This window comes from Triturus cristatus, chromosome 11 (assembly GCF_964204655.1).
Source record: "Triturus cristatus chromosome 11, aTriCri1.1, whole genome shotgun sequence".
Lineage (NCBI taxonomy): Eukaryota > Metazoa > Chordata > Amphibia > Caudata > Salamandridae > Triturus > Triturus cristatus.
The window spans coordinates 326,631,401-326,703,489 of record NC_140594.1 but is presented as its reverse complement, the minus strand read 5'-3'; positions in this window follow the sequence as shown (position 1 = coordinate 326,703,489).

The following is a 72,089-nucleotide window of genomic DNA, read 5'->3' as shown; positions in this document are numbered from 1 at the left end:
GTCAGATTGCGGACAGTATGACAACCCTAGGGATAGTAACTGCTTTTCGGCCTGGGTTAAGTTGATGTCAGCCAGGTTGATTATAGTTTTGGCCGTCGATGAAGTAGGAGGGGAATTTTTACTGCCTGTTCCTCCATATATATATATATATATATATATATATATATATATATAAGTGCAAGAGTCATATATCTATTGTAGATTTTAGACTGTATGTAGTAGCACTATTTACAATGCAACGTCAAAATATTTGTCCTGTAGGTGGAAATGTCCCTTTTACCCAGGGAGAAGTGGAAAGCTTTCGGGACCCAAATGCAATCAGTAAGTGTAATAAGTACATGGTTGTAGCTCTGTGACTTTTTTGTGTGATCCATGATAGTTGTAACATTGTGATTAGAGGTGTGTGAAACATTCCGCTCCACCTGCAGAGTTCTCAGAATTTTGTCCACTCTGCATTGAAATGTGGTGTTCCGGCAAAACTCTGCCAACCGCCATGTTAATATTGATATTGATGTACACAATGATACGTATTTGTACAGAATCTAAATCAAATCACTGTTGTTGAAATACCTCAACATGACCTCTCCATAACCCCAAGTCAGAAATATGGGGTCTGGCAGACCCTGCGCACTAGGCCTGCTGCTACTGATTGACAGATCTCAGGTGTGGTGGCACGTAACCAGCATGACAAACATGCAAACAAGAAAAACCCAGATTAGTCCCACAGATAGGCAGTGACACCACAATGATTCTGGGAGCTTAGTCCCCATAAAATGCAAATGGTCGGAGCGGTACGCATTACCAAAACACCATGAAGTTAGATGCCACATAAAGTTAGGAACACTCAGCCAATCAGGACAAAACACACACAGTGATCACACATTCCCCATATTGGACATCTAGAAATATTATCCACTGGCCCTCATTGTGTGCATGCATGGTCGAAACTAGGGGTGGGCGGAATTTGCGAAATCCACTTTCGCAAATTATCGCGAAAATGTTAAAAATTATCGCAAACACGTGGAAATATCGCGAAGATGCGGAAGTTTTTTTCTCGCATGTTGGCGAGATTTTCTGCATGGTTGCGGCTCGCCAACTTACCCATGTGGTTGCTCGCGGGCGCGGCCATCTTGTTTTCAGTTGTCTCACGGTGCATGATCGCGAGAAGAAAGACGTGATCGCGCGACGCATGACGTCACTGCGGGCGCGAACTGTCGCGAGACAGCGCAAATGGCTAAAAACAATACAACATCTCATTGAGAACGCGACCGGATCAAGAAAACTTGTCGGCGAACGCAGGGATTCAGGTAAGGCGATCGCGCGCGCGCGAGAATGTATTATTTTAGAGCGTGAGCAAGAACCAAATTATCGCTAAGCTGTGGAATGCGGAAATTTTGTCATTTTCGCGCTTTCCGCGGAACGCGAAAATGTCAAATTATCGCAATTTCCGCGAACGGAACGAAATTTTCGCCCAGGCCTAGTCGAAACCCACCTGCATTTCTCATCAGGTGGGGTAATTTTTGCATTCATTACAAGAACCACATTCCACTCCCGAAACAGGATCTATGAATTGTTTATGATGATTCAAGAAATGTATAAAATAAAAATCTAAACGATTGTACTATGAGTAAGTCCTCAGACCTGTTTCTGTATGATGCACGCCTAGTGTAGCGCTTGATTAAACCAACTGTTCCTGTTTTGCAAAAAGCATGTTGTCTTTGTTTTTTTTCGAGCTTAATTCGAACAGCAGATGTGCGGTGATGTTTTTTCTTGTGCTTGGCTTGCCAACACTACATTGGTGAGCGTGAGTTAGAATTTGCGCCCCCTAGCATGATTTTTGTATGCTACAACACCTCGAGTGACAATTCCCAACCCTGGTGTCTGCAGTAGGTAGTGTGTGTTTGCGTTGAGAAAGCTGATGCATGAGTAGAATAGCTGCACGGTGGGAAAAAGAAGCAGTGCTCTCTTGTGTGCTGCTTGGTGCTGTTCGTGCTGATTTAAGAGCGCGGTACAAGCTACCGGTGCTAAATATCAGCACAAGTAGCGTGATGTGCAGGATTCTGACTGCTTGTGGAACTCTGCTGAGTTTTTTCAAAAATCTGTGAAATTCCCTGGAGTGACACTCCACGAGTTCCGCCCGCCTCTCAGTGATGTGATTGGGGATGCATTCATCACCTGCTACCAATTTGTAATCAGTGTGCAAATACAACAGAACATGTCCATAGAATAATTTATAATTGAGAAGGAGGCATGTTACTGTGAATGTAGGGGCAATGTAAGCAGGCACACAGGATTCGTGCATTTTTTAATCTGTGGTGATGTTTGTATATCTATAGTTTTGATGCATTTAAACCATCATCTGGTGATTTATCTTCAGATGTTCAAAACAATTAAATTTGGTCATACAACCAAATGGCACAAATATTCCAAACAATGTTTCAACAGATGTAGCAACAAAGTGGAATGACCTTCGCAAAGCTTGTCTGGGCACATTTCTGTGGTCTATGTCCATATTTGAGTATAAAACTGGTGATAATGAGGTGCATAAAATTACTCAGACAGTACTACCAAGTGTAAACATGTAGGTATTATGAAATCGGATTATTACAAATTGTGTCATTATGCCACATATTTTGAGTCATCTTGCAGCATACTAATCTCATGCATGCTGCATACATTTACCCTCTCCTGCTTCACAATTCCAGTGTGACTGACTAAAGGTGTGGGTAGAAATTCCTGCTGATCAATACTTAATATGTTTGGTGACATATACCTGTGTGTTAATTCAAAAGCCAAATTGTTTTAACACGGAGGACAGTATAAGCAGGGAAGCCATCATGTTCCAAACATTTTTCCAATGATAGATGCTGCAAATGTGGTAGTGGCATGCCAAAGTGTACCCACATCATGAACTTGACCCATGAATGAGAATAAATGACATCTCACCATGTATTTCTGTAAGGGTGTTTGTACATATTTAGAATTATGGATAAATCAACATTTAGCTACATCAGCCAAAGGTACGGCTGTTGTAATCCAGCCTCAGGTGTGCATGAGTAACTATTACAGTGATGCCCTGAAGGATGCAGGGATGTAGGTCTGCTACTCTATTGATCCATGGTGTAGTGCAAATCATTACCAGACTGCCTGTATTTTGCACATTGTGAGTGTAGATGTCTACATGCAGGTGAAAACTGGATGTCAGGCTTGATATCTCAGTGCAATGTGTATTTGTAGAGCACATTGTTCAAATGTCATTGTTGTTAAATCTATTGAGTGCCAGTAGGCCTCAATGCATGGATGCAGTGTTATTGACATGGTGGTGGTCAGCTGAACAAACACACTAGTCTGCACATGGATTGGCAGTGAAATGTCATGCTCATACCCGTGTATACACTATGTGCCATTTCTGTGAGGCATTCACATAATGCAAGGTATAAAGTCCTGTTGCAGCACTGCCTAAAAATTCACATGCAGAAATGCACAGTGTTAACAACATACAGCGTATTACACTGCTCACCTACTGGTAGGGGAAGTTAGACTGGCTAACACCAATGCAGGCACCCTTGCATCATGGTGTAAAAAGTCCTGCATTATACCTAACAAATTCTGTGTACAGAAGACTACTACTGCATGCATACACAAACTCCTGAGATGCATTTTCCTATTTTATATGTACGCAGATGAAAGCAGCCCTGGGAAAATGAGTGTACATAAATGTAAATATTTAAAAGTTGTCATGGTTTTGGTACAACTGTATAGCAGATGCTTAATGTCTGATTCTATGCATTTGACTGAGGCTAAATTGATGAAGTGCTCAACATCAAAATCTTGCAGGAGGGAGCCACCCACCCTCCATCTATGGAGTGGCTACCTGATACAGAGTAACTAAAGTCAGCAATGTGTGCTACCCTGTCTAACTCCAGAAAAGGCATGCAATACAGAAGCTCACTAGCTTTACTTGCTTACCTTATCAGTGCTCACTTATGTTTGTGACCAACTTTGCCTGCCCCCCTTGCATGATGCTAGACCAACACCAAAAGGGTAAATATCTGGACCGAGTCTAGAATTTCATATTGATACAACAATATAATTGAGAATCATTGTTATTAGTGATATGCATGTTATCATATTGTGACTAACTTTACATATTGCACACCTACAAATGTCCTTATTTTAGTCAGTTGCAGAAGTTGCAGAAGAAGATGTGTTTGTATTGATAGTTTTTTGGCTATATCTCTATCTCAATATTTGGTGTACGCCTGGACTTGCATTTATGATAGCATCGCAATGTCAGCCAACTTTTGGAAACTTCATGTACATTTGACACTTGATGTAATAAGTGTTTACTTTTACTCCCTAGGTAACATGATAGCAGAGATGGCAAAGACCTTTGAATGCAGACGTGAGTGGTATAGGCACATCACAATAACTGCCCAGCCTACTGGGAGATGGATACCCTAATCCAACAGAAAAGGCTAGTGGAACATGGAAGAGTCGGAGCAGGTCACAAAAACACCAGCAGCACAACCATGCTGTGAGGGTGCCAGACAGCTGCTGCATTCCAACACACAGGCCACAGCGGGACCATCAAGTATGTTACACTGGCCATTTACACAACCACATTCAAGTTCTAAGGCTACAGCAGGTGTACACCCACAGTCAAGGATGCTCAGCAGTGCAGGATCATCTGCCTTCAATTATCAGATGGTCAAACAAATGTGGGTGTTCAACAAGAGGATGTCTGGCAATGAAAGGGAGCAGGCCAGCATTTGGGACATATTGTTGATGATCCAGTAGGCTATATAACAGACACCAACCAAAATTTGACACACTCAGTCTTAGAATTGACTTGCCCTGATGTTTTTTTGTATAATTTGTTATAGTTAGTTAGCGTACTGTTAGTTATAGTTTAGTATAGGTATACTGTAGTTAAGTGTTAGCTAATCAATCTTTTTGTAGGTAGTTTGTTAAGTCCGTTTTATTATGCTTTGAAGTGTGTGGCAGGCTGATGTTTTATACATATAAAAAATTATATAAAACAAAAAATAAAATATATATGTTTGTTTGGGCTTACAATAATAGGTAGTGTATGTGTATGATGTAATTGATGTTTGTATTGGACTGTGTATGTATTAAGGGGGTGGGGGCAACTGAAGTTTGTGCTCTGATTTGATTTCTGAAGGGAACTATTTCCATACGCGAGACACATTAAGTGTGCGTCAGAAAATGATCTAACACACAGCACAACACAAGTATTCACCTACTGAAGTACTCTTTGAGAAAGTGAGAATGTATGTTTTGTTTGATTAGAGTTTTTGACACAGAATTCTGCTCCCTTTCAGCATTGACATAAACTGCTGCATACCACTAACCCTATACCCCCTTTCACAATTATACAATTAGGTCTAAATTGTTGTGTGTATTTTTAATGCACCGTTTATGACACCTGCCTGGACAACGTTCATCATTATTTGAACATATTATTGCTTAGTGCGCCTGTTAGATCTGGTAACCTTAGGGTGGTCTTCCCCTAGACATTTTACCTCCCTACCTCCTCATTTTGATGATTCTTATTGTTGTCCTTAGCACTCTGAGCAGTTTACCACTACCAACTAGTGCTAAAGTGCACGTGCTTCTCCCCTAAATCATGGTGTTATTGATGTATTCAAAATTGGCACATTTAATTTACCTGTAAGTCCCTAGTAGTATGCACTAGATGTGCACAGGTCCTGAAAATTAAATTATACTAGTGTGAAGCGCTGAGTGTGCCATCCACAAAAGTAGCACTATAAACCAGGGGCGGCTCCTCCATGTGGGCGGAAGATCATCGCCACACTGCTTTCTCGCAGTGCGAGGAGTAGAAGCATAAAATGGTATTATAAATACTATTGAAGTTTCTGCTTCTCGCATTGCGAGAAAGCAGAAGGGTTTGGGTGGGGACGGGCGGGTGTGCGGTCCTGCTCTAGGGCAGGGGAGGAGTGGCTTGCCCACTCTGAGGGTGCTGACTATTTCGTCAGCCCCAGGGCCGACCAAACCAGTCATACACACTCTCACTTTGCTCCATTTTGGCTGCTGCAGCATACATGGAGAAAATGGCATCCCCATAGAAGCCTGTGTGGTCGGCGTCCTAACCAATCACAACACTGCCATTGCAGTGTTGTGATTAGTTTAGGGGAGGGGAGGGAGTGTCAGGATTCTTACCTTGGTGCCAAGATTTCTTCCACAGAAGCAGATGACAAGTCCCAAATCCCCAGCGCAGTTACCGAGACAGAATAATTCTGATCGACACCCACGGGGGGAAAGGGGAATGGGAAAAGAAAGAGAGACTGCCTGCGATCTCAGGAGCTGCCACCTTCTCTATTCTGAATCTTCTGTATTACATTTTCTCCTCAGTTTTCTAGATTCTGGAAGGATCTGGCTGACCTGCAGAAGGGGGAAAAGAACAACCTTACAATTCTAAATCCTCCCTATTATCTGGGGTTCCTCTCTCCCTCCCATATTCGAACATAGTCTACCTGATGTAGTCACAGTTTTGCCTCTCTCTTGATGGTAGTGAAATTGGTGTTCCTGTAGTGCTGCGATTCTAAGTTTACAACCTGGAGTGAGAAGGGAAGAATTATGTCATTGAACTAAACCTTAACCCAACTCTAACTCTCACAGGCAACTGACTTTAATACCTGGAGTAGCTGCACTAAGCCTAACTCACTTGGAATGCTGAAGAACTATGGCGCTCTTCTCAGTAGTCTTAATATGCCCCAATATTGTCGCAAGAAAGTTGATGCTCTTACTCTCAGATAAATTGTGGAAAAAGTAAATTATATATATATCTCTTCTGTCTCCTGAACCAATAACAAGAAGTCTCTGTCTTACTTGGTCTCGTTGTGTGCTTGAATGCTCTCTGGACTCACGGTCATGAACACTGACTGGGAACGGTAAAAACTGCCACAGAAGTCGACGAAGTCTCCTCACTTGAAATTCTCACTCTGGAACTCTGGCGGGAAACTATTAGACGTACGCTTAACTCAGCGCGTCTAATAACATCTGAACCCTGGAGTTTTTCCAAAGAGAAAGGAAAAATAAGGGAAGACACGGAAAAAACGAGTGGACTCTATTCTGGGGAACGATTTCCCGGTGTGCACACCCTATGAATACTAACGGAAAAAAATTAGGGGGGAACTCTGACTAGAATTAAGTCTCTTCACTGGAACTGTTGAGAGACGCAGCTGTCGACGCGGAATTCCTCAGTTGAAGTGCGCAGCTCACCGGGCGCTCGCGCAGCAGATTGGCTTGAGCTCGAGCCTTTCTCCAGAAGACTAGAGCATGTCACATTGAATAAACGGCAGCCGCCATCTTGGATGGAGTTCAAGCCGGTTTGCGCAATCAACAGAAGCAATTTGTTAAACAGAAGCCACAGATGAGGATGCAACCTTCTAAGCTGAAGGTGCCGAATCAACATAGTCTTTTTTGGAACAGAAGCGGTAAGTGTGCAAGCAATTGAGTTCCTGACAGTACCTCCCTCCAAGGATTGCCCTACCAGTGTTAGTTTGTTAGGAAAGGTGTCATGAAATTGGTTCACTAATCTGGAAGCGTGCACATTTTCAGAGGGCTCCCAAGATCTTTCTTCTGGGCCATAACCCTTCCAGTCAATTAAATTATACAGTTTTCCTCTCTTAATCTTTGAGCCCAGAATTATTTTGACTTCATATTCGGAGTGAGAATCTATGGTAACTGGATTCGGTGGAGAGGTTATTCTTGCATTTGCTGGGCTTTTTTTTAACAATGACACATGAAAGACAGGATGGATTTTCATTTGGGAGGGAAGGGAAAGGTTCACTGTGACAGGATTAACAATTGTGTTTATTTTGAAGGGGCCCAAAAATCTAGGTTGAAATTTTTTGTTTCCTTTGAGGTGTTAGTATTTAGTGGAGAGCCAGACTAAATCTCCTCTTGAATATGTTGGGTTTGACCTTCTCTTTAGATCTGCATACCTTTTATAAGAATCTTTAGCTTGTGTCAAGTGTTTTTTGGCTGACTAGTATGTCTCTAGTATTCTCTCACTGAGGTCTTCAACGGCCGGTAACTTGTCATTTGACCGTCCTAAAATAATGTTTGGATGCCTGCCTGTATTCAAGTAGAATTGAGAAAAACCTGTGGAAGCATGAACCGCATTGTTGTATGCAAATTCCGCTGCCCAGATGAGTTCTGGCCATTCCTTATCTTGATCCAGAAGGTACAGATGGAGGTATTGTTCAATTTCTTGATTCCCCCTTTCCGTCTGGCCATCTGTTTCTGGGTGATAGCTTGTGGAGAATCATGAATCCGTTCCCAATCGCTGCAAAAAGGCTCTCCAAAACCGAGAAACAAACTGAGGCCCTCGGTCGGAAATCACAACTACTGGAATCCCATGAGCTCTGACTATGTTTTGAGTGAACGACTGTGCCAATTGTGGGGCCGTGGGGATCATTTTTAATGGAATAAAGTGACTCATTTTGGAGAACGTATCCACGAAAACCAAAATGGTATCAAAACCTTGACTGCTTGGCAATTCTACAGTTAGGTCCATGGTGACTGTGTGCCAAGGGTATGGTGCCGTGGGGAGGGGCTGTAGTTCTCCCTCTGGGGTCTGAACACTGACTGGGAACTGAAAAAACTGCCACAGAAGTCGACGAAGTCTCTTCACTTGAAATACTCACTCTGGAACTCTGGAGGGAAACTATTATATGTACGCTTAACTCAGCGCGTCTAATAACATCGGAACTCTGGAGTTTTTCCAAAGAGGAAGGAAAAATAAGGGAAGACACGGAAAAAACTAGTGGACTCTATTCTGGGGAACGAGTTCTGGGTGTGCACACCCTATGAATACTAACAGGAAAAAATTAGGGGGGAACTCTGACTAGAATTACGTCTCTTCACTGGAACTGCTGAGAGACACAGCTGTCGACGCGGAATTCCTTAGTTGAAGTGCGCAGCTCACCGTGTGCTCGCGCAGCAGATTGGCTTGAGCTCGAGTCTTTCTCTAGAAGACTAGAGTGTGTCACATTGAATAAACGGCAGCCACCATCTTGGATGGAGTTCAAGCTGGTTTGCGCAATCAACAGGAGCAATTTGTTAAACAGAAGCCACAGATAAGGATGCAACCTTCTAAGCTTAAGGTGCCGAATCAACATAGTCTTTTTTGGAACAGAAGCGGTAAGTGTGCAAGCAATTGAGTTCCTGACAGGGAAGCTGCCTGCCTCCTGTGAGGAGCAGAGACGATGCAGGACGACGCGGGACCGGACCAGTGAAGGTAAGTTTACTATTTTTTTCATTTTGAAAATTAAACCCCGCGCGACCCCCACCCACAAGTCATGCTGGTTGCGACTGCTATAAACAAATCTCAGGCCTGCCACTGCAGGGTGCTATGTAACTAAAAGGAAGGGTATGCACTTTTAAGTTTTGCATGTCCTGGAGTGAAAAATGCATAAATTCATGTTTCACTACTCTGAGGCCTACGCCTCTCATAAGTTAACATTGGGATTTCCATATTACACTTTTAAGGTGTAATTCCTGATTAATAAAGAATAGCTCTGTCATGTTTATATCATATGGAATGGTTATGATAAATTCTATTTACTGGTAAAGTTGTATTTAACATTGCTAATTGAGAAAAAACACTTTTAAAAATCTGGCCTTTCTCTGCCCTTAAAGCTCAGGGTACTTTCAGCCTCTTTCCAATGCACGTCAGGGGTGGGTGACAGCTTGACTTTGTGAATTCCCTCCTGACCTGACAGCCACACAGAAAGAAGGTTAGGTGTGTCTCAGTGCCCATCTGCATCTCGAGGAGCTAAATCTTACACCTGATTAGGCTCTATCCCCACACAAAAGGTTTGATTACCCCCTGCAGTGAGTCTGGAGCCAGGGCTAGGACAAAACGACTTCTGTGCACTTCAAAGACCCATCTTTGAAGTCACCCCTACTTCAAAGGCACAACTGGTTATAGGTACTGAGTCTCGGACCCCACCAAATCAGACACGTTTAGACCTGTAAAGAAACTCTGCCAGGGAGAAGGACTGCTGTGCTGCTACAAGGACAGCCACTCTGCTGTACTGTTGCTCTGTAAGAATAGTTTTTCTGCTATGCTGCCATGCTGCCCTCTGCCCTACCGAGGAAGGACTGGACCTTCATTTATGCATATGGGAACTTAGAGAGACTACAAGAGCCAGCTGACTGGTTTCCTGTTTTCTGAAGTCTCAAGGAGAAAAAAGACTTCTGTGGTATCTTGTGTTCTATATCAGTGTGCTGTTTCTAAGGGATGATGCACTGTTCTGTAACGTGTGCATCATCCCTGGAATGTTGTGATAAGAATGTGAGAAGGCAGTTGGAAGCTGTAGATAGGGTCTCCCTCTACGATATATTCTGAATAAAGTGGATTAACCTAACTCTATTTTCCTATGCATCATTTATCCACTTAACAATGGCAATGACTGCGTATATTTCCCACAGCTACCCTATGAATTGATTTACTTCGAAGGCACATGAGACCCTAATGTGATGTGTCTTTAACGGGAGCAAGAAACAATTTGTGTGAGGATTACAGGCTCAGAAAGAGAAAGCTTACTACTAACTTTTGCAGTTCCCAGGTAACGTCTTTGTATTATAATTACTGTGACTGGAACCATTTGCAGTTCAAGGGCGTTGGTGCTGACACTTGAGTGTTCACTCACGGCACCCTCATTCTGATGTGCTAGTGATCGGCATCATCACCTGGCTGTACATGGTTGCTTGGACGATGCGCACCTCCGTGAGTCTTATGTAAGCAGCCATTTTGGATTTGCTACTTCTCCGGCGCTTGTGCCCTGTTTTGCTGTTACTCTTACATTTTCTGCAATTCACACACATTTTAGTGCTCATCTCTGGCATTCCTCTGTTTACTCCACTGTGGATACGGCTCTTCAGGATATCAGCTACTTGTGTTGTGATATACACATATTGTAGTGTGTGTTTCACATATTTGGTGTTTCTGTGACACGCACATGTCTTCAGATTAGGAGCTTTGGTGCACATCTTATTTCTCATTTTTTGCGATTCCCACACATTCTTTTACATAGACATTATTTTGGAAGCTTTATAAGTGCCAGTGATTAAAGTTTTGGATAAACTAAATTAGGTGTTTTTGTTTTTAGTGGCGTTTCCTTACATCTGCAAGATGCAGAATGTTACAGCTCTCCTGTTTTTCTGAGCTCACCTGGCAATCCTGTTATGCCTTAGACCAAGTGGAAAAGGATGTTCTCGCATTATGCCAGGGTGTGTGGCACATCCTTGAGTGCAGAAAGAAAGAGGTCATTATTAATGCACTGCCTTGATTCAGAAGGTCAGGAAGTATTTGAACACCTGCCGGACTTATCTGATGGAGATGGGTCTAATCTCAATGAGTATGAAATATGCTGTAAGGTACGGAGATTCAACAGGTAGGTAGAATTGATTGGTTTATTGTTAAAACATTGGAAAGAGGCACAGCACCACCAAATGCCAGGAGGTACAAGCCTAACTGTTGACCCTGGAACATGGAACATCAAACGTACAACACAGGTACAGTGTTCCATGTTCCAGGCAGAGAAGACCAAGGAAAGGGAGGATAACAAGGGAAAAGTGAAGCAAGAATGTAACACATCTCACCTCTAACAGAAAGCAAAAGAAAACATAAAAATCAAGATGAATATCTACCAGGTAATTTTTTTTGACCAACATTGTTTTTGACTCTGGACGCTACAGATTGTGTAGACTGAGAAGTATCACAGGAAACATTATCAGAATTGCGTAAGAGAGATGAATCAGCATTGTGTAAAGTTTTACATTTTGCAACCCTTCTCACATTCCATACCCTACCATCCTGGGTAATAACACTGTTCCTACAAACTTTCACAATCTTAATAGGATGGAAGAACTTGGAGTAGCCTGGGCTTGACAAAATGGTAGATAGGACGGTCTGTTTGTCGAGTGAGCGATGGAGCGTACAAGTTTTTTATATTAATGGTGCAGACTAAGGTGCAGGCTTCGTTATTCAGTGTTACATTGGCAGAAGGACACTGTTACTGGGAACAGGTCGTAAATACTTGACGTCTTTATGAATTTATGGTGCAACATATGTCCTGAGGATGGTCTTGTGGATTTGATTTTCCGAGTTTGAGACCGAAACGTCGACGCAACAACACTTCTTTTGTATATACAATTATCAGTGGATGTTCTTTTGAATTATATTTGCATGAACACATTGATTTCAGTATATGGCTGATTGTCTATACTGTCCATATGTTTGTGTACAAAAATGTGTCATACATTACTGTATATGTTATATAGAATGAGACAGTAGTTATTTAGCTGCCATACATTATATGATTTATGAACTGATATTCAATGTTCTAGCAATGGAATTTATTGAACATGTTAAGAGATTAATTCTAACATAAAAAATAATTTGTTGTGATAAAAAACCGATCCGAGTTCTGTGGAATTGTGTTCACTATGGTGACAAATCAAAAAAATGAATGAAAGGTTAATGAATCCTCAAGGATAACTTATGCTTTGTTATTCCTCGGATTGGCTGCGCCGTACGTCATTATGCCGACGGCCATTTTAGTAAAGATCGGAAGCTTCTATTATTTACAGAGTGCTCAGCGGCAGCGGTGGTGAATTCAGCTTTACCGCTATCTTTATTTTCTATTTACACGGAACTTAGCGGCAGCGACATCATATCCAACTTCACTCCATGCAGCGGTAAACTTGTTATTTACGTGACACTTTTGCCTTTACAACGAGAGTATACCATAATTGCACACGGTGATGTGCACACCTATTTGATTAAGTTGGTTTATGTTATGAGTTCACTTCTCAATTAGTTCAGCAATTGCACACGATAATGTGCATATCTATCTTGAATATTTTATGACACAATCGTTTATTTTTTACCATAGTTACACACGGTGTTGTGTACATATAATTACTTGCTTTAATGCATATTAGCCAATTATACTTCATGCTAGTTTCCATGATGCACACAAAAGTTGAAGGTGTAGTGACATTTTTTTGATGAACTATATTTACATTTTACAGTATATGTACCAGATTGCGTTTTTCAAAATAGATAAGCCTGTTCTTTTCAGTGACGGGCACACCCGGACCTTCAGTATTATGCTATTGTACCTTTCTAGCTTAACTCTTGTTAGTCTTTTGTTTTAACTTGATATTTTGGAGTCAAGATTTTATCACATCATCATAATGCAATTTGATCCACCATCTAAATTTTTACAATCGAAAGGAGAACCACCTATCCCTTGGACAAGATGGAAAGAGGAGTTTTTCACATTCCTTAAAGCTATAGATGGAGAGCGAATGTCAGCTGAAAGGAAAACAAATATTTTTCTCCATTCTCTAGGTTCAGAAGGACAACTAGTATACAGGACTCTTCCTCCTGTCAGGTCTGGTGGTGATTACAATGTATATGATGAGGCTGTTTTGCGCATAGAGGGTAGATTTAAACCAACTACTAGTGTAGCACTCAATAGATTCAAATTTTACACTAGAGCTCAAGATGAAAATGAAAGATTTGATGAATTTCTCACTGCTCTTCGTGCATTGTCTCTACATTGCAATTTCGGTTTGATGACAGACGAAATGATCAGAGACCAGATCATTGTCCACGTCAAAAGCCCAATGGTTCAAGAACAATTGTGGATTTTGGGTGATCCCAATTTGGAACTAGCCATCAGTACAGCCAAAGCTTTAGAGCAATCTGATCAATGGATTAAGTCTCTTAACAGAGAAACTAAACCTATTACATCTAGTGAGGTTAGTGCTGTTAACCCTAGTACATCGAAAGATAATTCCAATTACAAAGGTAGTAATAAATCTAAACAGTTTTATTGTTATAGATGTGGTAACCCTGATCATATAGCTTCCTTTCCCCAATGTCCTCCTATTGGTAGAGAATATAACAAATGTGGGCGTACAGGGCATTTTTATAAGATGTGTAAGAATGCACTTACATTTAATTCAGATTATAAAAAACTTTCATCTTCCTCCTCCAATGCAGGTAAAGGAAAGGTTTCTTGTGTTTCACATAATCTCTCTACAGAAAATCAGTCTCAGGGTGATATAGAGTCTGGCATTGTGGTTTCAATTCAAGATACCTTTGATATATCCGAGACTGACAAGATCTGTTCTCCCAAATGCATTGGAATTTATGGCAGATTCAGGATCCCCTTGGACTATAATTACACAAGATTATTGCTCAGAATGCCTGGGAGAACTGGTCAAATTTAATTCTCTCTGTAAACCAGATATTATCGCATTCAATTTTGATGGTTCTAAGATTGATTTTATTGGATTCAAAGTAGTACCTATCAAATTTAAAGGCAATTCAGCTGTCATCAAACTATATATAGCTCTCAAAGGTGGCAATGTTTTAGTTTGGCGTGACCAAGCCAAGTTGGGCATTGTCTTAAATCCCAGAAGTAAAGAACCTGTTTCTGTACTTGCATTATCACCATCTAGTACAGAGGTCACTCACTTATTTCCTCAGGTGTTCTCTGACGAGTTAGGTAAACTCAAGGGTTTTGGCCATAGGATCAAGGTCAAAGCAAATTCTGTTCCTGTAAAACAAAAGTTAAGAGGAGTCCCCATCAGTATTAGGGCAGAGTTAAAGGACATATTGGACACCATGATCAAAGATTATATTATTGAAGAAATTGAATCATCTGAATGGGTTTCTCCCATTGTTTTGGCCCGTAAACCTGATAAAAGTATTCGGCTATGTGTTGATTTGAGGGCGTTAAATGCTAATTTGGTTACCGATTGTCATCCTCTACCCAATATCAATGAAATGATATGCATGCTAGATGGTGCTTGTGTCTTTTCTACTCTGGACCTTCGGTCAGCATATCACCAAATTGAGCTCACCAATGATTCCAAACATTACACTGCATTTATCACACCTCATGAGCTTTTTCAATTTAAAAGGATGCCTTTTGGCTTAGCCTCGGCCACATCTGTGTTTCAGAGAGCGATGTATCACATTTTTAAAGACGTGAGCATGTTTGTTAAGTGTTTCCAAGATGATATTCTCATCTTTTCTAAAAATGAGAGTGAACATTCTCATCACCTAAAAGAAGTATGTTCTAGATTGAGTAAAAGTGGACTAACGCTTACAGCTACCAAATGTAAATGTGTTTGCAAAACTGTAGAATACTTAGGTCATACTCTCTCTGGTGATGGTGTAGTGCCAAAAAAGCATTAGTGGATGCCATCATAAATGCACCGGCTCCTGACAATAAAGAGAAACTTCTTTCTATTGCTGGTTTATGCGAGTATTATAGCAAATTGATACAAAATGTTACTACTAAAATGGAGCCTCTCAGAGAATTAACTAGAAAATCATCTAAGTTTATTTGGTCAGAGGATCAAGAAATGGCTTTCAGGGAAATCAAAAAAGAGATTGTTAATGCACCTACTCTTAAGTCCTTTTGTCTTAATAAGAAATGTATCATCACAGTGGATGCCATCCTTTATGGACTGGGTGGAGTTCTTAGCCAATGGTCTGGGAGAGACAAGTGGTGTGTGGCTTTTGCTTCAAGGACTCTTTCTGTAAATGAAAGGAGATATGCTGTAATTGAAAGGGAATTATTAGCATGTATTTGGGCTATCGAACATTTCCGTAATTATGTCTGGGGAAGCAAATTCACACTCAGAACTGATCATAAGCCCCTTGTTGGAATATTATCCCCCAGGGTGGTTGGAACTCTACTGCCCGCATAGCCCGCCTCACATCTCGTTTACAGGAATATGACTTTGAAGTTGTATATGTCCCGGGCAGGAGCAATATCACTGCTGATTTTCTTTCTAGGTTACCATGTTCAGACAAATGTGTCTCCACTGTTGTACAAGATGTGGATATTATTGCCACTATCAAGGATTTTGTTTCTCATGGGTTTACGAACCTGTCTGAAAGTGAGTGGACAATGGAAATGAATGATGATGTTTTATGTCAGCAGATTTTTGATTATATAAAAAAGGGATGGCCCAAGGAAATAGTTGCTTCTGCTGAAATTGCTCCTTTTTGTCGTATATCTTCTGAGATTGAAGAAATTAGTGGTCTACTTTTCAAAGGAGGTAAGGTTATTCCTCCTGTCAGAATGCAAAAAAAGATTTTGTCCCTTTCACCCCAAGGACACTTAGGCATGTCGTCTATGAAACAGCTTATTAGGGCTAATTTTTGGTGGCCTGGGCTTGACAAAATGGCAGATAGGACGGTCGGAGAGTGCCCGGAATATATTAGCAGTGACAAAATGCTCCAAGTTTCTTCTGCTCCTCTCAATCCTGTGTCCTGGCCTGTTTACCCTTGGCAAAAGATGGTTTTTGATATATCAGGTCCTTTCAAACAATTGCCTTTGAATGCTCGTTTTGCTTTGGTCATAGTGGATTACCACTCTAAGTGGCCAGAAGTTAAGTTTGTAGCAAATGCTTTAACATATGTATTATATTCCAAAGACAGGCTCAGACGTGATGAAGATGTTCAAATGGTTTAATCCTTAAAGAAAGATCCTATCCACCAGTAAGCAGAACAACAGCACAACTCCAACTGTCTTCTCCAAGAACTTTCTCCTCCCAACCTTCCACCCAATAGATTCTACAACTCCTGTACATGTCATACATAGCAACATTAGAATTAAAGAATCTAACTATGTCATCCCTTGCAACCACCTAGAGAAGGAAGATACCACACATCTCCCTTCCTCATAACAAAAAAAAAAAAAATACATTGGCACAAAACACTTATATAAAAAAACAAAATATATGTACAAAGTTAAACATAGTCTTTCAGTTAACCAGGATATGTAACAATTCTCGACGAACGTCGGAGCACCTCTGCAGAAGTGCGTGGATTCACACTTGAAGAATTCTCCCCATTTCTTTTTCCCACAGACCCATCCAATTTATGATGAGCACCCTTGAAAAGAACAACTCTGTTCAGATTCCATACACGGTGATCTTGCGTCTTGACAGCATTCCTAAAAACCTTAATAACGGTCATAGGATCAAAATACTTTAGATTTGAATTACCAGTTTGACCAGGTTTCTTTACAGCAACTAAGTCACCAACCTTCACCTTCAACGCTTTGACACCTTCCCTAGTATCAAACATAGTTTTCCTCTCACCAGCTTTAAAATCCTCTCTTACCTTGAGTTTTCCTTCATCACACACATTCTCTTTACCTCTGTTCACACCATACTCATTGACCCAACTGGGATCCAAAAAAGTGTTGGGGATTCTTCTACGAAATAAAAAGAATGGAGTTTTCCCTGTAGTGGAATGAGGAGTTCTTCTATATTCCTCAACTTTCTTTAAAACCTCACCCCTCCAATCCAAAGAAAGAGACTTCGCTAGAGTAATTGTCTCCTTTAACACCCTATTGAATCTCTCCACCATCCCATTTGCCTCAGGATGGTAGAGAGAACACCTCTTGTGCACAATCCCACAAGAGCTCAAAAATTCCTCCATTTCTTTCGAAACAAACTGTACCCCATTATCAGACAGCATAGATTTGGGGAATCCTTCTCTACCAAACAAATTCTTCAAACATTTGATGATATTCATAGAATCAATATGAACCAAAAAAAACACCTCTGGCCAGTGAGAGTACATATCCATCACAACCAAAAGATAGACCTGGGAACCACTAACATTAATAGGGCCCAAAATATCCACTGAAATCTCATCCCAAGGAGCCTTCGAACGGGATCTCACAATCATTGGTTGTACCCTAGGAATCTTAGATTTATCACTCAGATTACACAAAACACATTCACGAATCTCTCTTTCAATAAACTTGTCCATACCTGGCCACCAATAAGATGACCGCAACCTCTCTTTGGTTTTAGTAATCCCCGGATGACTAACATGACCAAGGTCCACTAATTCCTTCCTTAGTTTTACCGGAGGAATAAGTTTAGAACCCCTAAATAGAATACCTCCATCAACCGCCAATTCATTCCTCACATACCAAAAAGGTCTCGTCATATCAGACCCACACTTTGCACTCAACCAATTACCATGAATTAGCTTCATTACCTCACAGAGTGTACCATCCTGTGCTACTTCCTCAGACCATTTTTCTTCTGAAATATGATGCGGTTCAACCATACAAACCCATTCATCACCTTCTTCAACCTCATCACCATCAACACAATTCTGAGGGACCAACCTCGAAAACACATCCGCAACCATATTGTCCACACCAGGAATATATCTGACAGAAAAAGAATACTCCTGAAGTCCGATCACCCATTTGGTAATCCTACTTGATATCAAATCCAAACCCTTCTCCTCAAATATTTCCACCAACGGCTTATGGTCTGTTCTTACTTCAAAGTCAATTCCCCACAAGAACTTCTTTAGCTTTTTCACAGCCCAAAAAATTGCAAGGGACTCCCGCTCAACCACCGAATACCGTGACTCCGGTTCCCTCAAAGCACGAGAAAGAAACATAACAGTTCTCACACCTTCTGAACCCACCTGCTGCAGCACAGCACCAAGACCCTTCAAACTGGCATCCGTAGTCAAGATGGTTCTCAACCTAGTGTCATAACTTTGCAAAAATGGAGCAGACGCCAATTTTTCCCTAATACTCAAAAATTCCCTTTGACACTCACTTGACCACACAAAGGTAGCACCCTTCTTAAGTAATGATCTCATTTCTGACGTGTGTTCAGAAAACCCTTTAACAAACTTTGCATAATATTCAATCATGCCAAGAAAACTCATAAGTTCATCCTTAGAAGTAGGTGGAGATAGCTTGTGAATCGAACTAAGCAAATCTTCTTTTGGTCTAACACCCTTCCCAGAGATGTTATGACCTAGGTAATTCAATGAATCTGACCTAAATTTACATTTTTCAATTTTCACAGATAAATTGCCACTACTCAACTTTGATAACACAGCTTCAAGACGAGCATCATGTTGCTCCGCATCATTACCAAACACCAGTATGTCGTCTTGATAAACACATACGCCCTTCACACCTCTAAGCAAACTGTCCATCACCCTCTGGAAAACCGAGGAGGCAGAAACAAGACCAAAAGGCATCCTGATGAAACGGAAAGTTCCAAATGGAGTAATAAATGCCGTAAGATCACGACAAGATGGTTCCAATTCAATTTGGTGGTATGCCGACGTAAGATCGATTGTACTAAAAACCTTAGCACCACCCAGCAAAACCAACAACTCATTTATGTTAGGTAAAGGATACCTATCCACAATCACACATTTGTTCAATTGGCGCAAGTCTACACATAGACGCAAATCCCCATTGGCCTTCCTAGCTGCGACCACCGGAGAAAGCCACTCAGTTCCTTCAACCTCTTCAATTATTCCATTTTTTTTTAATTTTTCCAATTCCTTCTCTACCTCATCCTTAACGGACAAAGGTACGCCCCTAACCTTTGACGTAAAAGGAATCAAATTGCTCTTAAACTTAATCCTATGCCGATACCCTTTCAAACAACCCAAAGTATCATTGAACACATTGGGAAATCGCATCTTCAATTTCCTTGTAAATTCACACTCATCACCTTTACCAACTGCACACACAGGATCCTTCAGCAATATCTGCGGATCAGAATTGGGATCCAAATACACACCAAGGTCATCCTGATGTAACCAACTTATTAAACTATCACCTTTTTTCGATACATACACCTTTCCTGAAGTCATCCTTCCTTGATACTCAATCATGCCCACAAAATACCCATGTAATTTTATTGGTTCGCCCCCATAAGCAACTGGCGTTATATCAGGTTTGAACAATTTCACTTTGTTTCTCAATTGGTTCACATATAAATCATTGGACACAATTGTTATCTTTGCACCAGAATCAAACAAGACACGAGTCGAAATCCCATCCACAAGGATATCATCAAAAGGACATGATTTCTTATTACCACTACAAATCACCTCCGAAACAATCTGCCCACACTCATACTCATCTGCACTCGTAGATTCAACAACTTCCTCACATACATCCACTTTTTTAACCCTTGCAGTAGGTTTAGTTCTACAAACAGAAGGATAATGCCCCTTCTTTTGACACTTAATACAAGTATTATTAAGAGCAGGACAATTTCGATCATTTGCAAGATGACCAGACTTATCACATCTAAAGCACCTAAAAGAGGAAGGCATGCTATTCGTATACTTTTCCTTTGTATCTTGCACCCTAGGAAACACCTTCTTCTCAATCACAGGTCGCAACTTTTTCTCTCCTATAGCTTGCACTTTTGTGCCATCAGACTTATCCTTACTAATTATCGCTACACACTTCAAAGAATGCTCGATTCTTTTGGCCACCGCAATGACCTCATCCAACGTTGGTTCATCCCTCGCCCATAGCTCCTCTCTAACCTTATCCATATTGCAACCCAACATGAACTGATCACGTAAGTGCTCATCCAACAAAGCATCAAATTTGCATGAAGATGCTAACTTCCTCAAGTCCGTTAAATAACTTTCAACCGTTTCTTCCTCCCGTTGCATCCTCTTACCAAAATGATACCTATCCAAAATTGTGCTTACTTTGGGAAGGTAATGTTTATCCAGTTTAGATATGCAGATCTCATAATCATTCAAACCAGCAGCTTCATTAAAAGGCAAATCTGGTAGATGATCAAAAACATCTTGCCCTTCTGATCCTAGACAGTGAAGTAGTAAAGCTGTTTTCCTTTCGGCACTTAATGATGCACCACATACCCTCGCATACCTTTCAAAAACTTTTTTCCATTTTTTCCATTTAATGGTAGGCTCACCTGGCGGCGAAGTAGGAGTAAGATCTGCCACCGGTGGTCAACCTGTTGATGCGTGGGACGTTGGCGAGGGCACAGTTAGCGGAGAGAAGCTGGTGGTTCAGCATAGAGGGCGTTACTGTAGTCCAGTCTGCTGCTGACGAGGGCCTGTGTGACTGTCCTTCTGGTTTCAGTCGGGATCCATCTGTAGATCTCGCGAAGCATGCAGGGGGTGTTGAAGCAGGAGGAGGAGATGGCATTGGCTTGCTGGGTCAGTGAGAGTGATGATTCCAAAGCTGAGAGAGCCTCACAAGGAACGGAGTTCCGACTTCCAACGGTCACCACATGGCTTTTCTATCAGAATCCTGATCCGGAGAAACACCCATTCGTTGGCTGAAACCCAGAACGCTGAATCGCCGCCTACAGCACCGCAGGCAACCTCAGACCAGCAAGATCCTCCGATTCCGGCGCCTCGGCATCCAGAGTACAGCAAGTAGATCGTAGTTCCTTCGTTTTCTCCCTCCTTTTAACACCGATGTTCTTTGGCCAGTGGGCATTGGTGGCAATTCTTCCTCCTCTTTTTTCCAAAGAATACACCAGAGTATTGATTTGTTGTTGCACACCGTCCAAGTATGTCCCTCGTAGCGATAAAAAAAAAATAACGTTCCTCTTCTTTTAAAAATAACTTAACTCCATTCAGTCTTAACTCTTACACGCATGGGTTTTTAGATGAGCGATGAATCCCATCCCATCGCCAATTCGCTCCCAACTCAAACACCCAGCTTACCACGCAGATATGAGTGAGCGTTGTGTGTCGAAGAGAGCCAGTGAGTAGAGTACTACGAAATTAGTAAAGGAAAGATCTCATCATCCAGCCTCAGCGTTGAGAGTCTTTTTAAGTCCTTCAGTCTCGTGTTAGGATCTTCCTTGACTTTGTTGTGATCAGCTGCCGACTACGCCAGTATTATATTCCAAAGACAGGCTCAGACGTGATGAAGATGTTCAAATGGTTTAATCCTTAAAGAAAGATCCTATCCACCAGTAAGCAGAACAACAGCACAACTCCAACTGTCTTCTCCAAGAACTTTCTCCTCCCAACCTTCCACCCAATAGATTCTACAACTCCTGTACATGTCATACATAGCAACATTAGAATTAAAGAATCTAACTATGTCATCCCTTGCAACCACCTAGAGAAGGAAGATACCACAATATGCCTTGGGAAATTGGATCTGCACTATCTTCCAAAGATGAGTACAGTTCTTGAACTGTATCATTTCAGGAAAAGTATGCAGCGACAGGGAGAGACTGTGGAGTAATACATTACAGAGCTGTGCAGATTAGCCTCTACGTGTGGCTTTCGGAGGTCTAACGAGGAGCGCATGAGGGACAAATTCATATTGGGATGTGCAATAGAAAGGTCAATGAAGAGATATGGCAGAAAGATAATCCCTCTCTACGGATAGTATTGACAATGGCCAAAGCATACGAGCACTCTAAAGCATGTGTTGAGATTGTTTGTAAAGACTTGTCTAGTGTAGAGAAAAATGGTGAGGTAGTGGTTAACGTTGTTTCTGATGAAGGTAGGTCAGGAAAAGAGGCATAGACAAACTGGTGATTAGAAAGGGCAGCAAACACAAATGAAAAAAAACAATGACATTTTTTCAAGTAATTTTCAGGTAGATGTTTTCCATGTGGTAACTTTGGTGACATGGCCAATTATAAAGATTGTCCAGGCTGGAAGTGGCTATGCAAAAACTTTGGCAGAACAGAGCACTTTTCGAAATGTTGCGAGTGGCCATGTAGTAGGAAGAATGTCAAAAAAGTGGGCTGTGATCTGTAGGGGGAGGAAGGTGATGTTGATGAAATTGTGGTGCTACAAAGCAAGGAAGGTGACTCGAATAGGACACGTTACAATGCAAAAATTTACAACGCATGCCTTTACAACGCGGTTTTTACATCACAACATCCTTTACAACGCATGATTTCACATCGCATGCCATTACAACGCATTGTTAGAAACGATATTTTCAATGCATTCCATTACAACCCATACCATTACAATGCATACCATTACAACGCATAATACTTTTAGGGCAACAGTAGGGTAAGTGTTGGATAGTGTAGGGGTAAAAATTACTATTCCCACTCCAGTGAGTGCAACAGTAGGGTAAGTGTTGGATAGTGTAGGGGTAAAAATTACTATTCCCACTCCAGTGAGTGCAACAGTAGGGTATGTGTTGGATAGTGTAGGGGTAAAAATTACTATTTCCACTCCAGTGAGTGCAACAGTAGGGTAAGTGTTGGATAGTGTTGAGGGGGTAAAAATTGCTATTTCCTATTACTTACCTTATAATGCGTTGTAATGACATGCATTGTAGTGACATGCGTTGTAATGGTTGTGTTGTAACGGCATGCGATGTAAAGGCAGTTGCGTTGTAATGACTGTGTTGTAAATGTAGTGCATTGTAATGACTGCGTTGTAATGGTGGTTTCCAAAGTGACTCTGATGGTCCGGTGGGAACCATGTCAGTCAATGGTGAAGCAGTCAAGATGGTATTTAATTCTTGTTCAAATATCACTTTAATTCCAAAAGAATATTATGAATGTAATCTGAAAGGCAAAGTGAAAATGTTAAAACCTGATGTTAGGCCCAGAGAATATAGGGGCGAATCTATTAAGCTGTTTGGAAATTTTTGTTGGCCGATTGAGTTCAATGATTGCATTGTCCCTAGTAAAATGTATGTGTCTGTCAAAGAAAACTCACTATTTAGTTGGTTTCATCAATGATATCTTCATGTGTATTTAGACCTGAATGAGTCTCCCACTGTTTGTGACCAGGGTCATGTCCACTGTTCGTAAGATAACGAATAGTAGAGACAAAGAAATACAAAAAAATAATTCCCGGCGTCTTTAGGAAAAAATTGGGATGCTTGAAAAATCATGTGTATTTGATCAGGCTCAAGGATGATGCAGTTCTGAAGATTGCCAAAGTCAGAAATGTGCCATTGTCAGCTAGAGAAAAGATGAAAATGGAATTGGATAAGTTGCTGAACAATGTTCTCATACATGAAGTCGAGGCTTCTAAGTGGATGGCTCCAGTTGTGATGGTTTGCAGGGCTAATGAGGAAGCTAGACTTGGTGTGGATTTAAGAGACATTAACACGTCAGTGGCAATAGATCATTACCTTCTACCCAATATAAATGAGATGTTGAGTTGTCTTGATGGGGCCAAGCACTTCTACCCTTAGATTTAAGTTGTGCAGAGCACCAAATAAGGCTGGATCCTTCTTCTCAAGAGCTTACCGCATTCATTATGCCATTTTGTCAATATAAATTCTTACGGTCGTCGTTTGGTTTAATATCTGCTGCCTCTGTGTTTCAGAGGGCAATGGAAATGGTCTTAAGGTTGCTGTGGGTGTTAAAGTGTACCAATTCAGAAGAGCATGACAGGAGATTCCATGAGATGTTAGTGAAGTTACAGAAATGTGGGCTCACATTAAGACAAGAGAAATGTAAGGTTAATGTTATGGAAATTGAGTATTTGGGTCATTTGATCACTACCACAGGTATTAGACCCAAAAACAGTTTGGTTGGTGTAATTCAGAAATGCCATCGCCTGTGTGTTAGGAAGAGGTTCTGAAGTTCTGAGAATGGCTGAATTCTATGGCAAGTTCCTTCCTACGTTTGCGGCGAGGACTGAGTACATGAGACCTTTGCTCAAGAATGGAATGGAATTTGCATGGTGCAAGGGTTGTCAAGAAGAATTTGAGGACATTAAGTCGAGTTTAGAGAATGCTATGGATCTTGGCAGCATTGATACCAATGATGTGACTATAGTGATGACAGAATCTAGATCCAAAGGTCTTGGAGCTGTGTTGCTGCAGAAATAGGGTGGGAAATATAGAACTATTTTATTTGTTCCGTGAGCCTTGTGGGGTGTTGAAAACAATTATTCAGTAATGGAGAAGGAGGGTATTGGTGTATTTTTGGCCTTTAGGGAGATAAATACATTTCTGTGGGAGCACAAGTTTGAGATCAAAACTGATCGCAAACCTCTCAGAGAAGGATTCTTAAGGAAAGTCCTAATTTACATTTCGAGTCATATTCACAAGTGGGTTGCTCCACTTCCGGAGTATGACTTTGTTGTGTCTTGTGTACCTGGAGTGGACAATTTACAAGCTGACTGTATCTCACTGTTGTACTCATCTTAGAATGATTGTGATGAAGAAAATGGAGGATATTTTTTGGGCAAAGATTTTGAGGAAGATGTGAATGTTTGATCACAGAAGGTGTGATACTGGAGGATGAGTGGAAGAGGGAGTTAGTGAAAGATGTGTGTTTGCAGAAGGTGATGAAATCAGTGAATGATGGGTGGTTCAAATTGGGCAAAATGACGAATGTATTGCTGGGTTCTGCCAAGTAAGAAATGAATTGGCTGTGTTTGATGTGATCTTATTGAGAGGAAGGATGTTGGTTCCACCACAGATTCCAAGGAAACAGCTGGTGTGCAGTGCTCATTTTAGCCATATGAGTATTTCCATGAATAAGGAGAGACTAAGGGAAGCGTACTGGTGGCCAGCAATCGATTTGAAGATAGAAAGAGAGACAAGGAGTGTCTTGAATGGGTGAATTGTAATAAGGGGTTGAAGTGTAGAATGTAGCCTATAGTCATAAGGGAACAGACTGCTGGTCCATGGGAAGATATTACTTTGGACATTCGGGGAGCAGTGAGAGTAAAATCTGCTAACAGATATGTTTTAGCGTGCATTGATATGTTTTTGCGATGGCCCCAAAAAAAGTGGTAAATTTGTTTGAGTCTAAAGATGTTGTCTGTTTTTTTGGAAGAGCTATTTTAGAGGGAGAGGTTTCCCTCCTCCATTCGTACAGATAACGGTGCCCAACTTACCTCTGCAGTTGTTGAAAGGTTTCTAAGAGTAAGAGGAATCAGGCACAGGTAAGCCATGATGTACCACCCAGAGACTAATGGCATTGTGGAACGATTTATCAAAGTGTTGAAGGAGTGTTTATAACAGTCTTTGTTGAGTGGGTCCAATTGGAAGGATGGCATGAAGAGAAAAAGATCTCATATTCAATTGTTAAAAGGCAGGGTTCCCAATACTGCAGGTTTACCGATTTGGGTGAAGTGTATGCGCAAGAGTGTGGATAATCAGTTGGATAATATTGAGGGAATTTGAGAGAGAAAGAAGTAGTGAGGAAAATGGGAGGGAAAATCTGGTACGGTAGACACAAAAGGATCTAAAAAACGTTGGTATGGATGGGACTGGCTAAAGATTAAATCCCCAAGGAAAGTTGGACTCAAATTGTCTAAGTTCAGTCAACCATTAAAGGTAGTTAAATCTTTTAGGAATGCAATTGAAACCCAAGATCAAAGGATTTGGAATCTCAAAAGAGTTGCCAAATGTGCCCCAATAGGGGTAGAAGGAGGAGTTGTATGTGATCAGTTTGTAAGACCACACAGGGTGAGGGTAAAACTAGCATGTTTACTTGACTATTTGTACGGTTATGACCTTTCTGTGTATCTGGGCCTTTTGAATATTTTTCTATAGGACATGTTTATAGATTCTGTGTCTTGTTTCTCACTTTAGTTAATTAGGTAAAGAAGGAGGTGATGTGGTATCTTGTGTTCTATATCAGTGTTCTGTTTCTAAGGGATGATGCACTGTTCTGTAACTCGTGCATCATCAATGGAATGTTGTGATAAGTATGTGGGCAGGCAGTTGGAAGCCCAGGTGTATGCTGGACTAAAGCTACTGATGGGGTCTGCCGCTAAAATGTTTCCTGAATTTAGTGAATTAACCTAACTCTATTTTTCTATGTGACATTTATCCACTTAAAAATTTACAACCAACCTGCTCCTGCACCTGGACATCTGAGAGTCTGCCCTGGCAAGTGGCACCACCCAATCCTGGGTCTGTGGAAGTGGGCCTAAGGTGCACTGCCCTTTGTCATCTCCTTCAGAACCGATGCAAGGCAATTTGAAGCCCAACAGAGCCTCGCCACACAGCTGCCATCTTCACCGGAATCGACACCGGGGAATGTAAAGACCCTCACAGTCTTGTTGCGCAGCTGCCAGTCCAGTGAAACTGATGCACAGTGACGCCAAGCCCAGCAAAGCCACACTGCACAGCACCCCAAGATCACCGCAAAGCAACGCCAAGTCCTGCAAAGCATCGACACACAGATTCTCTAAACGGATGCCAGAAGACGTGAACCCTTGCAAAGCCACACAGACTGCACACCAGGACTGAAGGTACTGTTTTCCACGGGCCCAAGTGGGTTCATGTAGCAAGCTTGCACTCCATCGCAGTTGGCCTGAAATTCTGACTTTGTCCCAGTCCAGTGCGACCAGATGACCACAGTTGGTGCTTTGCACTTTTATGCGCTATTATCATCTACAGCTTTAAAATTGCATATCTCAGGTTGTACTTATTGGATTTCTATCATTTTGATCTTGTTTTATTTATAAAATCATTATCTAATTTTCTAAACTAGTGTGAAGTCTTTTTGTGGTGTTTTTACTGTGTTACTGTTTGGTGTGTTGCACAAATACTTTATACAGTCCTCTTAAGTTAAGCTTGACTGCTCTGTGCCAAGCTGCTTGAGGGTGAGCACAGGATAATTTAGGATGTGTTAACATACCGTGACTAGGATTGTGGTTCCGGCTTGGACAGGGAGCATACTTCCACCAATCAGAAACCCGACTTTCAAAAGTGCCACATCATGAAGCTCAATTAGGAGGAGCCAACAACAACAATGTATTACCATATGTCTTCCATTTACACCTCTCATGGGGAGGCTTAGCATTCATGGAGTTTCACTGGTCTTCCACCTATGATACATTACAATGTGAAAATGACTTGACATGCAGAGTAACATAAGTCGTCTATTTTGTCATTTGTTGAGTAACTGAACACTGAACAGTGTACACAGGGGAGCCTAGGTGCACTTTCATGCCTTGTTCACTGTCATTTTCAGTATTGGATTTCCCTTGTGCATCCTTCTGTGCCACAAAAACAAGGCAAATCCATGAGGACTATGGGCATGGCTATCTGCATAGTATTGGATCAAGCATCCATAGGTATATTGCATTTGAGTATGTATGCATTTTGTGTGAGCAGTCATGTTGTCATATTTGGAAATGATGCTGTACTGTTTATATTGCAACATTAGTATTGACATTTGTTACATTCTTTTGCCTTCACATGCCTCACACATCCCATTCATAGCTGGTAAATTTGTGTGTACATTGTCAGAATGTCCTTACTGAGTGTATATCAAGAAAATACATCTTGCTGATACACTATGACATACTAATGATAAGGTACACATTTCTCATTGCAATGGTTGTACGTGGTGTAGGTGCACAGAGAAATACAGCATCAATCAATCAATCAGCATTTGTAGAGTGCTGACTGTCACCCCTAGGGGCATCTGGGCACTGAGGTGCTTTGTCTCAGTAGAAAGGCCAGGTCTTGAGCTTCTTTATCAATTTTGCCATGGAGGGAGCTGTTCAGTGGTGGAGGGGTAGGGTGTTCCAGGTCTTGGTGGTGATGTAGGAGAAGGAGCAGCCCCCTCTGCAGCTGCGATTGATGTGGTTAATGAGTGAGAGGGATACTAAGGCAGACACAGGTGTCTTGCAGGTTGATGGATGTTTGGTAGATGGTTGATGTAGAATGGTCTGTGATTATGTAGAGCTGTGTAGGCATGTGTGAGGATCTTGAAGTGGCATCTCTTCTGGATGGGGACAAGTAGAGTTCTATGAGGTGGGGGGTGACGTGGGTCCATTTGGAGAGGTTCAGGATTAATCTGGCATGGGTGTTCTGTATGGTCTGGAGTCTTTTGAGGAGTTGGGTGGATATTCCGGCATGTCACATTGCCGTAGTCTAGGCCGCTGGTGATGAAGACCTGTGTGATGGTCTTTGTGGTGCTGATAGGGATCCATTTGAAGATTCTACAGAGCATGCAGAGGAATGAGGAGGCAACTGTGTTTCATTGTCAGTTGAATGTCAAGAATGATGCTGCTGTCGTGTGCAGCCTGTCGGTGAAAGCATTGATCCAAGCTCTTCTGGCCACCGTCTGTGGTTTCATGTGGAGTTATTCTACCTGAAGATCCCCACTTTTGTTTTGTTGGAGTTCAGCCTGAGGTGGCTTGTCTCATCCATTTGGTAACATCTGTTGTGGCACTGCAGAAGTTGGTTTTGGTGTTGACCGGGTCCTCGTTAAGTGAGAGGAAGAGTTGAGGGTTGTCAGCGTAGGTGATTATGTTGAGGCTGTACGATCTAATGATGTTGTTAGGGTTGTCTTGAATTTGTTGAAAAGAGTGGGGCTGAGGGATGATCCTTGGAGTATGCAGCAGGTGATGTTCTTGGGTGTAGAGGAGAAGGAAGGCAGTCGGAGTAAAAAAGTGATCCATTTGAGGGTGTTTTGATGTATGCCAGTGGTGTGGAGTCTGCCGATAAGGGTGTGGTGCAAGATGGTGTCAAATCAAGTGAAGAGTTTGAGGAGGATTAGGGCCACAGTTTCTCTGTGGTCGAGGAAACATCTGATGTTGCCAGTGGCTACGATCAGCACGGTCTCGGTGCTGGGGTTGGCACTGAATCCAGATTGCAAGACTACAACTAGTTGGTTGAGTTACAGGTACTTGGTGAATAGTTGTTTGATGGCTTTCTCGATTACTTTGGCTGGGAGGGGGAGCAGGGAGATCTGTCGGTAGTTTTGAGGTTGCTGGGGTCAGCCAAGAGCTTTTCAGGAAGAGGGTTCCCATCCATCTGGAAAGGTTTCTGTGTAGCCAGAGGTGTTGAGAATACTTGTGCGATCCATACGATTGTGGTTGGCTCTGATGTTGAAGAGATGGTGGGGGCCGGGGTTGGTGGGTGCCCCGGGCTGGATGGACGACATGATGACCGAGGTGGTTTGTGCAGCAAATGGAGACCAGGTGATTAGCATTTGGCTGGTGATTGCTGTTTGATTCAGGTTGTCAAAGCTGAGGGTGGTGGGTTGGTGTCAAAGTTGGTATAGATCATGTCTATCCTATTGTGGAAGTGGTCTGAGAGGGAGTTACAGAGTTCTTAGGAGGGGTGAATGGTGTTCTCTGTGGCTGGAGGGTTTGCGAATTCCTTGACAGTCTTGAAAAGTTACTTTGTGTGTTTGGCTGCACGGCTATACCTGTAAATTGTTCACACAACCTCAACATATATATATATATATATACATATATATATTCACTGAAAAAACCATAGGTTTCACACATGTTATAGTTAGCTGGACATTTTACTGATAAAAAACCAATGAAATTCCCCCGTTATAGTTACTGTAGGCAACTATAACTCACGCGACCGTAATCCTCTGCTGATGACATATGTGTCTTTATGAAAAAAAAGTATTTGTAATATATGTATAGCTAAAATTTAATGGAAGAAGACATGGGCAAATAAGTGTCTAAATACAGTATTAGCATCAGCAGAGGATTACGGTCGCGTGAGTTATAGTTGCCTACAGTAACTATAACGGGGGAATTTCATTGGTTTTTTATCAGTAAAATGTCCAGCTAACTATAACATGTGTGAAACCTATGGTTTTTTCAGTGAATTTGCAAGGTTTTTTAAATGCTAATTCCTAACTATAATATATATATATATATTTATTTTTTTTACCGTACGCTTACCGTAAGCTTACCGTACGCGTACCCCGTGATTTTTTTTAAAATCAATAAATGTTTTTTTTTGTACTTTTCTGTCCTTCTTTGACCCCCTTACAAATGTTAGGGGGTCTGTAACTCTCCTCATTGCCCCCTTTCCTTGTTTTCACTCTTTTTTTTCAGAGTGAAATACACAAAATGGCGGCCGCCGCTTCCTGGTTTCGACCGATTCGAATGTTTACTAAGATCTAAGAGCCAATCAGAATCGCGCTCGCGCACGCCACCGTACGCTTACCGTAAGCGTACGGTAAGCGTACCGTAAGCGGGCTCAGATATATATATTGATTTAAAGGCTATTTTCTCAGAATCTACTGAACAGATTTACACCAAACCTACAAAAGGCACTTCCTTGACCTAGGGACTACCTCTCTGCCAAATTTTGAGTAATTCTGTTCAGCCGTTCGGGCTGTAGCTCGTTCTAAAGGTCCTATGGAAAAATGCATGGGAAAAACGCGTTTTGGGACCCCCCTTTTATCTCAGCCCCCGCTTGACGGATCCCCCCGAGACTTTCAGGGTAGGAGCGGAGCGTAGCGCCCCACCTATTTTGAGAAATTCGCGAGGATTCGTCGACCGGCGCCAAAGTTATTCAAAATAGAATGTTGAGGTTTTCCTATGGAAACGTGGTCCTAACTATAACTACCTACTGGCGACCGCCAGTAGGTAATATCTATATATATATATATATATATATATATATATATATATATATATATATATATATATAAAATGAAAGCTCGTAAGTCTGGGTCACTCTCCGACCCTTGTCCAGGTAAAGTACTGGCATCTATTGCTGAGGTGATTAACCCAGCTGTCAACTTGGTCCTGAACACCTCTCTGCATGAGGGGCAAATGCCACGAGCTGGAAACATGCAAAAATTCTCCAGCTTTTAAAGAAACCCACGGCCGGTCCATTGGAAGCCGGTAACTACAGACCAATATCATTGGCAAACTTCAGCACCGAAACAGCCTTATTAGAAGTCTTGGAAACTATTAAAGCTACACTAGACAAAGGTGGAAACGCGGAACTGGTATTGCTGAACCTTCCCGCAGCCTTTGGTACTGTGCCCCACGACCGGCTCTTGCGAAGACTTCAGGAGTGTGGCATTGGTGGCATGGTACTTAGATGGTTCACCTCCTTTTTAAGTGGCCGTCAACAAACAATATGGTCCCCTTCCTTTTTGGCTCCCATCCCCCCTACGAAAATAGGGGCTCCACAGGGCTCGATTTTGAGCCCAACACTTTTAACGTGTATTTGGCCCCCCTTGCACTCCTAGCTGAGGAATACGGCACAAAAATAGTACCCTATGCCGATGACATGCAATTGTTGTTCACCTGTAATAAGGGTGCTGATTTCAGAGGCAGTGAGATAATCGCCTACTTGACGGTGGTGTTTTCCTGGCTTAGACAAAACCAATTGAAGTGTAATCTGGAAAAGTCAGAGAATATTTTGTTCGGCTCTAATCCATGTGAAGCATGGCGCCAATGGTGGCCACAGGATATATCCCTCCTGTAACCTCAGTTAGCACTGGAAAGAACCTTGGGTTCAAGCTGGACGCTGACCTGTCCATGAAGGCTCAGATTCAGTATCTTGGCCTCCCCGACTATTTACTAGGTTGCTTGCAGGTGATCCAGAATGTGGCTGCCACAGCTATTCTCATGGTAGGCCCCAAGGAGCGAATTACCCCTCACTTGATATCCTTGCACTGGCTACCGGTCCGGAAGAGGATACATTTTAAGGCTCTGGTCTTGGCCTTTAAGGCCCTTCATAATACAGGAACCCCCTACATCAGAAAAAGGATTCAGTACTATGTCCCACAATGGACTTTGAGGTCCTCAGTACAGCTCCTGATGACCATCCCAAAGTTTTCCCACTCCCGTATGAGTGGCCAATCCTTTCAAGTGGTGGCATCGCGGCTATGGAATAGCTTGCCACTCTCGCTTAGACAGGTGCAGGACCTCCTCGCCTTTAGGAGGAAACTAAAAACCTGGCTATTTCAACATGAGATCTAGGCCTTCCTGATTTTGTGCATACTGTCTGTCTTGTGGTCCTTCAGTGCCAGGACACTTTGTGGAGTAGCCGCACGCTTTACAAGTACTTGGTTACAGTACATTACATATATTTCAACTTTTCATTTTGAAATAACAACTCAGTGGGTGAACATGCATGAAAGTAGCAATGAATCAGCATATGTTTCATCAGGCGAAATATACCAGAGACACAAGAATTATGAATCTATATAAATATCAGAAATCATGACCATACACTTACAGTACAATTGGCTGTCAAGGAGGCTTACACTCAGCAGTATTATAATTTGACGCGGCCCTCACTGTTCATCTCTCAGTCTCTAGCATTTACACTTTGCTCAGTTACATTAATCCTCTGTCATAAGTACCTTCCATACTCAATTCTCTCCACATGCTAATGTCCTCTTCCAGATTCTCATCTTTCCTGTTTGCTTTCATGTGGAACTTCCCAGCCAGAGACCACTCATGTACATCTCTAAACTAACTATCTACTGTTGGGGAGAGATTGCTCATCCAGACCATGGCTATCCTTCGTCATCCCAATGCCAAGGTAAACTGCAACAATTTTTATGCCATCTTACGCTTCTTGGGTCTTGGTACTTGTCCCAACAGGCAGTGAATGGGGCTAGCCTTCACTCGAACGCCAGTTCCCTCACTCACCTTCTCAATCACTCCTAACATGGTATTGATGCATCTCCACTTATCCCAATGGTAAAGCAGAAAGTCTGCCTTTTCCCTGTTACATCTAGGGCACTCATGTGAGCGAGTAGGGTCAATACAATGCAATCTCATAAGGTACAGATACACCTGCTTCAGGAAGTTAAAGAGGATTAGTTTTAGGTGAGCTTTACAGGATACTGTACGTGTTAATGTGCATTCCCCTTTCCAAGTCTTCTCCCTCATCGGTGCCCTCAAATCTTCATCCCAGGCGTACCGTAAGAGGAGGAGCTCTTGAATGTACCCTCATGGCCTTGTATAATAATGACACCAATCGTCACTCACTCTCACATGTGAGCAATACATCCAGTGTTTCAGTTATTTGCGGAGCATTTGGATACGTAGGCCACGTTTTTCTGACCAGTTCCGTGAGGGCCGCATACTGTAAATACTTACTGCCCTTGTCCCAAACCAAACCACTAAAATGCTGGTTCAAATGTGATAAAGGTGTCGTTGGAATACAGTCCGCCAATACCCGGCAGCCACCGTCTCTCCAAACCTGAATTGCCATGTTTTCTACCATTTTCCAGACTGGAGCTAGAATCCAAAAGCTTAATTCCTGGTGGAATAGTATATGCTTGAGTACTCGCTCTATGAACTTTTCCAGAGAAATGCTGTCTGTTTAACAACATATGGTAAGTCTGTTGGAGCACCGCCCCCTCCATAAGGATTGCCATTAATCTGTCTGGCTATATTTGCCCGCTGTTAGAACTGGGATTTCCTAGTTGGCTGAGGTAGGTACCTTACGCCAAGTAGGGACCCTCGCTTCTATGTCATGGCAAGGAAGAATACCTTCTCAGATAGCCCCTGCTCACCCCCTTGGTAGCTTGGCACGAGCCGGGCAGCCAGGCTTATCTTCAAGGCAAATGTGTAAAGTATTTGCAACCACGCTCTCAGTGACCCAATGGTGATACCACAAAAGGACGCCACACGAGTTTCATCTAAAAACAAGTATAAGTTTATATAAAAAGATATATGGTGAGACCACATGATAACAATCTAACATATGCATATTTGTAATATTCCTCCTGGCTGGTCATTAGGCCAGCCAGCCCTTGTAAGTTCTGGCAGTATTAATGAACAATTCTAGATGATCCTATGCAGTCTTAATACAATGCTATGTAGTTCGTAATGCAAGAATCAGGCACTTTGCAATGTAAAAATAATGCAGTTCGTTATGCAACAATCAAGCAATTCGTAATGCAAAAATAATGCAATGCGTAATGCAACAATCAGGTGGTTCGTTATGCAAACTAATGCAATGCATAATGCAACAATCAAGCAGTTCGCTATGCAAACTAATGCAATGCGTAATGCAACAATCAGGTAGTTCGTTATGCAAACTAATGCAATGCGTAATGCAACAATCAAGCACTTCGATATGCAAACTAATGCAATGCGTAATGCAACAATCAGGCAATTCATTATGCAGAAATAATGCAATGCGTAAAGCAACAATCAGGTAGTTTGTTCTATATACTAATGCAATGCGTAATGCAACAATCAGATAGTTCGGTATGTAGAAATAATGCAATGTGTAATGCAACAATCAGATAGTTCGTAATGCAGAATTAATGCAATGCGTAATACACTGCAGCACCGATCACGGTGCTTTAGACGGTCTCTCTGCCCCTCATACTGACTTGCGGTCAGTTTCCGTCAAAATATGCCCCCAACACGTGTCTGGTGTAAACTACAGTGTAGCTCCACACTCCGGCCCCGGTACTGCCACTCCTTGGCACGTACAGGCTTCGATATGAGCTGGAACAGAGGCTCGTGCTGTAAGAAGAGGAGAGGCCGAGAACGTCTCTCTCTGAGCCCGCACCCCGCCCTAGGCCCCAACACACGTTACCTGGGGGTGCGACCACGCTCTCCTCTCCTCCTCTGGCGACTTGGGCCTCCGATGCGACTTGGTTGATTCCGGGCCGATAGCGATAACAAAGAGCTCAGTCTGCAACGGGGCACACGCACACAGCGTCGCTGAGACTCCCTTGAGCTTCGAGGGCACACGATCACAGGGCAATCCTTACAAAGGTCCCAGGTTGCATGATACACACACAGTGTCACTGAGACACACTTGAACCTCTGGTGCCCACGATCACAGGGCAATTCTTACGAGGGTCTGAGGCAGCAAAAAGCACACGCACACAGAGGGGCTGAGACACACTTGAACTTCTGGTGTGCATGGTCACAGGGCAATCCTCACGAAGGTCTCAGGCTGCACGAAGATCATGCACACATTATCGCTGAGATTCACTTGGACTCCGGGTGCACACGATCACAGGACAATCCTCATGAAAGGGTTCAGGCTGAAAAAAGCACAGGCACACAGCGTTGCTGAGACTCACTTGGACTCCAGGTGCCCACGATCACAGGGCACTTCTTACGAAGGTCTTAGGCTGCAAAGAGCACACGCACACAGCACCGCTGAGACATTTCTGAAATCTTTTGTGTTCCTGAGTTTCGACAACAGGGAGCCAGCTCTCCTCGGGCCCTTGGGGTTAAGTTACTTCAGGACAGAGCACAGCAAAGTCCTTTCAAGCAGGGGGACACAGCACACATCAAAGTCCCTTTAGCCTCTCCTTGGTTAAATCAGCAAACTGCAGGCCAGACCCAGAACACACAGCGAAGTCTTTGTGTTCAGGGGTGCACTGACCTCAGTCTAAACCAGTTCTGGGTGCCTCCCTGCCAGTGACACCTTATTCCTTTAATAGTGGGGGTCTGGATCCTCAATCACTCAGCAGGGGATGGAGCCATTGTTTTATGGCTACAGCCCAGGCCTCTTTACCTCCGGGGCTACTCCTCCCCCCTACACTCCAGATGCAGGTCAGCCTGTTGCTGTCTCACCTCCTCCCCTGGGTCAAGACATTCCCCAGATCCGATCACTTTCAGATCTAGACAGTCAATACACAACCAGGCAGAGACACACAGAAATGTTTAAGCACAAAAACCTAGCCACTTCTAAAAGAGTGGTTTCTAAACACACAATGCAAAAACCACCTTCCCAAAAAGATGTGTTATTGAATTGTGAGTTCAGGCATACTAAACTTTACCTCTCCATTTTAAGCCTTTGGGAAGATAGGCTCGAAACATATTACACAGCCTTCCCCATTCTGTCCGATGGGCAAGATGGCCTTTCAACAGTGAAAAACGAAATGAAGAGTATTTTACTGTTAGGACATAGTACACACCTTAGTACATGTCCTACCTTTCACAGACACTGCACCCTGCCCAGGGGGGTACCTTGGACCTATCATAGTGGTGTCTGATGTGCATAGAAATAGTAGGGCCAGGCAAGTCGGTGCACTTGTCAGGGCAACATGGCAGTTTAACAAACTGCGCACGGGCACTGCAGTGGCAGGCCTGAGTTCTCTCTTTAAGGCTACTTGTGTGGGTGGCACAATTAGTGCTGCAGGCCCATTACTAGCCCTGGCACACATAGTGCACTTTACTAGGGACTTTACTAGTAAGGCAACCATACCAATCATGGACAACAAATTACCATTACACTTTACACAGGGAGCACTTGCACTATGACACTGATCAGCAGTGGCAAAGTGCCCAGAGCATCTAAGTTGGCAACACTATGTCAGAAAAAAGGTCTAGGAGGAAAACAAAACATTTAAGGAACTTTAGCCAAAAAGGGCCAAGTCCAACACCCGCTGTGTGAACACTTCTCCCAATTATGCCCTCAACCAGCCACGAGCCGCATGTTGCAGCTGTGTTGTAAGATAGTATAGGTCTAGTCTGGGTGCTTCCAGGCCCCCCTCCTCGTACCGCCTTGACAGGACAAGCAATGCCACCCTAATGCCCTTTCCCACCCAGTATAGAGTACCAACACTGAGTTCAGTTGTCTAAAGATTGCCATGGATATATTGCACAACGAATTTTGCAGCAGTATAGACACCGAGGCTATTCAACCATTTTGGCCACAGCAATTCTACCCAAGAGGGATAGTGGCAGAGTGATCCAATAAGCCACAAAACGCTTTAGAGATTCAAGAACCCTATTCACGTTTAAGTGTAATACTTGTGCATCCCCGTGTGCCACCTGTATGCCCAGATAACAGAAGTGACCAGTCTCCCAATGCAAACTGAGCCTCAGCAGTTCTTCAGGAGTTCATGCAGCCTGCCCCGACAATGGGAAGATTAATGACTTATGCCTATTAAGGCGTAAACCTGAATAGTTAGGAAACTCATCTAAAAGCCGGAGGAGTTTCAGGATCGCTATTCGGGGGGATGCAATGTAAAACAGTGCATCGTCCGCATATGGCGATACTAGATGAGTGCCATCCCCTACCTGTATTCGCTATTGTACAAGATCCCGCCTGGTCCACACTGCCGTGGGCTCAACGGCCAGGGAAAATATTAGCAACGAAAGGGGGCCTCCTTGTTGAGTGCCATGCTCCAATGTCCATTTTACCCATCTACTTTGGCCCAACCGAACCCAAACACTTGGTCCGTATAGAGGATTTGGACCCATCTATAGAGTCGCGTTCCAATCCCTGATGCTCTCAACACCTCCTGCGGGTAACCCCAATCTACTGTATCAAACGGTTTTTCGAGATCAGTGGAGACCAAAGCCATTTCATCAACATCATCTTGTGTTTCTTGCATAATGTGTGTTAAGCGTTGAATATTCATGCCCGTGCTGCAACCTGGTACAAACCCACACTGATCGTCGTGAACAAGGTAGTTCATATGCGGGAGCTTAGCTAATACCTTGCATAATATTTTAACATCAAAATGTATCATTGTGAGCGGGTGATACGCTGCAGGGTCTTGATTGACTCCACCCGGTTATAAGAGCATACAAATTTCTCCCCATGCATAAAAGGATGCAACACTCCCCTCTCAAATTCCTCGCTAAATGTCTGCTGCAGGGGCTGCACCAGTTTTTCTGAATAAACCTGATAAAACTCAATTGGTAATCCTCCCCCCCTCGGGTTTGGCTTTAGGCAGTTCGGCTATCGGCTGTAATACTTCCTCCACTGTTAACTGCGCCTCCAGTTGCCTCCGAGTCTCCTAAGTTGGAGCCCCTCCAGGACTGGGACATGGTGTCCCGCCCGAACTGCTGGGTCAGCCATATACACTTTCTGCAGGTGCTGCTGAAAGTGCTCCAATATTCCCACTCTGGAATACACCATGTTTCCTGCTGAACTACGTATACACATAATCAATGGGGGGGGCTTGATCCAGGTCAACAGGCGACTGGTTTTGTCACCTTCTAAATGTAGCCACTGTTGGTATCGGGTAAGTGTGTATTTGTCCAGTCTGTCCCAAGTGTCACTAATCTGCTCACGCAGTTTGCGCTCCCGTTCCTGGGCACCGGGTTGCCCATGGGTGTCTGCCTGAAGTTCAACTAATGTGTCTTCCCTGTCTCGCAGCTCACACTACAATTGTCTCCGCACTCCGCAGGTAAGTTCCATTCCTGCCCCGCGGATTACCGCATACATTGCTTTCTATTGTGTACCTCTGTTGCCCGTGGTATTCCAGTTAAGGGTTATGTACTCAGTAAGTGACGGGGAAAGTGATGCTCTGCCCTCCTGATCTTCTAGGAGATCAAAAGGCATTTGCCAGGAATGGGGTCCCTGATCATTGGCATTCCACTGTACTACGCAGCACACCAGAGCATGGTCCGATAATAATCTAGGCAAGTGTGTTATCATGAAAACAGCCAAAAGGGCAGGAGATTCCGTCGCCAGACATCCTGCAGCCCCAAATCCCTCATCATAGGTGGGTGTCGGTCCAGGTCAGAATCAGTGATACAATTAAAATCACTCGGCCATGTGACTGGTGCTTCCAGTTCTGCTGTAATTAGACCCTGCTGCACTGGGTAAAAGGCAGGCTCATCCATGTTTGGGCATAGGTATTCAGGACAGCCATGTCTCTCCCGTCCAATTTACCTCTCAGTAGCACATAGCGACCACCCACATTGGCCTCCCTGTACTGGAGGGTGAATGGAGTACAGGGGCCACCCAAATCAGCATGCCCCTAGCGTATGTTTAATGGGGGGGATGGAATACCTGGCCCACCATTTTTTCACTGCCCTTGCAGCCCCCATGTCATCCTAGTGTGTTTCCAGAAGACATGCAAATATTATATTATGTCTTTATAGGAAAGAGAGAACCCTTTGTCATTTAGTGCAGGTGTGTAGCCCCCTGACATTCCAGCTAAGAAACTTTACCTCCTGTGCCATGATATCTCTTCTGTTTTTTCTCCCCGCCTGTGCCACTGTATTCAGTGCTCAAGTGTCCTATCAACCCCACTTTTATACAACCTGTAATGGTCCATGAACAAGGACCCAAACCTTCCCTTCGCCTAACATCACAGTCGATACTGCCCACGTCATGCTCGTGTCAGGACGTGCACAGCATCCCAATTAGCCCAACAGGGGCCAGCACGTAACATTGCTTCCCCAGCCCGCCTACCCCATTACAGATCAGCAACTGTACTTCAAATCTGGGAGAACGCACATCTGTGGCCCCCTGACAGACTGCATTTCTCCCAAAGCTCCCACAAATATCCAATAACACCCGTAGACTGCTTGTTTTACACTCAACACTCACTCTTATCACGCTAGCGTTGCCTCATCGTCCCACCAGATCCACTTTACAACATTACCAGCGGTCCGGCACACGGGTTTCAGTCCTTTTCACAGCTAGTGCCCATCATTTAGTTGCCTCCAAAGTTCAGGAGTCTCATCTATCAAAGTTTCCAGTACAGTGTCTATCATCGGGCCCAAAGCCTGAGCACTCGGCTCCAATTCAGCAGGAGTGACCACCGGCAGAGAATCCAGAGTTCCGATGATCATAGTTGCATCCAGCTGCAGTGAACCATCCTCCCCCACTGTAATACTATGCTCCGTTTGTTCAGCCAGGTCCTGTGTTTCTGTCCAATCATTGCGTTGCCGGGGGCTCTGCCCGATCGTGTTCCCAATCCTTGCTTCTGACTCCATGGCTCCCGTGGCGGAAGGTCGTCCCCTCAGATTTCCAGCTACTCTCAAACTTCCTCCGGGGAATCGAAGAAGTGCTCTCTGCCCCCTGTTAGTAACTTCGATTTTGGTTGGTACAGGAGCATATACTGTAGCTGCAACTTCCGGTGTTTGCGCTTGACACCTAAATAGGATTTCCAGAGCTCCTGCACCTACCTTGAGTAGTCGGGATGGACAGTGACTTTCTTCGTCTCATACTGCATGTTCTGGTGCTCCCCTTCTGTGTGCAGGATGCAGTCTCTGTCTCAGAAGTTCAGCACTTTAGCTATCATAGCGCAGGGCTGCGCGCCTCGAGATGGAGGTGACAGCAGGGCCCTATGATCCCTCTCTATCGTAAAAAATGCAGATGGGCCCTTAGGACGAAGTTGCGTTTGGATCCAATGTTCTAGGAAGTGCTCTGCCGACCCTTGTTCTGCTTTTTCAGGTATTCCCAATATGTGGATGTTACTGAGCCTGGCTCTTTCTTCTGCATTCTCCGCACGCCGCTCCAGTGCCTTTGTGGCCATGGTCATCTGTGCAACTTGCTGTTTGAGTGTTGTTACTTACCCCGCAGCTCCACTATATCTGCCTTGGCTGTCGTTACCTTATCAGCCAACTTTGCAGGTCCGCCCGCAGCAAGTTGACATCTATGGAGATGGTCTCTATACGATTTTCTAGTGGCTTCCTGGAACCCTGTATGGCGGCCATGAGTTCTGCTCTGGTGGGCTCAGGATTTTCATCTTCTACTTCCGGCTATGCTCACCTGGTTTGCCTGGTCAGAAGCTGGGGGGGGAGGGGGGGGGGGTGCCTCGTGGTCGTGTGCTGGGTAATTGTGTTGGTATCCGCTGCCTTCATTTTCTTATATTTGACAATCCTTACCAACGCTGGGGTGACCCAGTGCATGTGGTTGCTTGTTGTCTGGCAGTTTAGAAGACTCCCTGCTATATGTCCGTTTACTGGTTAATTGTGCCTCAGGTCCCAGGTTGAGTTACACTGGTGGTTTGCCCCCCATTCTCAATGACCACGTCAAAGCATGGGAGCTCCCCTCCTTGCCACTTTGGTTTCTTCCCCTGCTACGCCTTCTGCTACTTAGTGGTTTGCCCGATTCAGGCCGGCACTGCACCCTGATGCACTGGACTCCTGTCGGCCAACCCGAACATTGTGCCCCAGTCTTTCCAATGAGGGATAGGGTCCCTGAACCAGCTGCACTGCAATGTTCTAGGCATGGCTCCCCTTCCTCGTGGCACTGCCCCCTTTGTGTGGCCTGGTTGCCAGCCGGGCCACCTTTAGGGATGTTCCAATGGCCCTGGCCTTTATTTTGCCTGGTGTGCTCTGTTCATAGGCCCGTCTGTACAGCCTCTATCTTCCACTCGATGGGGATCGTCCAGGACCTGGTGTGGGCCACAGGAATAATCAGCGCGGCTCCCTTCGTGCATCAGTCAAGGGCCGGTGAGGACTCTTCGCAGCCCTCATACCTTATTTGATGTGAGGGCCATGTATCTCTGACTCTGGGTGGATCCCAGCCCTCCATCTAATATGCAGTGGCCCAAGGTTCGTTGCCACCAGTCTGCAGTTTCCATTCTGAAGGAAAAGTGGGTGGAAGGGCCAAATTCCCCACCGACCTTCCGTGCAGCCTTGTCAGTCACACCCGCTCAGCCGGGTGATTCAGCAGCAAGTGTCTGCTCCAGGCCGGGTCCTCTCAGGCCTGGGCCACTGCACCTCAATGTGGCTCAGTTCACATCATCAGCTATGGCCTCTCGCTGTGCATCATGTGCACCGGGATAACTCTGCAACTGTAGGGAGCCAGCACGATTCAGCGACACTCGTTTCCTGCTGATTCAACGAGGTATATGCAGGATTTTGCAGGATTTACAGGTGAATGGACTGGAAACTCAAGAGGCTGACGTACTGTCGGCCATGTTGCTCGGCTATGCCCCCCAGACAACCTCACTATTGACATGGGGACCTACCCGTGTCATTTAACACAATGCAGCACAGCTGGGAAGCTTGCTGGCCTACCCTTCCTGAAATATTAGGTGCAGGAACAGGCCACATTTTACATATCATGATGCATTTCTGCTCCCTGCTGACACTGATGTCGCAAGAGTGCCTTCATTTGCACCCCTGCTCTGAACAGGATATGTCCTACATTGTTATCTCTCTGCCAATCCTGCACTCAGCTTTTCCCACAGCATCATTGTGCCTTGCTGTACTGTCTTGCATGCAATTTGTACAATATTGTTCCCTGGTAGTCATATTGGAAACACATCCACACAACTCTACACAGCAAGCAACCTTGCTGCACTGTAGGAAAGGGGGTATGCTTGTATATGCCATGTTTTACCTTTGTTAAGTACCTGTTTTACTTTCCTATCACTCATGCAGTCATCTCCAGACTTCTCATCAACAGACACTAAAAATCATCTCTGAAGGGGATAGCCACTGTCACACTTGGAGGAATGCAACAACTGAAACTCACCCCATTTCCTCAGAGACCAAGGTTATCATCTGCAAAGTCCTGCAAATCTCCTCACTCTTTTGAACTTGTGTATGAATCCTCTGGCCCTCATCGTTCAGACCCAGGGACTATATATCATCTCTTACACTGATGCCACCAAAATCATACACTAATTATTGTGAGACTCCAACACCACCAACAGTTGTTACATTGTGTCATTGACCAACATGGCTAACTTTATGTGAGAGTAATGGCTTGGCTCATACTCAACCTCACAAGATAGGGGTGCTGATATTCCTCAGCATGAACTCACCCTGGTTGCCCACGTGAGTAGTTCCAAACCCCTCAAACGTCAACTATCCCAGAAACCTATCATTCATCCAGGACACCTATCGCACCATGTGACTTCATAATCCCAGTATCAACCCCACCTTCTTCCATATCATTAGCATGGTCAGACATTTGTTCATATGGCTCCCTAATGACACCTATGACTATGAGACGATCACCCAGGCCCTTATTACATGTAGACTGTAACACACCAATAAATACTTTCTGCCACAGCATGTCTGCACTGCTGCTACACAAGCGGCACACACATCACACCTCACCTCGTCAAAATATGATGCCTCCCCACTCAGACACACTGGTAGTTCAAGGTGCTCAGCCACACCTACAATCAATATTTAGCAATTGACTATGGTTCACTTGGGATATCGTTACCCCTACGGAACTGCAGGGTTTATGACATAAACTTTAAAACATGTCCATCAAAATTAATAAAGTATAGAATACATAAATCCTAACACTGGTAAGAAGAGCACATCTAACAATAAACATCAGGATCCATTAAACCAGCCATACCAACAAGGCACTACTAGCTAAAACACCATTTATGCTTCTACCAAATAATCATGGCCATCTACTCTGCATCACTTGCACTCACCCACAAGCCAGGCACACCAGTAGAAACCTCATCCAGCACATCAGGACTGCTGCATACAATAAAGATTTGTGCTAGTGACTTTACACATGGCTCTTCAAGTAATCCTATTTGGAGGGCATGCATACACTCAGCACCTGGATACCCTCTTAGGTGACAAGTTGAGTTGACATATGAGGAATTCCTGCCCTTTCCTTTCCGCAACATGCAGCCCAGTGCAGCCGAGTGTCTAGCTGTGCTGCCCTGCATGACAGTTTGAAAAATATGGTCCCTTGTTTCACCTACCCTATAGTTATTCCTCATATTCTACCACAGCACTCTCGTGTCCTTTGACTCCTGCCAGCAACTCTGTTGGAATGAGTGATGCCACCTGGTTCTCCAATGGGTCCAATAACTCCTGGACATCAGGTCCCCTCTGGTCCGCATGGCTGCCTTAAGGTTTCTGACAACTTTTTATTTGGTGCTGCGCTTGTAGTCATGCCACCTCTTCTTGCACTCCAGTACTGTCCATTTTGTTTCTCCTATGCTGTTTATCGTATCCACTCTGCATTGATAAATGTCATCCTTCCCTAATGGCAATTTGCAGGTGAAAAAGAGAAGGTGTTCATTCCTTTTCCTCTCGCTAGTATGAATCTCCTCCTCACTGAAATGTCTCTTTCTTTTCACCTGAGCTGCTCTCTGGTTATCTTGGCTAGTGTTGAGGTTGTTGCCCTCTTGGTTGGTAAATGGTGCTCCCTCCATTTTTTTGGCAGTTATTGGTGTTCTGAAGTTCCATGGATTGAAATGTGTCCTTTTTTATTCTTCCCACCAATCAACTCACTCCCGCTTGACTCAATGATGATTTGCGGCACGTTAAGGTGCTTTCCAAAACGCCCATCAGCTTTGTGTCACATAGATAGCAGTTGCGTTATGATACTTTGTGTCTTCATTCAGATTGATGCATCAGAATCTTCGACGCACCTTCTATCTTTGCACCATGGTGCACCATATCATAAAAGCAGTGTATCTGTGTCGGAAGGAAATGCCACAACGCTGCGCATATTTTACTGATGCACTGCTGCCGCAACAGAGCTTGCATCAGAAGTCATGAATATGCCTCTTTAAGTATAAATGGGCATATTTATGACCCAGTTTGATTTGGGATTGCACCACGCAGCATGGTACATGTGGGATGCAAATCTCAATTGAGATCTATGAAGCCATGAAAGGCCAGTTTTTGTGGCCCTGAGTGGCTCTATAAGTCGACTTATTGTATTACTCTGCACAGGGAAGGCATTTCATGGGCATTGCATGAGTGTTCCCATACAATTCCCATGGATTTTGACACATTTTAGAATTGGTAAACCTGTGAATGAACCAAAAAGATATGCGTTCCCAGAAGAGAAGTAATGAAGAGAGATATCTTTATTTCTCCTTGTTACTTCCTCTTTCTATGAACATAGAGAATTGGTAGCAGTGACATAAGGATATTCGGCACCTTCAAGAGAAAGCATACACAGGGTATATAAAGACAAATTGACGTCAGGTATGCTCAATGGACTAAAAACACTATGCCACGATTGTAGTGTGCAATATACATGAGAAGAGACCTTCATTTAACAAGACAATATAAGTACACCATGATCACTACAAAGTCTTTTGAAGGTCTGCTATTAGAAGTGGGTCCATTTTTAATGGTGAGAGTTCAATGATCCAACTTTGCTTGCATTTTGTACATTGAAAGACAGCCGACACGTGTTTCATCTTAGACAACTTTTTTGAGGCTGTAAGTTCAATTAACACATATATCAGTATATGTTTCCAATCAAAGAGGTATGCAAGGTGCCACACACATGCTTCCATGCTAAGATAGTGATATTGTGCAAGACATTGTGTCACCTATTAGGACCAATAAAAATAAAGGACCATGGCTACTGTTGATAGAACACAATCAGACCAAGGTATAGTGTAGCAATCACCAAAATGGTGCACTGAGTAAGAAGCTCTAATCTAGTCAGAGCCTTTATAAACCAATACTGGTAATAATAGGTAGGGAAGGAATGAGAAAAGAGAAGAAACAAAATAGTGTCAGAATTATTGATTTAAAATGTAAAATAAGATCACATGAAAAAGTTAATGGCACAGCCATGTAAAGTGCAAGGCTCCCAGTTGTGTGTCTCAAGCAGTAAAATAAATTGCCTACGTCAATAAGGTACCTGAAAGATGTATAACTAACTGAAAGTCAAAAAATAGTCCTCAAAGGTCTGGTAAGTAAACTAGAAGCTTGAAAGGAAACGTGAACATCAATTAATATAATGACACTCTGTATTTCATACATACATATTTATATGTGAATTAAGGTATTTGATTAAAAGTCATGTATCTGAATGCAAAGATACGTTTGCAACACTTCAAAGTATTAATTAGGTGACCTTGATAAGTCTGCATTGGCTCCACCTCGAAGTACTAACAAAAAGAGAGGGGGGGTTGGGGAAGGGAGGGGAAGAAGCCAGTCAGAATTGCACGCATACAGTTATCAAATAGTAATTTTTTTAGCTTAGTCAAGCTGTAAGCTTAAAGGTTCTAGCCAAATGTGTGTGTCTTGTAGTGTGCATGCCCTCATTGACAACACATACAATTTAAAAAATAAATAGTGGAGATTGAAGACAGACCCGAAAACCATAGTATATTCGTCCAGGAGCAAGCACCATTTGGAGGAGATCTGGTTCATGTAAATAGGTACTGGAACCTGGGTAATTATGTAAAAAATAATTTAAAACAAGTTTTGGCATAGCCAGTAGGTCTCGCCTATGGGACCTTATACGTGTTTACTTATCCAGCACAATATCCTTGGTGCAACAACATCAAGTGTTGCATGGCTAAACACTTATAAGGTCCCAAAGGCGAGACCTATTAGCTATGCCAATGCTTGTTTTGAGTGAGTGGCTCGTGCAGGTATGCCACTGAGAGGTAGAGATGCTGCGAATACTTTTACAGGAGCCCCTGTGACATTGTGCCTCTACTAAATGTATCTTGGGTCTGGTGTAATACTTCTAGCCCCTATTCCTGTCTCCTCGCACCCAATGCATCCTTAAATGTACCATGTACAGTCGGGGTTGACACTCCTATTACCCCTGCCCTCCAGTGACACTTAACCTGTCACGGGTGGTGGTGGTGGTTGTGGACCTGGTGGTGGATGTGATGGTGGTGGTGGACGTGGTGGTGGTGCTGAACCTGGTGGTGGTGGTGGACGTGGTGGTGGTGGATGTGGTGGTGGTTGACGTGGTGGTGGATGTGGTGGTAGTGGAGGAGGTGGTGGTGGACGTGGTGGTGGTGGTGGACATGGTGGTGGTGGACATGGTGGTAGACATGGTGGTGATGGACGTGGTGGTGTTGGTGGACGTGGTGGTGGTAGATGTGGTGGTGGTGGATGTGGTGGTGGACCTGGTGGTGGTGGTGAATGTGGTGGTGGTAGATGTGGTGGTGCACGTGGTAGTGGTAGACGTGGTGGTGGACATGTTGGTGGTTGACTTGGTGGTGGTGGACGTGGTGGTAGTGGTGGATATGGTGGTGGTGGTGGTGGTGGTGGATGTGGTGGTGGATGTGGTGGTGGATGTGGTGGTGGTGGACGTGGTGGTGGACATGGTCGTGGTGGTGGACATGGTGGTGGTGGTGGACGTGGTGGTGGTGGATGTTGTGGTGAACGTAGTGGTGGTGGTGGATGTAGTGGTGGTGGTGGACGTGGGGGGGTGACGGATGTGTTGGTGGTGGATGTGGTGGTGGTGGTAGACGTGGTGGTGGAAATGGTGGTGGTGGTGGACGTAGTGGTGGTGGTGGTGGACATCATGGACGTGGTGGACATGGTGGTGGTGGTGGATGTGTTGGTGGTGGTGGATGTGGTGGTGGTGGTGGACGGGGTGGTGGTGTTGGACATGGTGGTGGTGGATGTGGTGGTGGTGGACATGGTGGTGGTGGTGGACAACTATTGGGTAGGAGGGTGCTGGCAGAATGCGGATGGAGAGGTGGATTTCGAAGGGGGCACATGGGAGAGCAGAAAGAGGCTGAATATTAGATACAGCAAGCATTTGCAATGCAATAGGTCTCGCATTTGCGAGAGTTTGAGCTATTGACATTGTAAATGGCAATGCCTTTTATTTATGTGTTGATTTTCAAAAGAGATAAATAAAAGACATTATCGTTAACAATGCCAATAGGTAAAACTCTCGCAAATGTGAGACGTGTTGCATTGCAAATGCTTTTTTTTTTAGTGGTTGCCATCATGTAGGCACAATGCAGCAGCCATTTTGGAAGTATAGAAAATAAAACTTTCTATACATTAATTTTTAAAGATGGCTGGATACTATTTCTTTTTCACCATTGCTGGTGCAATTTTAAACACATCAGTTATTGGCAAAGTAGAGAGTGGCAGGGGGGGAAGAGGTGGAGGAGGCGAGCGAGCGCCAGACACCGACCTACAGCATTTCAGTGCCAGAGGGAGCTCCCGACCCAACACGAATGGGGAGGTCAGGAAATAAAATAATCTGTGCTTCTCCACTATACAGAAGCAGTAACAGTTGGTCATTAATACTGGGTGATTTACCTTTTTATATCAGTGATTTTTAATTTTTTTATTAAAGATAAAAAAAAGCAAAAGACGGCTGCTGCAGGGGCTGTGTGTGCTAGGAGGCGGGGAGAGCCTATTGTGTGTAGCAGCTCAGTGCCCGGAACCAAGCACTTCAAAGCCAGCCTTCTTCCACGTCCACTCAGCAGTGCATGTTTCCGTACCTTCAGTTCGTCGTGCTCAGCAATGCATCACAAAGCGTTTTAATTCCCTTTCCGAAAAGGTCAGGCCGCCGTGCAAACACTGCAGAGCATTATGTAGCCTTGTACTCTGATCACATAACACAGGCTCCAGAAAGACTTATGCAATGCTACGCCACCTGATATCACAACGACGGGGCCTGTGAAATGTAATTTGTAAGTCATGGGATGAGAAAGGCAGACAAGGAGATAAAAAAATGCATACCCCTCTCAGGTCACTCACCATATTGGGAAGGAGGCGGTACCTGATTCCGAGACATGCTGGGCTGCCGTGGTGAAGCTTCTGGTGAACTGCATTGGTGCTGTGGCTGTATTGCTGGTTGAGTGGGGCGGCCGCGACGTGGAGCTGCAACCTTTGAGAGGTCTACAGGCAAGGTGAGGAGGTCGCGGGGGACCGTGCTGCTGGTCGCTCTGCACGTCGGTTTTAGGATCTGAGCCATGTTGGGGAAGCCGGGGTGGTAACTCGCTGCTTGACTTTTCCCTGAGCTGCCATTGTAGCCGGTGTTCTAACTGGAAGACGGGGAGCTGGGAACACCGTCTCTTCCAGAGCGCCCTCCGAGAACGTGTTGCTGTTTCCAAGCAACCGCCATGGAACGTGAGCGCGCCCGGCCCCAGCAACCGTGGTCAGAAGCTGACGCGCCAAAGACTCCCAGCGATTTGCGCCGCGGGTGTACGTCTGTGCCCGTTCCAGCCTGAATTTGATCGAAGCCACCGCAAGTTGTATTTATGCCAGCCGCTTCTCCACGCATACCAAAGGGCACAACATGGGAGGAGAAAGGCGTGAAGCATGTTGGTGCTGGGGAACAGCTGCCAGGGCGGGCTGTGAGCAGCTGGAGTCACGCAAACACGCACAGAGCACCAGGGCAACTACAGGCAGTGCACGTGCAGAGTGAGCATGTAGCCAGCAAAAGAGACTTTCAGTCCAGCTGTAGGGGGTGGAGCAAACAAATAAACAATTAGCATCAAGGCGCTTGTGACGAGAGCCGCACTGAATATGTATGGAATAAGCATGTGAAAGAAAGTTCCCCTCGGACGAAAACAGTAGTTAGGCGCTGCTGCTTCCAGACTAAACGGAAGTCAGTATGAAATCAAGAACCAGTAAAAACACAGCTAACAGAAGCTATGCCAACGTTAATCCAATGGCAAGCAGCAGGAGAAACTACCGGCAATAGGCGAAGTTTCACCCAACACATTCAGATTACTTAATTCCTCGTAGAGGCAGCGAATGCGCTGCCTCTGCGAGACCTAAAAAAACAGCAAGTAGATAGAACAAGAAACATATTTAACAAGGTGGTCCCTTCTTATAGCGCATGTGAATGTTCCTTAGCACCCCGTTTTTAGTCAACAGGGGGACCATGGAGAGATTAATTGATTAATCACACATGATGATCGCGTGCTGTTAATTGATTAATAACGCATGATGATCGCATGCGGAAGCTGGTGTTGTTCAAGTCACGGGGTTGGCTTACCAATGTGTGATTCTGGGCAAATTAGTTAATCTCCTGTGCCTTCTAAAAGGCAATGTGTTCCTGTGTGAATGTGCTCTTGTGTAATGTAACTGGGTGTCTTGTAAAGGTCTCTACTACTCTTGAGCTCAGTTTGCGCTGTATGAATTTGGTAAACAAACAGCCAGCAGACCTTGTAGAGCAAGAGCCTATTATATCCGTTCATGTAGCGCACCCACAGCAATGAGGGCTCTGTACAGCCCAGTACTGTACAACGTAGTGTAGACCTAGGTGTAAGTGATGCTTCTGACATTGTCCAGCATCTGTGAGAGACACATAGAGGTGTCCGTAGGTCACGCGCAGTAGTCGGAAATTTAATTTACCCCCTGCTAGTCACCCCACTGTGCCCTGCTTAACTTCCATCGTGATTCCCCTAATCCACTTGGCCTGCTCCCTTGCTGCCGGTGACAGGACTGTGCTAAGGAGATTTTATTCGGCACACGAAGGGGAGGCAGGCCTGCTTTTAATTTCCATACTTCCAAACTGGTATCTGTAGCTGGTACCTGCACAAGGCATCCCACGCATGCACGCTCTCTTCCCTTTACGCTCTGCCATCCACGTTTTGTGCAGTGCTGCCAGTGGTTTCAGAGCGCTTTGGGAAACGGGGCGGTAGTATACGGCAGTAGAAGAGGAACGGAGGGAGTCCCTTCAACAAAACATGTACAGAACTAAGAGTCTTTTTTAAGAGAAATGTGTCAGTTAATATTATGAAGGATTAAGTTGCCCCACATTAACTCAGCCTAAACTTTCTACTCGGACCGGGATTGAAAAGAAACTACTCTAACAATTAAGGATTTTTGTTCTTTTTTTCTATTATTCCTGCCTGTGAAATTGCAAAAAGAACTTGGTGCATTCTCTGAGTGTGTACCTTTTCCTGATGTGTTTCTGCAGTTTTCCTAACGCAACATAAAACTCTTGTATAGTGTTTACTGTGAACTGAGTAGCTTCTATGTGCCTGGGTGAATTCAGGTTCTGGGTGTGTGGTCATGACAGGGCATGTTGGAAAGCTCTGGAGTTGAAGCTGAAGGCAGTGCGATTATTTTACAGTGGCCATCACTGGATTATAATGGTGTTCAGACTACATGCTCATCCAAATCTTGGCCTCGCTGTAGAGAACACCAAGTGGTGGTCACATATGTGCCAATTGTAATTACCATTTTCTATGAGACTCTGAAGGACGCATGCACATTTGTTGACAGGACTAAAGGAAAAGAAAACCCTGTGTTTAGATGTGAGGGGCGAGGGAGTGGGTGCGTCTGAGAGAGGGAGGGCATGGTGAAGGGGAGGGGACACAAGGAGTACATGCAGAGGGGCAGAATGAAAATACAGTGATGTAGAGGAAAGAGACAACATGTGTGGGGGATTTCAGAAAGACGCTCTGAGAAAAAGTGTACAAGTGTCTAATAGAGGAAATTGATGTGAAGGAGAGAACAGGAGTGACTGAGCCCCGGTGAAGACCCATGCCGCTTCCACACATCTTGGTAATATTTTATTCAGAGTCTCACATTTTCTGTTCAGGTGGCACGCTGTGTGAACCGGGCCCATCACCGCATAGGTCATACCTCATCGAGAGGTTTCGTAGTTACTTTTTAGCTACACCACCTTAAGGGACCTCCACCTTTTTCATCTCTCTTAAAGTACTCTAAGCAAGGTGCTGTTCCAGACAGAGGGTAATACTATACAGGGCTTTAAGTGGGATGAAAAAACTGAGGGGTCTCTCAAAGGGGCGTGACCGATGTAATTAAGGGTATGGCTTAAACGCACCTAAGCTTTAAATCAATGCTTAGCTTAGTGTGCCGCCCGACTCGTGTTTTGCTACTTCTATCATTACATACAGATATATATATTACAGCAAGAAACATTACACTTACAACAAGCCTGTACTCCTGGCTTTGTCAACGGGTGTTAGTTGCATAACATGAATAAGCAAAGCCAATGGATTCGTAGTATAGCATATTGAAAACCGTTCAGTTCTGAAATGATGAGACAGTCAAAGAACGAAAACGAGTCTCTTTGAAGTTACTTCAGAGGCAGCGAAGTGTGGTGCTACTGCAGAGTTAAGTTTTATTTCTTTTCATCCTGAGGGTGAGGGCAAAAATAGAGAGCCCAAAAGGGACACGTCTCAGCACCTGCTTTTCAGCACCGGAAAGACCCGGGCCACTTAGCCCTGGTTAATGGACTGAACTGACTTCTGAAATAATCTCTTAATTATCAAGTCGTGCGCTCGAGCTTGTTAACTCCCAACGTAGTGTAGACCTATATGTAAGTGATGCTTCTGACAGGAAACTGACGCGCGTCCAGCATCCGTGAGAGACGCAGAGAGGTGACCGTAGGTCACGCGCAGTAGCCGGAAATTTCACCTCTGCTAGTCACCCGACTGTGCCCTGCTTATCTTCCATCCTGATTCCCCTAATCCACTTGGCCTGCTCCCTTGCTGCCGGTGACAGGACTGTGCTAAGGAGATTTCATTCGGCACAGGAAGGGGAGGCAGGCCTGATTTTAATTTCCATACTTTTAAACTGGTATCTGTAGCTGGTACCTGCACAAGGCATCCCACGCATGCACGCTCTCTTCCCTTTACGCTCTGCCATCCACGTTTTGTGCAGTGCTGCCAGTGGTTTCAGAGCGCTTTGGGAAACGGGGCGGTAGTATACGGCAATAGAAGAGGAACGGAGGGAGTCCCTTCAACAAAACATGTACAGAACTAAGAGCCTTTTTAAGAGAAATGTGTCAGTTAATATTATGAAGGATTAAGTTGCCTCCCATTAACTCATCCTAAGCTTTCTAATCGGTCCGTTATTGAAAAGAAACTACTCTAACAATTAAGGATTTTTGCTCTTTTTTTCTATTATTCCTGCCTGTGAATTCGCAAAAAGAACTTGGTGCAATCCGCAGAAAGGCGTTTGAAACAAGGACATTAATGGATTCTCTATCAAGCAATTAGCATAAGCGCCACTTGACCGAGATGCATGTCTGGTTACTGTTACCTTCCCCATTACTGGATCTTACACATACTTATGTTTGTAAATCGAGAACTACTAGTCCCAAAATGCAACGGTTTGCTCACTAAAAAGGCAGACCTGGCTGAATGCACCGCATACGATGGACCTACATGGGACTGCTGTCTGGAGAATGCGAGGTCCGTATAAGATTAAAACATAAGCTACAGAAATACAGAAACTACAGACTGTCAAACTAAAAAGGGGAATAAAGTACAGTAGGGGAGAAAAGAAAAACAATGAAAGAAAGGGTGGGAGTACAAATCGGAAGACAAACAAATGAAAGAAAACCAGAGTGGTCGGGCATAGAAAAGCGGCAATGGAATGCGCGAGCCCTTCAGGAAATTAATTAAAGCAGCAGGCGACAAGGAAACCTGACACCAGACAGATGGCCCTGCGCGCCCTGCTGGCTCCCCAGCGCTTACCTCGCGGGAGCGAGCGCGCATAATTTTTAACATATGGTGCCGCTCGCTCCCGTAAGGAAATCGTCAAACGTGCACGCGTTTAGACCTAAAAAGAGGGTCGGCCGAAAACCCTCCTCCCGCCCTAGAGCTAGCCTCACTTCTGCAGGAATCCGATAGCGGAGGAATGGGGGCGGTTCATTGGGCCCACAGTTACAGAAAGAAGGAATCTCGTGACCTGGAAGCAGCTAAAATGAGCAAGGCTGACATAATCTGGAAGGCAGGGTTGGGGTCAGCTTTAGCCGATTGTAGCAGCTGAGGTCTGTGCCGGTGAGGGAGCGCCGCGGTCGAGGGATCCCGGATTCTATTCATCGACATTCCGGAGGCTGGCAGGCGAGGTGACGAGGCATCGTTGAGTCTCCACTCAAGGTGGAGCGACGCAAGCTCGGCGGAGTGGCAGTGGACCTTGCCGATGGGAAGAGAGGCCGCGCTTTCGGCGGGAGCCTGTGTGTTTCAGATCCGTGGAGAGCGAGAGCTGGGCGAGATGGCCCGATGCCGGGTAGAGACTGTCTGCGCTGGGGAGAGGCTCTGGTAGGTGCTCGAGGCGTCAACCAAGAGGCAGGAGGTGATTCGGACTCCAGCTTTGACTTCGGGAGGTGCCCAATAGCCCACAAACAGAGGAAGGAGGCTGTTCGGATTGTATAACAGCCAGTCTATAGCTGAGGAGTTGGTCATGAGATAGGTCAGTCGGATCTGTGAGCAGAGGGCAACACAGAGGCTCTCCACGCGAGGATGGAGAGGCGGACCCTGTTGGATTTTGGGGCCTCGGACGGGGGCCCAGACTACATACAAGACCGGTAGAGGTGCAAGACAGGGGGCAATCAACTGGGCCAGAAAGTGCAATTGGGGTCGACCCAAGAGTGCAAAGACATTCTAGGCTGAAAAGTGCATCCATATCACACAGCTGCAGAACATAAGGTGTGAAAAAGCCAGACCTTTGCTCACAAGAAGGTTAGCACCAGTTAACTTAACAAATCCATACGAATCACAAAGGGCCCATCCCTGGGAAGAGTGGCAGACTACCACCAAACACTGTCTGGCTGGGCCCTGATCTCGGAAGATATTGATAGCTTAGAAACAATTGCACTCATACTTGAATGACAGGACATACAATTCTACATATACTCACATGCAGACCGGGCACGTCTCAATCCAAATAGGGAGGAATTCGAGGCTATAGCATCAATAGTCGAAAGAGAAGGGAGAGTAGATGAACCTCTAGAGACTGCGTCAAGGGGTTCCGCTGGATCCTGTATACCTTCCTCAACTCGAGGAATACCCGAAACTAGCACGAGGCACTTGTTCTTACCATTTACTACACAGCAAAAATGGCGTCGGTATGGCCAAAGAAAGGCGGCTCTATTAATGACATGTTCACAAAATCGGGGGGCGCTCAGGAAGGTGAGAACAAAGGAGGCCAAAGCAGAGCGCCTTCCCCACTGATAGAGGAACCAGAGGCCCTAGTCACACACCCATTCTTGGAGGCCTTTTTCTCAGGCCTGAGAGAAGTAACCGGCATTGGTGAGAGGGTAGACACACTGGAGGAAAGGAGAACCTCGCGAGATGAAGAAATAGAGTAACTACAACAAGAGGTCATACAGTTGTCAAAAAAACAAATCGACTTAAGGGGCACACGCAGAGGACTTGGAAAATTGCTCCGGGAGAAACATCATTCGCATAGCCCCCATGAATGCGGAAGGAGAAAACATCAAGACAAATGTTGCTGAACTATTTGCACAAATCCTTGGTGATACCAAAGCTGAGACAATTCACCTAGAGAAGACCTATAGAGTGGGAAGCTTGGGCCCTGGAAGGCATGCCCACTGAACATTTTGACATGTGTTTACAGCTTTGCACTCAGAGAAGCAATCCTAAAAAAGGCACATGAGTCACCAGCTATACTATTCAGAGGTCAGGCCCTTCACCTGTTCAAGGACCTTGCCGCCTCACAGTTCCCAAAAAGATGAGAGTTCCAACCAGTCACAACCTTCCTGTAGGAGAAGAAGGTGGCCTACTCATGAGGTCACCCCTTCAGATTGATATTTCAGTGGCAGGGCCAGCTACGGCAGCTTCGCTCCCTATCGGTAGAGGTGGAGCTACACTAGATGGAGCTTCAAGAGGAGCCCCGAGTGAACACACAATTTGACAAACAGAGGAATTATGCCAAGAGGAGATGGAGAAGGATAGCAGGGGGCAACCAGGGCTCTGGCCCAGACCCAGAAACTATGGCAACTGAAAGAAAAGCTCTCTTAGACAAGCTGGCGGAGGACATCTTTATCAATGATCCAGCATGAGGAGACACAGCACATGCAGGATGGGTGGCGGGGGGGCTGAAGGCAGAGCAAAGGACTCAAGAAGTACCATAACACTCCAGACTAAGACTCACCACTAGTATGGAGACGGCTCAGCTACAGCCATCCTCAATCCAGAGACTTTGGTTAATTGATGCCTTTGTTATGGAGTTTGTTTACTAGTTACCAGTTAGCCAGCACATTTATCCATATCTAACTCACGATTCGTCATGCAGGGAAATGGGGGAAGGAGGAGGGGAACCCATAGAGGAGACCATGAGACACCCGATGTCATTGACATGATTGTGGATTCACAGATCTTGAGGGTTGTGACACTCAATGTCAAAGGACCTGAATAACCCAGTCAAGAGAAAGGAGATCCTCTCTTACTGAGAAAACACATGAGCGGATATATTTCTTCTACAGGTGACACATCTGTTACACAGAGATTGGCATAGACTCAAGACCAGAGATTTCCCACAAAATTTCTCCTGTCTCGGACCAAAAAATCTGCAGGAGTAGCGATGTTGTTCTCACGGTTCTTTCAGGGGTAGGTGGGCGTAAAAGTGGCATAGATCAAGGGCTGCCTCCTAAGGTATTGCATACACTTTAACACACACTCTAACCTTGTGGGATCTATATACCCCCCAAACGAAAGACAGGCACAGTTCCTACAGGAAGCAATAGGAGAATTATTGGCAACACAGGAAGGGTGGGTGATATTGGAGGGGGGCGACAGCAGGGGCGATTACTGACAGGGGACTCGCTGGCTACAAGAGTTAGGTTTGAGAGACCTATGGCAGGTGTTTCACCCTGAGTTGAAAGATTATACATATTACTCCCAAGCACATAGGTCATACATGCGCTTTGACTACTTTCTGGGCTCCAGAGAGGTGCAGGAGGTGGTAGTCTCAGTGGAGATCGAACCCAGAGCTCTATCAAACCACTCGGTGGTCCAATTCGAACCTCACCCTCCCACCCCAACACCGGTACGGCCGCTGGTGATGATTCCGGGAATCACTACTCCGTCACCAAGAAATGGTTCAGCAAATGGAGTAGGCGATAAGGGAATACCTGGAGGACAACGACCTCCCCAAGAACCCACCCACGATTGTCTTGGATGCTCTATAGGCAGAAATTTGAGGGGTGTTGATAGCTATTTCAGCTGCAGAAAATAAGGCCAGGCAGGAGAAATAACACAGCTTCAAAAACAGGTTTGGGAACTCAAACATATTCACCGCCGCACGGGTGCTCCAAGGGTTTGAAGACAACTGGAATCGACAAGGAAGCAATTAGCAGGTCTAGACCTGGATCATGCTGAGTACTCGATCTTCCACCTTAATCATGCTTTCTATCTGGGAGGGTACAAAAGTGGGTGACTATTAGCTATCAAGCTCAGAGGGCAACACCAAGCCAATATGGTAGAGGCTCTGATGACCGAATCAGGGAAAGTAATAGACGGAGATGATGCGGTAGCTACCAAATTCTGAGCTTTCTATAAGGATCTACATGCGGCACAAGACCTCTCCCTCAGTCGATGGCTACCTACCAGGAATGGGCCAAAGTAACCAAATTAATAGGAGAACAAGCAGCAGATCTAGATAATCCTATCAGAAAAGAAGACTAAAACCCAATAAGTGACCGGGCTCTGCCAGTTTTCCACCCTTCTTTTATAAAACGTACCGTTGCATACTAGCCACCCACCTCACCAAAGTATTTATTGCATGCACGAGTGCAGAAATGCTCCCCCGTCAATGCTACAAGCCTCTATCACAGTCTTCGTGAAATCTGGCAAGGATAAGGCATCATGTGAGTCTTATCGACCCATTTCGCTCCTAAACGTGGATGCACTACTATTCGCAGGATATTCACGGTGCGTCTAGCTCCACATATGCCTGGGCTGGTTGCCCCGGATCAGTCCAGATTTTTCCCCAACAGACATTGTTCATATAACACCAAACACCTTCTTCATCTAATAGATAAGGCATCCCACTCCCAGTGTGTATGATGCTTTTCTCTGCAGATGCAGAGAAGGCCTTCGATAGAGAGCATTGGCTGAATCTAGGAGCAGTACTGAGGCACTTTGGATCTGGAGATAGGTTTCGCTCTTGGGTGCTGGGCAGGTATGAGAGACCACAAGCATCAGTCAGGGTAAATGGCGGAATCTCGGAGAGCTTCCCGATCCGACAAGGCACTCGTCAGGATGCCCCCTTTACTATTTGCGCTATACATGGAGCCATTCACGCAGAGGGTATGAGACGACCCAAAAGTGAGAGGCATTTGCTTCAGGGGCGAAGACCATCACATCACACTCAATGCAGACAATGTCATCCCTTCCCTAGGCGACCAGCTAGGTTCCTAGAAGAGGTCAACAGTTTCGGAACTGTCTCGGGCTTCTGAATCAGCATATCCAAATCGCAGGCACTGAACATAACAGCATCGCTCTCCACATGGGAATTTCTTACACAAACACACTTGATCAATTGGCAAACCGCCATTCCATATTTGGGGATACAACTCACATCGACAATTCAGTAGATTATGACCATTAATTATCGGGAGTTAGTTGACAGAGCTAAATCAGATCTAACCCATTGGCATCCATGTGCGCTTTCATGTTGGGACAAGTTGCAGCACTAAAAATGATGACCCTACTTAGAACATTATACTTATTCTTGACTCTGCCCCTCTAGCTGCATGGGATTGCTTAAAACTCTGCAGGGAGCCTTCAGATCCTTTGTATGGCTGAACAAATGGCCCGCATGAGACAAAGTCCAAGAGAGCGAGGCCTGGGAGTCCCATCCATCATGTGCTATTTCCAAGGAGCCCAGCTTAGATACATGGCAGAAGGGTATCGTGCGGAATCAGAGAAATCTTGACTGGTTATGGATAGATTATTGGCAGGTACTTCTATGTGGAAGATCCCTTTCTTGAAAAAAGCCAGTTGCACACCCAGCCTCGACCTCTTGGCGATCATGGCCCCTACGCTTAAGGTCCGGTATGCGGTTGGACTAAAGAAGGGCCTCCCCTTGTTCCCGTCCCCCCTGACTCCATTAGTGGAGAACCCAGACTTTGCTTCGGGACTGAATCGCAATGAGTTCAACGCCTGGCATAAACCAGAGTGCAGAGCAATATGCCATCTGTTTGGCAAGGATGGTCCCATCCCATATGATACAATGAGAGCTAAGGATGTGCTCCCCGAGGAAGAGAGACTTCATTACACTTAAATTAGACACTGGGTGATGAACCTGGAAACAAGGGCAACCTTGCAGTGACATCTGACCTCCTTTATGAGATGGCTCCTTAGCATAGATTCTGACAAACACTTAGTCACCGACTTATACAAAATCCTGAGACAGAAATGAAATCTGCTGTCCAGCTGCGATGGGAGCAAGAACTGTAGAGGAAACTGACACTAAAGGAATGGAGGGAGATCCACTATAGGGCACGATACTCAGCTCCCAACACTTCTAGCTCAGAAACTGTGGCGAAAATCGTCTCTTATTGATACCTGACTCCAGCTCTCCTACAAAAAATTAACCCAGCCCGGGAGAAAAAATGCTGGAGATGTAGTGAATCGACAGGAACACTAACACACATCCTCTGAGAATGCCCCAAATTGGCACATTTTTGGGAGGACACTTTAGCAGATATTGACAAGTATTTCGATACCCAGCTTCCTAGATTCCCTACCTCCATAATTTGGGTCTCCCTAGTCCGCTTACTTACCCACTCACCTCCAGGAGAGGCAGACACAAAACATTGGCACCTAGAGCAGCACATCAAGCTATAGTAGCTCTATGAGGTACAGATAAGGTCCCGATGAGACTAGCATGGCTACACCATATTTGTGACTTACTGAGGATGGAGAGGCTCTCAGGGATCGCGGTGACAGGACACTCTCTTTCTCTCATTCAGTCGTACTCATCCACAATGGTGTGAACCTGGGCTTCTATGGGAATTCTCCAGGGCTTATTATCAAGCCCATCATCGCCGCTTTAGCGGCAGTTTTCTGCCGCTAAACCGGCGATGATTTTAACGCTGTCCTTGATAATATGCCCCTAAGGAAGTTTGAAACGTATATTTAAACTATTGTGCTCTAGAACGCAGTATACATGCCACAATCAGAAAACAACTGCCTAGTAGAAATACGATCAGCATTGTCAATAAACTGTACAATGTGAAGAGCCCTGTCATATTATAAGACAGAAAAGGCCGTCCCCCTCCATTTCTACAGAAGTCAACTGATTATACAGCAAAGATCTCTGGGTTTCATAGCGGACCCCGTACCTTAGCATACACTGATGGACTGTCTACATCTTAGTCACAGCTGTGATCCTCTCTCCGAAAATGTCAGTTTCTCTCTCTGTGTTATACTGCTGTGCATACCCATATGGCAAGGTTCACATGTTCATTAACAACAGCTGCACCTCTCTGCTGTGTCTAGGTGTGAGTGCTTGACCATAACAAAATAACAAGGGTCATAAATGTTTGACTTTGTGTGCTTTTCAGACTAAATTCCAGGAAAGAACAGAATGAGAAAACAACTGCAAGTTCTGTGTGAAAACATAATGTGGTACTGAAGCGAACGTGTTTATTTAGTAACACAAGCAAAGCTAATGCAGCCGAAGGCTAATGTGTGGTGCGCAGTTAGGCTAAGATAGAGAAAACCACAATGTGTATGTCACACATAACAGCAGCATATTGTATAAAGGCAGTAACCAGCATATTTGCTTACAAAGATTTCTTCATTATAAAATTTAGATGTCATTTGTATCACAAAAAATTCAAAAATCACAAAGATTGTGAATACCGATGGGGCCCGCTGGTTGCTTTCCCCACAAGGAGTGTACCACTGGCAGTCTGTCCTGTCTCTTTCAGAGAAACTTATCTCTTTCAATTTTAATCTACCTGTGCACGATATGATTCGGAAACACATTGGAGTTGTGTAACCCCCGCCAGTTTTTAGGTTGGGAGGAAGGGGGTGGGTTATGTTGTTCTTTTATTTGTTATTCTCTGGGAGTTCTACCTCTGGGGTTTTTTCACTGGGGGAGCACCTTCCCTGTTGGAAGGCATAGAGACAAAACCTGTAGCAAAAGAAAGATGGGTTATAGGTATATCTTCCTTTTTAGGATCAGCTTACTCCTCGCCTGTATAATTTTGGACTCTGTACTTGTTCTTGTAGATCCTTTTTCCTTTTGGGCAACAGGCTGGGATATGTGTCTAGTAGCATGCATCGACCCTGGACTCCTCATACTGCCATGCTTTGTAAGTGTATCTCTATGTACCATCTGTCTGAATTGTTTCGCAGTATATGTAAAATGCTAATAAACATATGTTTGAAAAAAAAAATCAAAAAGAATCTGGCATTATCTATTTGCAGACAGAAAAATACATATAACGCCTGATCCACATTAAGTCCAAGTTCCACTGCCCTGAATTTAGTAATCCAGGAAGTTTCCAATTTCTGAGTGCGCGCGTTCTGTCACCTCCTCTCTGATGTTCTTGAGCCATCCCCAGTCCGTGGCGCCTTAGATATGCTTCTTCTTTGATTCCATGTTGTGTGTTGAAGTGGTTAGACAGTGCATAGTTGCTGTTCTGCTTCCTAATGGCATGAATATGATCTTGTATTATTTCTTTAAGTGGTCTAATAGTTCTTCCTATATATGCAGTGACATATACAAATAATACAGTACACCATGAATTTAGTTTTGCAGTTCATAAAAGCATCAATTGTATATTTCATATTAGTGATTTACTGGAAGCATTTTTTCTTGTCTAGGGCATTAGGGCACATGTTGCAACTTACACATTTAAAAAACCCTTAGGTTGTGGGATAGCCATCCCATCCTGTTGCCCTTTTTAATAGGGCTCAAGAAACTAGGACACATTATGTTAATCAAAGTTTTCCCATGACTGTATGTGACCATTGGTTTGTTAGAAACAAAATCCTAAGAGTAAAATCTACATTCAAGACATGCCAGTGTTTTCGCAGGACTAGTTGTGAAAAGAGGTAATTGCAACCAAAGTTTTCTTCCTGGGTAAACTGGTTTTAGATCTCAATAGCGTATGCCACCTGGTGCGTAAAATACACCGCTTGGCCAAAGTAAATACATCAATCAGGTATCCCCTCCCTATGAATCTTCTCTCTGCTTTATCTATTTCAGTGAGGAATTCTACTTCTTTGCTTCAGTTGCCCCTTATCCAAGTAATTTGTCATGGGTGTATATGTGATCTTGGGTGAGATCATTGAGCATGAAGAATGAAATTGCAAAATGTGGGATGTGTGAAAAGGGCTAACAAACCTTTAGAGCCCTTTGCATATAGAGTAAGGTCTAGATATGAGATCTGTGTTTGACTGTATTGGTATGTGAAGACAATGTTGTGAGAATTGGTGTTGAGAAATGTGAATAAATCCACAGTAATTCTTGAGCAGAATCCCTGAAACATGGCACCTTTAACGTCTGGTCTGGTACTTACTTGCGGGATCTCTGAGTAGCGCTTGTGCTTGTCCACAATACCCTTGCACCATTCTGCAGAGATGTCTGTAGTGCTTGGGACCTCTCCTCCACAGTGTTTAGTACACACCTATTTCTGTTGGTTTTTCAAGCTTGAAAGTTAAAATGATTATACCCTCTTTTTTGCTGCTTTTTTGAATCCTTGGTTTATTGATTATGGCTGTAGCCAATGTAGCGAATTGCCGCTCGGCTGTTACTCAGCACTTACTTGCACATGGTGTCCCTAATGCGGAGTCCCCTGTAGTTTGTGTGATTGAAGCTGATGCAGCATACCACTTTGAAGTTTTGCGTCACCCTTCCGGCTATCAATGCTAATGATAATATGTTTCAAACTTATTCTGCTGTGGCAGTGCCAAATGCTTATCGTCCTTATGCACTTCTTGAAATTCCTCATACAGTCTGTGAACACTGGACTTGGTTTAATGGCACCCTTCTCCATGTCCACAGCATTGTTTGTAAGGGCCCCTTAAGTATTGATGGGGCCACTTGGCCTACTCTTACTGGCTGTACACCTTACCCGAGTTTGGCTGTGCTACATTTGGCTGAGACGTGTGCATTATATGACCAAGTTGTTCTTTCATATTGCCGCTTAATGCAATTTGTTTCCCATGCCCTTTTGGCTGGTCCTGCTAGAGTTGAAGGTCCCGCTCAGTCACAACAAGCAGGTGGACTTGTTTTTAGTCCTATGATTGTTAATTCGGTTATGCGCAAATGACAACCTAATCGTGAAAAAATTCCATTTTGGATCACCCAAAAAATTGATCAACTAGATTCTGTGTCTCACAGAAAAAATGCAGAATTTTGACAATATTTTTACCTAATGGTCTGGTTCCCCCTTTAGCCATCTGCAACACCTGGGGGACCGAGTTTTCCACAGTGTATACTCTCTGTTATGACACTTCCTTGATGGGCGTTCTTCTAAACATCCTCAAACAATTACAGAATGAACATGGCGCAGGTACTGCCCTAGATTTGGGGATGAAATTGGCTGGTAATTTTCCAGTTGTTTCTGAAATGATTGAATTTTGACAATGTGTTTAACTAATGGTCTGGTTCCCCCTTTAGCCATCTGCAACACCTCGGCGACCGTAATTCCCACAGTGTATACTCTCTGTTATGACACTTCCTCGCCTCGGAAGTGGGCACCTAATGTGCCCACTTCAGAGGCGGTCACAAGAGTTAGCGTTCCAAATTCAAAAGCCCTTCATCCTTGTTGGATTCAGTGGACAGCTTCCTTAACAATGGTTGATGTTGAATTTATTTCCGAAACTTCAACTACACCTGTATCATCTACACCGATGGTTCAGCGCAAATTGCCATAGTTTCTAAACAGCAGTACTCTGCAACATGTGCTATCGTTCTCAGCACTATGTCAGATGGCATTTTTCAACCAACTATTGCCCATACTAGGTCTAAAGGAGACTGTACTGTGCAGTTGACTGAACTGAAGGCTTTGCTTCCTTCTCTTGAACATACAAATCCCAAATTCCCCACTCTCATTGTGTGTCATTCATTTTATTGTGTACAATCATTTAATGATAATTTGCATTTTTAGCGACAACAAATTACTTTAAGGATTCCAAAGACAGCACAATCAAGCATAAAATGCTTTGGTTTAGAGTGGCTGATTTTAAAGATGCATTTCCCACAAGCTCATGTAATTCATACATTGGTTCATCAACATGTGGAAGCACATGCAGTAGGGAATTCTCTGGATGATGAGGCAACCAAAACTGCAGAAGCCACACTCTAAAATATGTGTTGAAAATGATATCTTGGCTGATGTCCATGCTTCTCCGGCTGCCACTGCTTTACCTCTAGGTTTTACTTCTAAATATTGATATTCCCTGAATGAGCATCAGGTTCCTTTTGTAACTGTTCCTGGGGTTGGCTATCGCAAGATACCCAACCTTCACTGCAGACAATCTTTAGTTGTTGCCGCCCATGATGGAGTCGCTTCAACACATGCAGGAGTGGCTGCCACTATGTCCCTTTTGCAACATTAGTGGTGGAAAGGTTTATACCAGCAAACCAAAAAATATATTTTTGCTTGCTAGATCATTGTGGTCCTTTAATTTCTGATACTGCTTTCAAATTTATTTTGGCTGCAGTTGATTCTTGCTCCCGGTTCCTCTGGGTTTGGCCAGAGGTACCGGGAGCAGCTCAGCTGATACTCGAACAGTTATTAAGGATTTGCAAGTCTTTGTTGGGACTTATGCCTGTCGCTCATTCCATTTGGACCAAGGTCTGGCTTTCGCCACTAAAGCGTACCGTGATTTGATGAAGTCTATGGGTGTGCAAGTGCATTTTTCTTCTCCGTGTAGGCCTGAGGGCAATTCTGTTGTGGAGAGAATGAACCATGACTTACAGCAATCCTTAATGGCAAGAGTATTACGTACAGGGCGTGGATGGTAAAATCATCTCTATTCTGTTCAATAGGCATTAAACAATCTCCCTAAAAGATTTCTGGGTTGGCAGATCCCAAACAAACTGCTCTTTTATATCAAGATGTATGTTTCAGACTTTGATGATCCAGACATTGTGATGGCAGCCACAACCTTCGTAGACGAACACTGTATTGTCTTCCAAGATCTACAAAAGCGCTGTGATGACCTGGCTTGCACACATTTGCCTGCATCTATATATTCGACGCAAGTCACTCAAATTCCTGTATCTGGTAGGCTTCCCAAAGTTGGGAACCTGGATCAAGAAAAAGTGGCCATTAAGAAAGATTCAGACCTACGTACCGTTGTGCTGTTCCAGTCCTTGCTATTCAAGGTACACAAACTGTAATTTTGCCACCTCTTCCCGGTCATAATGAAAATTGTTTTGTGTCCATTGAACATGTCAAGCAATGCCATATGCCTAATTATCCATAGCATGACTAGTAGTGGTCCTTCACTAGACTTTCCTCTGCAGCCTGTGACAAGTACTCATATTTTACAAGTTATGACCTTTCAGACCCAATGTCATACTATTTTAAATTGACTCCAACCCAGTCGAAAAAATATATGCTTCCACAGACAAAGTTGATATATGTTGCTTTGTTTGTTGAACAATAGGCCCTGAAGGGTTATGATTATTGGAAAGGCAGTATTGATCTGAAATCAATTTTGGGTACAAAACCCTGGCAAGTCGACAGCATAGAAACTCTATTTTGAGCCTGTCTGAGTCCCAGACAAATTATTTTTCTAAATGAAATGGTCCAGCAATCTACCCTTCTGGGACTGGATAAAATTAAAGAACTGAATTCCCCCATTATTGCTTCTATTGTCCACTTTGATAATTGGCAATCTTACACCAATTTTACAGAAGACCAATTAAATAGTACGATGCAAAACGGAACATTTAATTTGTCATTTTCAAAACCTTTGAGGGTTGTTACTCTATCTGGTGGACACTAGTCGTTGTCATTCTGATTTTCTCAATTCCACCTCCGGTTTTAAATCTAGTATACAGTACCTATGGTACTCACAGTAACCCCATTATAACATTATAATCACCTTACTCAGTGGGTAAACTATGCCAGCAATGGTAAGAACAGTCTACACTTTCTACTGTAAAACAACATCTGTCTCTGATATCGTAGGACATGAATCTATCAGATTTTTCATTAGGTCCCAAGTACCCTCGTTCTAAAACATTCCCATCTGCAGCTTACAATGCAATTTGGAAATTATCACAAATGGAAGCACCTGTGCGTTTGAGACAAATTGATCATGATAATTTGGATAAATTACTTGCTGTAGTGGACAACAGTATTAATACATTATTGTTCAGTATTTATAATTTGGACACATTGTGTCATCTGTTATTGATACTGTACATAATGATACGTCAAGATTGTATCATGGTCAGAGTCAGCTCAGATCCATTATGCAGTTTAGTTGAATGCTTCAAACATTCAAAAATGAACCCATTCCTTCGCAATACTTGAACTGTACTGTTTTTTTTCTGCCATTTAATTGAACACATAAACAACAATTAAGAAAGGTGTCCCTTACTGCACAAAAATACTCCTGCATGCAACAGAGGCACCATTGCACCATGGTGCAAGGCTGCATTTGTAAGAGCTAGGCTGCCAAAAGTGTGCCAGAACACGGGAAAAGTGATGTGCACCATGTTGACTTAATATGGGACATTCCTGCTCTGTATATGTCACGCAGTGCAGCGTAGATGCACTGTTTTAAAATTTTGTAAATCTACCCCAGGATATCTTAAAGGGAACTAAGGCCCATTTTAAAGGCGATGAAGGATACTCCTTGCAAATATAGTTGATAACAGCCTGCAAAATTGAATCACTAGAAAATAGTGGAAATAAAACTTAAAAAACTCCCCTTCCATGGGAAGAGATATTAGGGAGCTCAAACACTGATCCATGAACCTCTGGCAGGGGTCATTGAGAGTCCAGTCCACTCATTGAAGATAGGAAACATGCCAGTTAATGTTTAAAAATCCTGTACTCATAAGGTCCAACATGTTGCACAGCTTGGACCAGATCTTCTAAGAAGCAGTAGAGAATCGTTATTAGCACTCACCTTGGTTTCTTGTGTGACAAGGTATCATATTTCATATGGATGCCTGAAAGTAGCACTATGTAAATGTTGTTTGTCTTAGTGTTTGCTTAGTGCCACCCTATCTGGGAGTGTTGCATATCGTGAGGGAGGTGAGTGCTCATATCTTTAAAACACAATTATTATGTTACATTTAACCTATTTCAATTGCATTTTCAGGCATGATTTCGTGATTTGTCTAGAATCACATAATTTTGATCACATACTGACACCGAGATCAGAGCCACAATACCCAGGTTCAGCAGTTTATCCATTAGACAACATTTCCTCCCTGGTGAATAGTTGCAAATACCTTCTCCAAAATTAGGGGAAACAAATGAGGATTCCGGGATACTGAGGGTTGGAAAAAGACCCTCTCTGAAGTGTCACCCCAGACATTTCACTTTTCTGACCGTCTTTTTGTTGTCTTCAGGACTCGGAGCACTCTACCACTGCTGACCAGTGATAAAGTGCATGTGCTTCTCCCTTAAACATGGTAACATCGGTGTATATACAATTGACCTATTTAGTTTAATTTAAGTCCCTTGTAAAGTGGTATACCATATACCCAATTTTAAATTTGGGGGTCTCTATTTGGCAGAGATAGGTACCTTTGACAAATAGGGACCCTTGCGTCTAGTCAGGGTAAGGGGGTACACTCCTAAAATAACCCCTGCTCACCCCCTTGGTAGTTTGGCACGAGCAAACAGGCTTATCTCAGAGGCAGTGTGTAAAGCATTTGTGAACACATACAGTAACCAAGTGACAACACTACAGATGGACACCACACAAGTTTTATATCAAAAATAAATATTCTTTATAGAGACGTATCAAAAAACCACAAACTACAAAAATCCACAATATTGTCGTTAAAATGGTAGAATTAGCTTAGTTCTCTTTAGATGTTAAACGCGACATTTTGAGTTCAATGTACCCTAGGATGCATAATGCTATACAACAAAAGTGTTGCAGGGAAGGTGATGCGTTGGTTCCTTACACGCAAGAACAGTGATGCGTTGGGTCCCTACTGCTGCATAGGGGATGCATCGATTCTTCTCTACGAGGGGAGGAGATGCGTCGGTTTCTTACTGTGCTTCCGTGGCGATGCGGCCCGCAATGCCGTGATGCGATGAAGATCCGGTACAATGCGACAAAGATGGCGTCTTCTTCTTGATGCGACACGATGCGTGCATGCCCGACTGCCGTGCGGCGACTCCACCATACTTCTGAGGCGTGACAGGCCCTGCGACACGCTTCTCGGTGATGCGGCACCGTCTGATGCGACGTCAATCCTCTTCTCCGGCGATGCAAGACGCTTCAGCAACGATGTGATGGCCCTGCGGTGACTCATTGATTCTTCTGAGCCGCGACAGGCCCTGCGACACGCTTCCCAGTGATTTGGCGGCATCTGATGCGACGGCATCTGATACGACTTCGATCATCTTCCCCGGTGATGCGATGCGCTTTCGCGTTGTGAAGCGACAGCGGTAGTTCGGCGTCACGCTTCTTGCTCGTGAGTTGCGCTTCCAGCTCCTTGCGACACGCAGTCCCTCAGAAATCCCAGCACAACTGCAGGCACTTCCAAAGTACTCTTGGAGATCTTTCACAAGTTGATTAAAAGTACACACAAAGTTCCTTTCTCCTATCTTTGGCAGTCAGGCAACCACTGCAGGCCAATCCCTCAAGCTTAGGGATAGTCTCTCCTCCGTCTCACTGGTTCCTCTCCTCAGCAAAGGTTTCTTCCTATTTCTCAAAAGTGGTCTAAAGTTCTTGGGTCCCAATATTTATACTCAGTTTTTCTTTGTTCTCTGAAGGCATAGAGGCCTTTGCCTAGTTCAAACCAGTTCTGGTCAGTCCTGGTACACTTTGTTGACAAGACTCCTTCTTTCCTTTCACAGTGCAGGGCAGAGGCATCAGACACACCACAGGAGATGAAGCCAGCATTGTGGAGGGAAGGCACAGCCCTATTCAGGTCCAAGGTGCAACTCCTCCCACCCATCTACATGCAGATCTCTCTATTCAGCCCTGTGCTGACTCACCCTGTCTGTTAGAATCCCCCAGTCCCTGTAACTCAAACTCCAGACAAGGAATACACAACCTAGCAGAGGCAGGATTGGATGGTTAGACAAGAAAATACCTACTTTCTAAAAGTGGTATTTTCAAAAACAGAATGTTAAAACCAACTTCACTAAAATAAGTATTTTATCATTCTGAGTTCAGGCATACTAAACTCGAATTTCTACCTAGTTCCCTGAGTCAGTTAGGATTATAAGATGTAATAATCAGACTGCCCATTCTGGCCTATGGGGAACAGGTAGCCTTGCAATAGTGAAAAACGAAAAAAGGGCTGTAATTCAGTTTTAGGACATGCCACACACACCAGGGCATGTCCTACCTTATACTTACAATGCACCCTGCCCTTGGGCCTACCATAGGGGTGTCTGATATGAAAAAAAGGGAAGGTTTAGGAACTGGCAAGTGTGTGCAGTTGCCCAGCCAACATGGCAGTACCAGACTGCACACAGGCTCTGGAATGGCAACCCTTAGACAAACTTTAACAGGCTACTTATGTAGGTGGCACAACCAGTGCTGCAAGCCCAATAACATCATTTGGATTACCAGCCCTGGGCACTCCTGGTACACTGTACTAGGGTCTGACAAGTAAACCAAATAAGCGAATCATCAATACATACATCAATTTACAATAGGGAGCACTTGCACTGTGGCATTGGATAGCAGTGGCACAGTGCCCAAAGCATCTAACATCAGCAAAAACACAGGAGGCAACAGCAAACACTGGAAGGGAGACCCACGCCAAGGTGCCAGGTTTAACACCCAAGGCCTGTAACTTGAATTCTTTTAGTGGACCTGCAGTACTTACTGTGCCACCCACACAAGTAGCCTTTCAAATCTGCCTCAGGCCTTCCATTGCAGGGACTGTTTCTGCAGTTTACTGCCACTACAACTTGGCATTTTAAACCATTGGCCAAGCCTTAAACTGTCCTTTGGTTACACATGAGTCACCTCTAAGGTAGGCCATAGGTTGCCCATAGGCATGTACTTTTAAGTTTTGTTTGTCCTGGTAATGACAAACATCTAAAACAAACTACTGTAAGTCCTACTCCTCTCATAGAATTAGGAATTCCTTAAAACAATTGTTTAGCTGTATTTCCTAATCAGAAAGGAGTAACTGTATTATGTTTTATATCTATGGAATGGTCATGATAAATCCCCTTTAATGGTAAAGTTGGATTTAACATTACTGTTAGACCTGACATGCTTGAGGTAGTATTTCCCTGATTCTCATTTAGTGGCCTTTAGGGCTCTGGGTACCTTCCCCTGTAAATACAGTGTGAAAGTGGCAATGCCTTTCCCACACACGTTAGGAAGTGGTGCTTGTCTGATGTTTTTAAACATGCTTCCAGGCATGGATGCACACTAACAACTGAAAGGGTTTTTAGACATGTGTCAAACCTGCCATTGCAGGCCTGTGTGTGCCCATTTCACTTATGCTCAGGTTGCCCTTTCTAAACCACTGGCCGATCCTGGAGAAACCTTTCACTGCCAATAGGGCACACCTATGGTAAGTCTTAAGGGTTGAAGCAAGTGGTAGGTGAAAGGAATGGCAGGTACAAATGTGTGTTATATGCCCAGGTAGTGTATAATACTCATGTGTGTTTTCACTACTTATGAGGTTTGCTCTTCAAATAGGTTAAAATGGGAAAATATTAGACATTTCATCAAGCTTCAATAGTGTTTTACAGAGGAGCGACCTCATAATGTTTACAATCTGAGAATTCACAATGACCACCCCTCTCCTATGGTAAAGAGGGATTTGTCATTAAAAGCTTAGAGATGCCACTTGTAGAAACTTGGCACTTCCCTACTCTAAAACTCTTTGTGTGCCTTGTAGTTTGACTCCAGTCCACACTGGAAGGTGGCGGAGCACATCTTTGCATTCCCCGGAGACAGCTATAAACACTGGGCATGCAACTGGAATGGGAGACCTCTGCCATTTAAGAGCCTAGCTGGATAGATTAGAGGGAGTAGTTTGGCACTTGGCCTCCCAGATCATTGCCCAACTAAAGATTAAGATCTGCATTCTATGGCCCCATGGCAGACAGAACTAAAATTTAGGGGGGACATCTGTTGTTCAAAGGGAAACCCCCTGAACCACCCTCAAAGGCAAACTACAATATAACTACTGGTGCCATACTTCAGCAGGGTAGAGATACACTTGTGGGGATGTGCAACCGGAGATCCTGGCACTGCGCGGTGCACACTGCCACAGGAATATGTTGTGAACAAGGATGATTACTGCCATTGGAAGGGACCATGCACCCTTAGTGAATAGTGGCTGGCCTGGGCTTTCTACCTGCTGCTGTGTGGCACCCTGAAGTGTGCTCTCCAAGGGCTTGTTGGCTTGCCCCCTGTTCTTTTGTGGAGGTTTCAGGGACATCAAAGACCTTCCACCAGGGACTCACACCGTCTACTTGTGGCACCTGGAGAACGATGCATTCTTAAGTGTCTACATTGTCTGCTGGATGTCAACAGGCAACTCAGCATGAGCGTGGAACTAAGTACTGTGCCTAGAGACCGAGGTTAGGGCGTACCAGTAGTAGTGCCTCATTGTACCCCGTGCAGCACTGCTGACCTTGCATCTGTGTGTGTGACTAGAATTGTCTGGCGAAACTCAGATCAAGGTACACCAGACAATAGGCCTCATTTCCAGGGAGTTGCAGAATTTGCAGCTCTTCATTGTGTGTGACCGGAATTGTCTGCTGCGACTCAGATCAACACGCACCAGGCGTATGCCTCATTTGCAGGGAGGTACTAAGTTTGCAGCTCTTCGTTGTGTGTGACTGGAACTGTCTGGTGTGACTCATATCAATGTGCACCAGACAATGTGCCTTATTTCCAGGGAGGTGCAAATGAACAGATTTGTGTTCTGTTGTGCCTGGATTGCCGAGGTGTTACTTTGATCAACATGTTCCCGACGGGGAGCCTCTTTCTTCTGAGAGGCTCCCCTGCTGCATCCCCCATTCATCGATTGTTTCTTTTGTGCCTTCTGTGCAGCGGACCAACAGCTCTCTCCTCGTGTGGCCCTGAAGACTTCTTAATTGAGTGGGCTAAGGAATGCTTCTGAGAACGATCTGAAGTGGGTCAAGGAGCTGCGTAATCCTCGTGTGCTTCGCAGAACTGGGCTTGTGCTGGAAGGCGCAGTGTGGAATCCTTTGATTGAACAACTATTGTCCTAAGCTCGATTCTGCTGTGCATATGTGGGTGAACTTTCTGTGCAGTGACCAAACCCT